The sequence below is a fragment of the Hypomesus nipponensis genome, chromosome 12 (genome assembly GCF_054491055.1).
Source record: "Hypomesus nipponensis isolate SF chromosome 12, ASM5449105v1, whole genome shotgun sequence".
NCBI lineage: Eukaryota > Metazoa > Chordata > Actinopteri > Osmeriformes > Osmeridae > Hypomesus > Hypomesus nipponensis.
In genome coordinates, this window is record NC_140372.1 from 879,427 (window position 1) to 940,374 (window position 60,948).

A 60,948-nucleotide genomic window follows, 5' to 3' on the forward strand; every position below is an offset into this window, starting at 1 on the left:
GAATTGGATTTTGAGATTTTTTGGACCAAATTCACCCTCCCCCTTTCTTGGGCCCATAACTCTGCCTAGGAAGGGTCTAGAGGCCCCAAACTTGGCCTGGCCAGTTCATCAGAGTCCCCTCTACGAGCGTGTTTTGGATTGCATTTGGAGATTTTTTGGACCAAATTCGCCCTCCCCCTTTCTCGGGCCCATAACTCTGCCTAGGAAGCCCCCAGAGGCCCCAAACTTGGCCTGGCCTGTTCATCAGAGTCCCCTCTACGGGCGTGTTTTGAATTGGATTTTGAGATTTTTGGGACCAAATTCACCCTGCCCTTCTGTCGGGCCCATAACTCTGCCTAGGAAGCCCCCAGAGGCCCCAAACTTGACCTGGCCAGTTCATCAGAGTCCCCTCTACGGCCATGTTTTGGACTGGATTTTGAGATTTTTGGACCAAATTCGCCCTCCCCCTTTCTTGGGCCCATAACTCTGCCTAGGAAGGGTCTAGAGGCCCCAAACTTGGCCTGGCCAGTTCATCAGAGTCCCCTCTACGAGCGTGTTTTGGATTGCATTTGGAGATTTTTTGGACCAAATTCGCCCTCCCCCTTTCTCGGGCCCATAACTCTGCCGAGGAAGGCTCCAGAGGCCCCAAACCTGGCCTGGCTTGTTCATCAGAGACCCCTCTACGGGCGTGTTTTGGACTGGATTTGGAGATTTTTGGGACCAATTTCGCCCTGCCCTTTTGTCGGGCCCATAACTCTGGCTAGGAAGGCTCCAGAGGCCCCAAACCTGGCCTGGCTTGTTCATCAGAGACCCCTCTACGGGCGTGTTTTGGACTGGATTTGGAGATTTTTGACCAATTTCGCCCTGCCCTTTTGTCGGGCCCATAACTCCTCCTAGGAAGCCCCCAGAGGCCCCAAAATTGGCCTGGCCTGTTCATCAGAGTCCCCTCTACGGGCGTGTTTTGAATTGGATTTTGAGATTTTTTGGACCAAATTCACCCTCCCCCTTTCTTGGGCCCATAACTCTGCCTAGGAAGGGTCTAGAGGCCCCAAACTTGGCCTGGCCAGTTCATCAGAGTCCCCTCTACGAGCGTGTTTTGGACTGGATTTTGAGTTTTTTTGGACCAAATTCACCCTGCCCTTCTGTCGGGCCCATAACTCTGCCTAGGAAGGCCCCAGAGGCCCCAAACTTGGCCTGGCCTGTTCATCACAGTCCCCTCTACGGGCGTGTTTTGAATTGGATTTTGAAATTTTTTGGACCAAATTCGCCCTCCCCCTTTCTTTGGCCCATAACTCTGCCTAGGAAGTGTCTAGAGGCCCCAAACTTGGCCTGGCCTGTTCATCAGAGTCCCCTCTACGGGCGTGTTTTGGATTGCATTTGGAGATTTTTGGACCAAATTCGTCCTCCCTCTTTGTTGGGCCCATAACTCTGCCTAGGAAGCCCCCAGAGGCCCCAAAGTTGGCCTGGCCTGTTCATCAGAGTCCCCTCTACGGGCGTGTTTTGGAATGTATTTTGAGTTTTTTGGACCAAATTCGCCCTCCCCCTTTCTTGGGCCCATAACTCTGCCTAGGAAGGGTCTAGAAGCCCCAAACTTGGCCTGGCCAGTTCATCAGAGTCCCCTCTACGGGCGTGTTTTGGATTGCATTTGGAGATTTTTGGACCAAATTCGTCCTCCCTCTTTGTTGGGCCCATAACTCTGCCTAGGAAGCCCCCCGAGGCCCCAAACTTGGCCTGGCCAGTTCATCAGAGTCCCCTCTACGGGCGTGTTTTGGAATGTATTTTGAGTTTTTTGGACCAAATTCGCCCTCCCCCTTTCTTGGGCCCATAACTCTGCCTAGGAAGGGTCTAGAAGCCCCAAACTTGGCCTGGCCAGTTCATCAGAGTCCCCTCTACGGGCGTGTTTTGGATTGGATTTGGAGATTTTTTGGACCAAATTCACCCTGCCCTTCTGTCGGGCCCATAACTCTGGCTAGGAAGGCTCCAGAGGCCCCAAACCTGGCCTGGCTTGTTCATCAGAGACCCCTCTACGGGCGTGTTTTGGACTGGATTTGGAGATTTTTGGGACCAATTTCGCCCTGCCCTTTTGTCGGGCCCTTAACTCTGGCTAGGAAGGCTCCAGAGGCCCCAAACCTGGCCTGGCTTGTTCATCAGAGACCCCTCTACGGGCGTGTTTTGGACTGGATTTGGAGATTTTTGGGCCAATTTCGCCCTGCCCTTTTGTCGGGCCCATAACTCCTCCTAGGAAGCCCCCAGAGGCCCCAAAATTGGCCTGGCCTGTTCATCAGAGTCCCCTCTACGGGCGTGTTTTGAATTGGATTTTGAAATTGTTTGGACCAAATTCGCCCTCCCCCTTTCTTTGGCCCATAACTCTGCCTAGGAAGCCCCCAGAGGCCCCAAAGTTGGCCTGGCCTGTTCATCAGAGTCCCCTCTACGGGCGTGTTTTGAATTGGATTTTGAAATTGTTTGGACCAAATTCGCCCTCCCCCTTTCTTTGGCCCATAACTCTGCCTAGGAAGGGTCTAGAGGCCCCAAACTTGGCCTGGCCAATTCATCAGAGTCCCCTCTACGAGCGTGTTTTGGATTGCATTTGGAGATCTTTTGGACCAAATTCGCCCTCCCCCTTTCTCGGGCCCATAACTCTGCCTAGGAAGGCCCCAGAGGCCCCAAAGTTGGCCTGGCCTGTTCATCAGAGTCCCCTCTACGAGCGTGTTTTGGATTGCATTTGGAAATTTTTTGGACCAAATTCGCCCTCCCCCTTTCTTTGGCCCATAACTCTGCCTAGGAAGGGTCTAGAGGCCCCAAACTTGGCCTGGCCTGTTCATCAGAGTCCCCTCTACGGGCGTGTTTTGGATTGCATTTGGAGATATTTTGGACCAAATTCGTCCTCCCTCTTTGTTGGGCCCATAACTCTGCCTAGGAAGCCCCCCGAGGCCCCAAACTTGGCCTGGCCAGTTCATCAGAGTCCCCTCTAAGAGCATGTTTTGGATTGCATTTTGAGATTTTTGGGACCAAATTCGCCCTGCCCTTTTGTCGGGCCCATACCTCTGCCTAGGAAGCCCCCAGAGGCCCCAAACTTGGCCTGGTCTGTTCATCAGAGTCCCCTCTACGGGCGTGTTTTGGACTGGATTTGGAGATTTTTGGGACCAAATTCGCCCTCCCCCTTTCTTTGGCCCATAACTCTGCCTAGGAAGGGTCTAGAGGCCCCAAACTTGGCCTGGCCAGTTCATCAGAGTCCCCTCTACGAGCATGTTTTGGACTGGATTTTGAGTTTTTTGGACCAAATTCGCCCTCCCCCTGTCTTGGGCCCATAACTCTGCCTAGGAAGCCCCAGAAGCCCCAAACTTGGCCTGGCCTGTTCATCAGAGTCCCCTCTAAGAGCATGTTTTGGATTGCATTTTGAGATTTTTTGGACCAAATTCGCCCTGCCCTTTTGTATGGCCCATAACTCTGCCTAGGAAGGGTCTAGAGGCCCCAAACTTGGCCTGGCCTGTTCATCAGAGTCCCCTCTACGGGCGCGTTTTGTATTGGATTTTGAGATTTTTTGGACCAAATTCACCCTGCCCTTCTGTCGGGCCCATAACTCTGCCTAGGAAGCCCCAAACTTGGCCTGGTCTGTTCATCAGAGTCCCCTCTAAGAGCATGTTTTGGATTGCATTTTGAGATTTTTTGGACCAAATTCGCCCTGCCCTTTTGTATGGCCCATAACTCTGCCTAGGAAGGGTCTAGAGGCCCCAAACTTGGCCTGGCCTGTTCATCAGAGTCCCCTCTACGGGCGCGTTTTGTATTGGATTTTGAGATTTTTTGGACCAAATTCACCCTGCCCTTCTGTCGGGCCCATAACTCTGCCTAGGAAGCCCCCAGAGGCCCCAAACTTGGCCTGGTCTGTTCATCAGAGTCCCCTCTACGGCCGTGTTTTGAATTGGATTTTGAGATTTTTTGGACCAAATTCACCCTGCCCTTCTGTCGGGCCCATAACTCTGCCTAGGAAGGCTCCAGACGCCCCAAACTTGGCCTGGCCTGTTCATCAGAGTCCCCTCTACGGGCGTGTTTTGGATTGCATTTGGAGATCTTTTGGACCAAATTCGTCCTCCCTCTTTGTTGGGCCAATAACTCTGCCTAGGAAGCCCCCCGAGGCCCCAAACTTGGCCTGGCCAGTTCATCAGAGTCCCCTCTACGGGCGTGTTTTGGACTGGATTTTGAGTTTTTCTGGACCAAATTCGCCCTCCCCCTTTCTTTGGCCCATAACTCTGCCTAGGAAGGGTCTAGAGCCCCCAAACTTGGCCTGGCCTGTTCATCAGAGTCCCCTCTACGAGCGTGTTGTAGATTGCATTTGGAGATTTTTTGGACCAAATTCGCCCTGCCCCTTTCTTGGGCCCATAACTCTGCCTAGGAAGGGTCTAGAGCCCCCAAACTTGGCCTGGCCAGTTCATCAGAGTCCCCTCTACGAGCGTGTTTTGGATTGCATTTGGAGATTCTTTGGACCAAATTCGCCCTGCCCTCTTGTCGGGCCCATAACTCTGCCTAGGAAGCCCCCAGAGGCCCCAAACTTGGCCTGGTCTGTTCATCAGAGTCCCCTCTACGGGCGTGTTTTGGACTGGATTTTGAGTTTTTTGGACCAAATTCGCCCTCCCCCTTTCTTGGGCCCATAACTCTGCCTAGGAAGCCCCCAGAGGCCCCAAAGTTGGCCTGGCCTGTTCATCAGAATCCCCTCTACGGGCGTGTTTTGGACTGGTATTGGAGATTTTTTGGACCAAATTCGCCCTGCCCTTTTGTCGGGCCCATAACTCTGCCTAGGAAGGCTCCAGACGCCCCAAACTTGGCCTGGCCTGTTCATCAGAGTCCCCTCTACGAGCGTGTTGTAGATTGCATTTGGAGATTTTTTGGACCAAATTCGCCCTCCCCCTTTCTTGGGCCCATAACTCTGCCTAGGAAGGGTCTAGAGCCCCCAAACTTGGCCTGGCCAGTTCATCAGAGTCCCCTCTACGAGCGTGTTTTGGATTGCATTTGGAGATCTTTTGGACCAAATTCGCAATCCCCCTTTCTCGGGCCCATAACTCTGCCTAGGAAGGCCCCAGAGGCCCCAAAGTTGGCCTGGCCTGTTCATCAGAGTCCCCTCTACGAGCGTGTTTTGGATTGCATTTGGAGATCTTTTGGACCAAATTCGCAATCCCCCTTTCTCGGGCCCATAACTCTGCCTAGGAAGGCCCCAGAGGCCCCAAAGTTGGCCTGGCCTGTTCATCAGAGTCCCCTCTACGAGCGTGTTTTGGATTGCATTTGGAGATTCTTTGGACCAAATTCGCCCTGCCCTCTTGTCGGGCCCATAACTCTGCCTAGGAAGCCCCCAGAGGCCCCAAACTTGGCCTGGTCTGTTCATCAGAGTCCCCTCTACGGGCGTGTTTTGGACTGGATTTTGAGTTTTTTGGACCAAATTCGCCCTCCCCCTTTCTTGGGCCCATAACTCTGCCTAGGAAGCCCCCAGAGGCCCCAAAGTTGGCCTGGCCTGTTCATCAGAATCCCCTCTACGGGCGTGTTTTGGACTGGTATTGGAGATTTTTTGGACCAAATTCGCCCTGCCCTTTTGTCGGGCCCATAACTCTGCCTAGGAAGGCTCCAGACGCCCCAAACTTGGCCTGGCCTGTTCATCAGAGTCCCCTCTACGAGCGTGTTGTAGATTGCATTTGGAGATTTTTTGGACCAAATTCGCCCTGCCCTCTTGTCGGGCCCATAACTCTGCCTAGGAAGCCCCCAGAGGCCCCAAACTTGGCCTGGCCAGTTCATCAGAGTCCCCTCTACGGGCATGTTTTGGACTGGATTTTGAGATTTTTGGACCAAATTCGCCCTCCCCCTTTCTTGGGCCCATAACTCTGCCTAGGAAGGGTCTAGAGGCCCCAAACTTGGCCTGGCCAGTTCATCAGAGTCCCCTCTACGAGCGTGTTTTGGATTGCATTTGGAGATCTTTTGGACCAAATTCGCCCTCCCCCTTTCTCGGGCCCATAACTCTGCCTAGGAAGGCCCCAGAGGCCCCAAAGTTGGCCTGGCCTGTTCATCAGAGTCCCCTCTACGAGCGTGTTTTGGATTGCATTTGGAGATCTTTTGGACCAAATTCGCAATCCCCCTTTCTCGGGCCCATAACTCTGCCTAGGAAGGCCCCAGAGGCCCCAAAGTTGGCCTGGCCTGTTCATCAGAGTCCCCTCTACGAGCGTGTTTTGGATTGCATTTGGAGATTCTTTGGACCAAATTCGCCCTGCCCTCTTGTCGGGCCCATAACTCTGCCTAGGAAGCCCCCAGAGGCCCCAAACTTGGCCTGGTCTGTTCATCAGAGTCCCCTCTACGGGCGTGTTTTGGACTGGATTTTGAGTTTTTTGGACCAAATTCGCCCTCCCCCTTTCTTGGGCCCATAACTCTGCCTAGGAAGCCCCCAGAGGCCCCAAAGTTGGCCTGGCCTGTTCATCAGAATCCCCTCTACGGGCGTGTTTTGGACTGGTATTGGAGATTTTTTGGACCAAATTCGCCCTGCCCTTTTGTCGGGCCCATAACTCTGCCTAGGAAGGCTCCAGACGCCCCAAACTTGGCCTGGCCTGTTCATCAGAGTCCCCTCTACGAGCGTGTTGTAGATTGCATTTGGAGATTTTTTGGACCAAATTCGCCCTGCCCTCTTGTCGGGCCCATAACTCTGCCTAGGAAGCCCCCAGAGGCCCCAAACTTGGCCTGGTCTGTTCATCAGAGTCCCCTCTACGGGCATGTTTTGGACTGGATTTTGAGTTTTTTGGACCAAATTCGCCCTCCCCCTTTTTCGGGCCCATAACTCTGCCTAGGAAGCCCCCAGAGGCCCCAAACCTGGCCTGGCCAGTTCATCAGAGTCCCCTCTACGGGCATGTTTTGGACTGGATTTTGAGATTTTTGGACCAAATTCGCCCTCCCCCTTTCTTGGGCCCATAACTCTGCCTAGGAAGGGTCTAGAGGCCCCAAACTTGGCCTGGCCAGTTCATCAGAGTCCCCTCTACGAGCGTGTTTTGGATTGCATTTGGAGATTTTTTGGACCACATTCGCCCTCCCCCTTTCTCGGGCCCATAACTCTGCCGAGGAAGGCCCCAGAGGCCCCAAAGTTGGCCTGGCCTGTTCATCAGAGTCCCCTCTACGAGCGTGTTTTGGATTGCATTTGGAGATTTTTTGGACCAAATTCGCCCTGCCCTCTTGTCGGGCCCATAACTCTGCCTAGGAAGGGTCTAGAGGCCCCAAACTTGGCCTGGCCTGTTCATCAGAGTCCCCTCTACGAGCGTGTTTTGAATTGGATTTTGAGATTTTTTGGACCAAATTCACCCTGCCCTTCTGTCGGGCCCATAACTCTGCCTAGGAAGCCCCCAGAGGCCCCAAACTTGGCCTGGCCAGTTCATCAGAGTCCCCTCTACGGGCATGTTTTGGACTGGATTTTGAGATTTTTGGACCAAATTCGCCCTCCCCCTTTCTTGGGCCCATAACTCTGCCTAGGAAGGGTCTAGAGGCCCCAAACTTGGCCTGGCCAGTTCATCAGAGTCCCCTCTACGAGCGTGTTTTGGATTGCATTTGGAGATTTTTTGGACCACATTCGCCCTCCCCCTTTCTCGGGCCCATAACTCTGCCGAGGAAGGCCCCAGAGGCCCCAAAGTTGGCCTGGCCTGTTCATCAGAGTCCCCTCTACGAGCGTGTTTTGGATTGCATTTGGAGATTTTTTGGACCAAATTCGCCCTGCCCTCTTGTCGGGCCCATAACTCTTCCTAGGAAGGGTCTAGAGGCCCCAAACTTGGCCTGGCCAGTTCATCAGAGTCCCCTCTACGGGCGTGTTTTGGACTGGATTTTGAGTTTTTTTGGACCAAATTCGCCCTCCCCCTTTCTCGGGCCCATAACTCTGCCTAGGAAGCCCCCAGAGGCCCCAAAGTTGGCCTGGCCTGTTCATCAGAATCCCCTCTACGGGCGTGTTTTGGACTGGTATTGGAGATTTTTTGGACCAAATTCGCCCTGCCCTTTTGTCGGGCCCATAACTCTGCCTAGGAAGGCTCCAGACGCCCCAAACTTGGCCTGGCCTGTTCATCAGAGTCCCCTCTACGAGCGTGTTGTAGATTGCATTTGGAGATTTTTTGGACCAAATTCGCCCTGCCCTCTTGTCGGGCCCATAACTCTGCCTAGGAAGCCCCCAGAGGCCCCAAACTTGGCCTGGTCTGTTCATCAGAGTCCCCTCTACGGGCGTGTTTTGGACTGGATTTTGAGTTTTTTGGACCAAATTCGCCCTCCCCCTTTTTCGGGCCCATAACTCTGCCTAGGAAGGCCCCAGAGGCCCCAAAGTTGGCCTGGCCTGTTCATCAGAGTCCCCTCTACAGGCGTGTTTTGGACTGGATTTTGAGTATTTTTGGACCAAATTCGTCCTCCCCCTTTCTCGGGCCCATAACTCTGCCTAGGAAGCCCCCCGAGGCCCCAAACTTGGCCTGTTCTGTTCATCAGAGTCCCCTCTATGGGCGTGTTTAGGACTGGATTTTGAGTTTTTTGGACCAAATTCACCCTGCCCTTCTGTCGGGCCCATAACTCTGGCTAGGAAGGCTCCAGAGGCCCCAAACTTGGCCTGGCCAGTTCATCAGAGTCCCCTCTACGAGCGTGTTTTGGATTGCATTTGGAGATTTTTTGGACCAAATTCGCCCTCCCCCTTTCTCGGGCCCATAACTCTGCCTAGGAAGCCCCCAGAGGCCCCAAACTTGGCCTGGCCTGTTCATCAGAGTCCCCTCTACGAGCGTGTTTTGGATTGCATTTGGAGATTTTTTGGACCACATTCGCCCTCCCCCTTTCTCGGGCCCATAACTCTGCCTAGGAAGCCCCCAGAGGCCCCAAACTTGGCCTGGTCTGTTCATCAGAGTCCCCTCTACGGGCGTGTTTTGGACTGGATTTTGAGTTTTTTGGACCAAATTCGCCCTCCCCCTTTCTTGGGCCCATAACTCTGCCTAGGAAGCCCCCAGAGGCCCCAAAGTTGGCCTGGCCTGTTCATCAGAATCCCCTCTACGGGCGTGTTTTGGACTGGTATTGGAGATTTTTTGGACCAAATTCGCCCTGCCCTTTTGTCGGGCCCATAACTCTGCCTAGGAAGGCTCCAGACGCCCCAAACTTGGCCTGGCCTGTTCATCAGAGTCCCCTCTACGAGCGTGTTGTAGATTGCATTTGGAGATTTTTTGGACCAAATTCGCCCTGCCCTTTTGTCGGGCCCATAACTCTGGCTAGGAAGGCTCCAGAGGCCCCAAACCTGGCCTGGCTTGTTCATCAGAGACCCCTCTACGGGCGTGTTTTGGACTGGATTTTGAGTTTTTTTGACCAAATTCGCCCTCCCCCTTTCTTGGGCCCATAACTCTGCCTAGGAAGGGTCTAGAGGCCCCAAACTTGGCCTGGCCAGTTCATCAGAGTCCCCTCTACGAGCGTGTTTTGGATTGCATTTGGAGATTTTTTGGACCAAATTCGCCCTCCCCCTTTCTCGGGCCCATAACTCTGCCTAGGAAGCCCCCAGAGGCCCCAAACTTGGCCTGGCCTGTTCATCAGAGTCCCCTCTACGAGCGTGTTTTGGATTGCATTTGGAGATTTTTTGGACCAAATTCGCCCTCCCCCTTTCTCGGGCCCATAACTCTGCCTAGGAAGCCCCCAGAGGCCCCAAACTTGGCCTGGCCTGTTCATCAGAGTCCCCTCTACGGGCGTGTTTTGAATTGGATTTTGAGATTTTTGGGACCAAATTCACCCTGCCCTTCTGTCGGGCCCATAACTCTGCCTAGGAAGCCCCCAGAGGCCCCAAACTTGGCCTGGCCAGTTCATCAGAGTCCCCTCTACGGGCATGTTTTGGACTGGATTTTGAGATTTTTGGACCAAATTCGCCCTCCCCCTTTCTTGGGCCCATAACTCTGCCTAGGAAGGGTCTAGAGGCCCCAAACTTGGCCTGGCCAGTTCATCAGAGTCCCCTCTAGGGGCGTGTTTTGGACTGGATTTTGAATTTTTTGGACCAAATTCGCCCTCCCCCTTTTTCGGGCCCATAACTCTGCCTAGGAAGGCCCCAGAGGCCCCAAAGTTGGCCTGGCCTGTTCATCAGAGTCCCCTCTACGAGCGTGTTTTGGATTGCATTTGGAGATTTTTTGGACCAAATTCGCCCTGCCCTCTTGTCGGGCCCATAACTCTGCCTAGGAAGCCCCCAAAGGCCCCAAACTTGGCCTGGTCTGTTCATCAGAGTCCCCTCTACGAGCGTGTTTTGGATCGCATTTGGAGATTTTTTGGACCAAATTCGCCCTGCCCTCTTGTCGGGCCCATAACTCTTCCTAGGAAGGGTCTAGAGGCCCCAAACTTGGCCTGGCCAGTTCATCAGAGTCCCCTCTACGGGCGTGTTTTGGACTGGATTTTGAGTTTTTTTGGACCAAATTCGCCCTCCCCCTTTCTCGGGCCCATAACTCTGCCTAGGAAGCCCCCAGAGGCCCCAAACTTGGCCTGGTCTGTTCATCAGAGTCCCCTCTACGGGCGTGTTTTGGACTGGATTTTGAGTTTTTTTGGACCAAATTCGCCCTCCCCCTTTTTCGGGCCCATAACTCTGCCTAGGAAGGCCCCAGAGGCCCCAAAGTTGGCCTGGCCTGTTCATCAGAGTCCCCTCTACAGGCGTGTTTTGGACTGGATTTTGAGTATTTTTGGACCAAATTCGTCCTCCCCCTTTCTCGGGCCCATAACTCTGCCTAGGAAGCCCCCCGAGGCCCCAAACTTGGCCTGTTCTGTTCATCAGAGTCCCCTCTATGGGCGTGTTTAGGACTGGATTTTGAGTTTTTTGGACCAAATTCACCCTGCCCTTCTGTCGGGCCCATAACTCTGGCTAGGAAGGCTCCAGAGGCCCCAAACTTGGCCTGGCCAGTTCATCAGAGTCCCCTCTACGAGCGTGTTTTGGATTGCATTTGGAGATTTTTTGGACCAAATTCGCCCTCCCCCTTTCTCGGGCCCATAACTCTGCCTAGGAAGCCCCCAGAGGCCCCAAACTTGGCCTGGCCTGTTCATCAGAGTCCCCTCTACGAGCGTGTTTTGGATTGCATTTGGAGATTTTTTGGACCACATTCGCCCTCCCCCTTTCTCGGGCCCATAACTCTGCCTAGGAAGCCCCCAGAGGCCCCAAACTTGGCCTGGTCTGTTCATCAGAGTCCCCTCTACGGGCGTGTTTTGGACTGGATTTTGAGTTTTTTGGACCAAATTCGCCCTCCCCCTTTCTTGGGCCCATAACTCTGCCTAGGAAGCCCCCAGAGGCCCCAAAGTTGGCCTGGCCTGTTCATCAGAATCCCCTCTACGGGCGTGTTTTGGACTGGTATTGGAGATTTTTTGGACCAAATTCGCCCTGCCCTTTTGTCGGGCCCATAACTCTGCCTAGGAAGGCTCCAGACGCCCCAAACTTGGCCTGGCCTGTTCATCAGAGTCCCCTCTACGAGCGTGTTGTAGATTGCATTTGGAGATTTTTTGGACCAAATTCGCCCTGCCCTTTTGTCGGGCCCATAACTCTGGCTAGGAAGGCTCCAGAGGCCCCAAACCTGGCCTGGCTTGTTCATCAGAGACCCCTCTACGGGCGTGTTTTGGACTGGATTTTGAGTTTTTTTGACCAAATTCGCCCTCCCCCTTTCTTGGGCCCATAACTCTGCCTAGGAAGGGTCTAGAGGCCCCAAACTTGGCCTGGCCAGTTCATCAGAGTCCCCTCTACGAGCGTGTTTTGGATTGCATTTGGAGATTTTTTGGACCAAATTCGCCCTCCCCCTTTCTCGGGCCCATAACTCTGCCTAGGAAGCCCCCAGAGGCCCCAAACTTGGCCTGGCCTGTTCATCAGAGTCCCCTCTACGAGCGTGTTTTGGATTGCATTTGGAGATTTTTTGGACCAAATTCGCCCTCCCCCTTTCTCGGGCCCATAACTCTGCCTAGGAAGCCCCCAGAGGCCCCAAACTTGGCCTGGCCTGTTCATCAGAGTCCCCTCTACGGGCGTGTTTTGAATTGGATTTTGAGATTTTTGGGACCAAATTCACCCTGCCCTTCTGTCGGGCCCATAACTCTGCCTAGGAAGCCCCCAGAGGCCCCAAACTTGGCCTGGCCAGTTCATCAGAGTCCCCTCTACGGGCATGTTTTGGACTGGATTTTGAGATTTTTGGACCAAATTCGCCCTCCCCCTTTCTTGGGCCCATAACTCTGCCTAGGAAGGGTCTAGAGGCCCCAAACTTGGCCTGGCCAGTTCATCAGAGTCCCCTCTAGGGGCGTGTTTTGGACTGGATTTTGAATTTTTTGGACCAAATTCGCCCTCCCCCTTTTTCGGGCCCATAACTCTGCCTAGGAAGGCCCCAGAGGCCCCAAAGTTGGCCTGGCCTGTTCATCAGAGTCCCCTCTACGAGCGTGTTTTGGATTGCATTTGGAGATTTTTTGGACCAAATTCGCCCTGCCCTCTTGTCGGGCCCATAACTCTGCCTAGGAAGCCCCCAAAGGCCCCAAACTTGGCCTGGTCTGTTCATCAGAGTCCCCTCTACGAGCGTGTTTTGGATCGCATTTGGAGATTTTTTGGACCAAATTCGCCCTGCCCTCTTGTCGGGCCCATAACTCTTCCTAGGAAGGGTCTAGAGGCCCCAAACTTGGCCTGGCCAGTTCATCAGAGTCCCCTCTACGGGCGTGTTTTGGACTGGATTTTGAGTTTTTTTGGACCAAATTCGCCCTCCCCCTTTCTCGGGCCCATAACTCTGCCTAGGAAGCCCCCAGAGGCCCCAAACTTGGCCTGGTCTGTTCATCAGAGTCCCCTCTACGGGCGTGTTTTGGACTGGATTTTGAGTTTTTTGGACCAAATTCGCCCTCCCCCTTTCTTGGGCCCATAACTCTGCCTAGGAAGCCCCCAGAGGCCCCAAAGTTGGCCTGGCCTGTTCATCAGAATCCCCTCTACGGGCGTGTTTTGGACTGGTATTGGAGATTTTTTGGACCAAATTCGCCCTGCCCTTTTGTCGGGCCCATAACTCTGCCTAGGAAGGCTCCAGACGCCCCAAACTTGGCCTGGCCTGTTCATCAGAGTCCCCTCTACGAGCGTGTTGTAGATTGCATTTGGAGATTTTTTGGACCAAATTCGCCCTGCCCTCTTGTCGGGCCCATAACTCTGCCTAGGAAGCCCCCAGAGGCCCCAAACTTGGCCTGGTCTGTTCATCAGAGTCCCCTCTACGGGCATGTTTTGGACTGGATTTTGAGTTTTTTGGACCAAATTTGCCCTCCCCCTTTTTCGGGCCCATAACTCTGCCTAGGAAGGCCCCAGAGGCCCCAAAGTTGGCCTGGCCTGTTCATCAGAGTCCCCTCTACAGGCGTGTTTTGGACTGGATTTTGAGTATTTTTGGACCAAATTCGTCCTCCCCCTTTCTCGGGCCCATAACTCTGCCTAGGAAGCCCCCAGAGGCCCCAAAGTTGGCCTGGCCTGTTCATCAGAATCCCCTCTACGGGCGTGTTTTGGACTGGTATTGGAGATTTTTTGGACCAAATTCGCCCTGCCCTTTTGTCGGGCCCATAACTCTGCCTAGGAAGGCTCCAGACGCCCCAAACTTGGCCTGGCCTGTTCATCAGAGTCCCCTCTACGAGCGTGTTGTAGATTGCATTTGGAGATTTTTTGGACCAAATTCGCCCTGCCCTTTTGTCGGGCCCATAACTCTGGCTAGGAAGGCTCCAGAGGCCCCAAACCTGGCCTGGCTTGTTCATCAGAGACCCCTCTACGGGCGTGTTTTGGACTGGATTTTGAGTTTTTTTGACCAAATTCGCCCTCCCCCTTTCTTGGGCCCATAACTCTGCCTAGGAAGGGTCTAGAGGCCCCAAACTTGGCCTGGCCAGTTCATCAGAGTCCCCTCTACGAGCGTGTTTTGGATTGCATTTGGAGATTTTTTGGACCAAATTCGCCCTCCCCCTTTCTCGGGCCCATAACTCTGCCTAGGAAGCCCCCAGAGGCCCCAAACTTGGCCTGGCCTGTTCATCAGAGTCCCCTCTACGAGCGTGTTTTGGATTGCATTTGGAGATTTTTTGGACCAAATTCGCCCTCCCCCTTTCTCGGGCCCATAACTCTGCCTAGGAAGCCCCCAGAGGCCCCAAACTTGGCCTGGCCTGTTCATCAGAGTCCCCTCTACGGGCGTGTTTTGAATTGGATTTTGAGATTTTTGGGACCAAATTCACCCTGCCCTTCTGTCGGGCCCATAACTCTGCCTAGGAAGCCCCCAAAGGCCCCAAACTTGGCCTGGCCAGTTCATCAGAGTCCCCTCTAGGGGCGTGTTTTGGACTGGATTTTGAGTTTTTTGGACCAAATTTGCCCTCCCCCTTTTTCGGGCCCATAACTCTGCCTAGGAAGCCCCCAGAGGCCCCAAACTTGGCCTGGCCAGTTCATCAGAGTCCCCTCTAGGGGCGTGTTTTGGACTGGATTTTGAATTTTTTGGACCAAATTTGCCCTCCCCCTTTTTCGGGCCCATAACTCTGCCTAGGAAGCCCCCAGAGGCCCCAAAGTTGGCCTGGCCTGTTCATCAGAATCCCCTCTACGGGCGTGTTTTGGACTGGTATTGGAGATTTTTTGGACCAAATTCGCCCTGCCCTTTTGTCGGGCCCATAACTCTGCCTAGGAAGGCTCCAGACGCCCCAAACTTGGCCTGGCCTGTTCATCAGAGTCCCCTCTACGAGCGTGTTGTAGATTGCATTTGGAGATTTTTTGGACCAAATTCGCCCTGCCCTTTTGTCGGGCCCATAACTCTGGCTAGGAAGGCTCCAGAGGCCCCAAACCTGGCCTGGCTTATTCATCAGAGACCCCTCTACGGGCGTGTTTTGGACTGGATTTTGAGTTTTTTTGACCAAATTCGCCCTCCCCCTTTCTTGGGCCCATAACTCTGCCTAGGAAGGGTCTAGAGGCCCCAAACTTGGCCTGGCCAGTTCATCAGAGTCCCCTCTACGAGCGTGTTTTGGATTGCATTTGGAGATTTTTTGGACCAAATTCGCCCTCCCCCTTTCTCGGGCCCATAACTCTGCCTAGGAAGCCCCCAGAGGCCCCAAACTTGGCCTGGCCTGTTCATCAGAGTCCCCTCTACGAGCGTGTTTTGGATTGCATTTGGAGATTTTTTGGACCAAATTCGCCCTCCCCCTTTCTCGGGCCCATAACTCTGCCTAGGAAGCCCCCAGAGGCCCCAAACTTGGCCTGGCCTGTTCATCAGAGTCCCCTCTACGGGCGTGTTTTGAATTGGATTTTGAGATTTTTGGGACCAAATTCACCCTGCCCTTCTGTCGGGCCCATAACTCTGCCTAGGAAGCCCCCAGAGGCCCCAAACTTGGCCTGGCCAGTTCATCAGAGTCCCCTCTACGGGCGTGTTTTGGACTGGATTTTGAGTTTTTTTGACCAAATTCGCCCTCCCCCTTTCTTGGGCCCATAACTCTGCCTAGGAAGGGTCTAGAGGCCCCAAACTTGGCCTGGCCAGTTCATCAGAGTCCCCTCTACGAGCGTGTTTTGGATTGCATTTGGAGATTTTTTGGACCAAATTCGCCCTCCCCCTTTCTCGGGCCCATAACTCTGCCTAGGAAGCCCCCAGAGGCCCCAAACTTGGCCTGGCCTGTTCATCAGAGTCCCCTCTACGAGCGTGTTTTGGATTGCATTTGGAGATTTTTTGGACCAAATTCGCCCTCCCCCTTTCTCGGGCCCATAACTCTGCCTAGGAAGCCCCCAGAGGCCCCAAACTTGGCCTGGCCTGTTCATCAGAGTCCCCTCTACGGGCGTGTTTTGAATTGGATTTTGAGATTTTTGGGACCAAATTCACCCTGCCCTTCTGTCGGGCCCATAACTCTGCCTAGGAAGCCCCCAGAGGCCCCAAACTTGGCCTGGCCAGTTCATCAGAGTCCCCTCTACGGGCATGTTTTGGACTGGATTTTGAGATTTTTGGACCAAATTCGCCCTCCCCCTTTCTTGGGCCCATAACTCTGCCTAGGAAGGGTCTAGAGGCCCCAAACTTGGCCTGGCCAGTTCATCAGAGTCCCCTCTAGGGGCGTGTTTTGGACTGGATTTTGAATTTTTTGGACCAAATTCGCCCTCCCCCTTTTTCGGGCCCATAACTCTGCCTAGGAAGGCCCCAGAGGCCCCAAAGTTGGCCTGGCCTGTTCATCAGAGTCCCCTCTACGAGCGTGTTTTGGATTGCATTTGGAGATTTTTTGGACCAAATTCGCCCTGCCCTCTTGTCGGGCCCATAACTCTGCCTAGGAAGCCCCCAAAGGCCCCAAACTTGGCCTGGTCTGTTCATCAGAGTCCCCTCTACGAGCGTGTTTTGGATCGCATTTGGAGATTTTTTGGACCAAATTCGCCCTGCCCTCTTGTCGGGCCCATAACTCTTCCTAGGAAGGGTCTAGAGGCCCCAAACTTGGCCTGGCCAGTTCATCAGAGTCCCCTCTACGGGCGTGTTTTGGACTGGATTTTGAGTTTTTTTGGACCAAATTCGCCCTCCCCCTTTCTCGGGCCCATAACTCTGCCTAGGAAGCCCCCAGAGGCCCCAAACTTGGCCTGGTCTGTTCATCAGAGTCCCCTCTACGGGCGTGTTTTGGACTGGATTTTGAGTTTTTTGGACCAAATTCGCCCTCCCCCTTTCTTGGGCCCATAACTCTGCCTAGGAAGCCCCCAGAGGCCCCAAAGTTGGCCTGGCCTGTTCATCAGAATCCCCTCTACGGGCGTGTTTTGGACTGGTATTGGAGATTTTTTGGACCAAATTCGCCCTGCCCTTTTGTCGGGCCCATAACTCTGGCTAGGAAGGCTCCAGAGGCCCCAAACCTGGCCTGGCTTGTTCATCAGAGACCCCTCTACGGGCGTGTTTTGGACTGGATTTTGAGTTTTTTTGACCAAATTCGCCCTCCCCCTTTCTTGGGCCCATAACTCTGCCTAGGAAGGGTCTAGAGGCCCCAAACTTGGCCTGGCCAGTTCATCAGAGTCCCCTCTACGAGCGTGTTTTGGATTGCATTTGGAGATTTTTTGGACCAAATTCGCCCTCCCCCTTTCTCGGGCCCATAACTCTGCCTAGGAAGGCCCCAGAGGCCCCAAACTTGGCCTGGCCTGTTCATCAGAGTCCCCTCTACGAGCGTGTTTTGGATTGCATTTGGAGATTTTTTGGACCAAATTCGCCCTCCCCCTTTCTCGGGCCCATAACTCTGCCTAGGAAGCCCCCAGAGGCCCCAAACTTGGCCTGGCCTGTTCATCAGAGTCCCCTCTACGGGCGTGTTTTGAATTGGATTTTGAGATTTTTGGGACCAAATTCACCCTGCCCTTCTGTCGGGCCCATAACTCTGCCTAGGAAGCCCCCAGAGGCCCCAAACTTGGCCTGGCCAGTTCATCAGAGTCCCCTCTACGGGCATGTTTTGGACTGGATTTTGAGTTTTTTGGACCAAATTCGCCCTCCCCCTTTCTTGGGCCCATAACTCTGCCTAGGAAGGGTCTAGAGGCCCCAAACTTGGCCTGGCCAGTTCATCAGAGTCCCCTCTAGGGGCGTGTTTTGGACTGGATTTTGAATTTTTTGGACCAAATTCGCCCTCCCCCTTTTTCGGGCCCATAACTCTGCCTAGGAAGGCCCCAGAGGCCCCAAAGTTGGCCTGGCCTGTTCATCAGAGTCCCCTCTACGAGCGTGTTTTGGATTGCATTTGGAGATTTTTTGGACCAAATTCGCCCTGCCCTCTTGTCGGGCCCATAACTCTGCCTAGGAAGCCCCCAAAGGCCCCAAACTTGGCCTGGTCTGTTCATCAGAGTCCCCTCTACGAGCGTGTTTTGGATCGCATTTGGAGATTTTTTGGACCAAATTCGCCCTGCCCTCTTGTCGGGCCCATAACTCTTCCTAGGAAGGGTCTAGAGGCCCCAAACTTGGCCTGGCCAGTTCATCAGAGTCCCCTCTACGGGCGTGTTTTGGACTGGATTTTGAGTTTTTTTGGACCAAATTCGCCCTCCCCCTTTCTCGGGCCCATAACTCTGCCTAGGAAGCCCCCAGAGGCCCCAAACTTGGCCTGGTCTGTTCATCAGAGTCCCCTCTACGGGCGTGTTTTGGACTGGATTTTGAGTTTTTTGGACCAAATTCGCCCTCCCCCTTTCTTGGGCCCATAACTCTGCCTAGGAAGCCCCCAGAGGCCCCAAAGTTGGCCTGGCCTGTTCATCAGAATCCCCTCTACGGGCGTGTTTTGGACTGGTATTGGAGATTTTTTGGACCAAATTCGCCCTGCCCTTTTGTCGGGCCCATAACTCTGCCTAGGAAGGCTCCAGACGCCCCAAACTTGGCCTGGCCTGTTCATCAGAGTCCCCTCTACGAGCGTGTTGTAGATTGCATTTGGAGATTTTTTGGACCAAATTCGCCCTGCCCTCTTGTCTGGCCCATAACTCTGCCTAGGAAGCCCCCAGAGGCCCCAAACTTCGCCTGGTCTGTTCATCAGAGTCCCCTCTACGGGCATGTTTTGGACTGGATTTTGAGTTTTTTTGACCAAATTCGCCCTCCCCCTTTCTTGGGCCCATAACTCTGCCTAGGAAGGGTCTAGAGGCCCCAAACTTGGCCTGGCCAGTTCATCAGAGTCCCCTCTACGAGCGTGTTTTGGATTGCATTTGGAGATTTTTTGGACCAAATTCGCCCTCCCCCTTTCTCGGGCCCATAACTCTGCCTAGGAAGCCCCCAGAGGCCCCAAACTTGGCCTGGCCTGTTCATCAGAGTCCCCTCTACGAGCGTGTTTTGGATTGCATTTGGAGATTTTTTGGACCAAATTCGCCCTCCCCCTTTCTCGGGCCCATAACTCTGCCTAGGAAGGCCCCAGAGGCCCCAAACTTGGCCTGGCCAGTTCATCAGAGTCCCCTCTACGGGCGTGTTTTGAATTGGATTTTGAGATTTTTGGGACCAAATTCACCCTGCCCTTCTGTCGGGCCCATAACTCTGCCTAGGAAGCCCCCAGAGGCCCCAAACTTGGCCTGGCCAGTTCATCAGAGTCCCCTCTACGGGCATGTTTTGGACTGGATTTTGAGATTTTTGGACCAAATTCGCCCTCCCCCTTTCTTGGGCCCATAACTCTGCCTAGGAAGGGTCTAGAGGCCCCAAACTTGGCCTGGCCTGTTCATCAGAGTCCCATCTACAGGCGTGTTTTGGACTGGATTTTGAGTTTTTTTGGACCAAATTCGCCCTCCCCCTTTCTCGGGCCCATAACTCTGCCTAGGAAGCCCCCCGAGGCCCCAAACTTGGCCTGTTCTGTTCATCAGAGTCCCCTCTACGGGCGTGTTTTGGACTGGATTTTGAGTTTTTTGGACCAAATTCGCCCTCCCCCTTTCTTGGGCCCATAACTCTGCCTAGGAAGCCCCCAGAGGCCCCAAAGTTGGCCTGGCCTGTTCATCAGAATCCCCTCTACGGGCGTGTTTTGGACTGGTATTGGAGATTTTTTGGACCAAATTCGCCCTGCCCTTTTGTCGGGCCCATAACTCTGCCTAGGAAGGCCCCAGAGGCCCCAAACTTGGCCTGGCCTGTTCATCAGAGTCCCCTCTACGAGCGTGTTGTAGATTGCATTTGGAAATTTTTTGGACCAAATTCGCCCTGCCCTCTTGTCGGGCCCATAACTCTGCCTAGGAAGCCCCCAGAGGCCCCAAACTTGGCCTGGTCTGTTCATCAGAGTCCCCTCTACGGGCATGTTTTGGACTGGATTTTGAGTTTTTTGGACCAAATTTGCCCTCCCCCTTTTTCGGGCCCATAACTCTGCCTAGGAAGGCCCCAGAGGCCCCAAAGTTGGCCTGGCCTGTTCATCAGAGTCCCCTCTACGAGCGTGTTTTGGATCGCATTTGGAGATTTTTTGGACCAAATTCACCCTGCCCTCTTGTCGGGCCCATAACTCTTCCTAGGAAGGGTCTAGAGGCCCCAAACTTGGCCTGGCCAGTTCATCAGAGTCCCCTCTACGGGCGTGTTTTGGACTGGATTTTGAGTTTTTTTGGACCAAATTCGCCCTCCCCCTTTCTCGGGCCCATAACTCTGCCTAGGAAGCCCCCAGAGGCCCCAAACTTGGCCTGGTCTGTTCATCAGAGTCCCCTCTACGGGCGTGTTTTGGACTGGATTTTGAGTTTTTTGGACCAAATTCGCCCTCCCCCTTTCTTGGGCCCATAACTCTGCCTAGGAAGCCCCCAGAGGCCCCAAAGTTGGCCTGGCCTGTTCATCAGAATCCCCTCTACGGGCGTGTTTTGGACTGGTATTGGAGATTTTTTGGACCAAATTCGCCCTGCCCTTTTGTCGGGCCCATAACTCTGCCTAGGAAGGCTCCAGACGCCCCAAACTTGGCCTGGCCTGTTCATCAGAGTCCCCTCTACGAGCGTGTTGTAGATTGCATTTGGAGATTTTTTGGACCAAATTCGCCCTGCCCTCTTGTCGGGCCCATAACTTTGCCTAGGAAGCCCCCAGAGGCCCCAAACTTGGCCTGGTCTGTTCATCAGAGTCCCCTCTAGGGGCATGTTTTGGACTGGATTTTGAGTTTTTTGGACCAAATTTGCCCTCCCCCTTTTTCGGGCCCATAACTCTGCCTAGGAAGCCCCCCGAGGCCCCAAACTTGGCCTGGCCTGTTCATCAGAGTCCCCTCTACGGGCGTGTTTTGAATTGGATTTTGAGATTTTTGGGACCAAATTCACCCTGCCCTTCTGTCGGGCCCATAACTCTGCCTAGGAAGCCCCCAGAGGCCCCAAACTTGGCCTGGCCAGTTCATCAGAGTCCCCTCTACGGGCGTGTTTTGGACTGGTATTGGAGATTTTTTGGACCAAATTCGCCCTGCCCTTTTGTCGGGCCCATAACTCTGCCTAGGAAGGCTCCAGACGCCCCAAACTTGGCCTGGCCTGTTCATCAGAGTCCCCTCTACGAGCGTGTTGTAGATTGCATTTGGAGATTTGTTGGACCAAATTCGCCCTGCCCTTTTGTCGGGCCCATAACTCTGGCTAGGAAGGCTCCAGAGGCCCCAAACCTGGCCTGGCTTGTTCATCAGAGACCCCTCTACGGGCGTGTTTTGGACTGGATTTTGAGTTTTTTTGACCAAATTCGCCCTCCCCCTTTCTTGGGCCCATAACTCTGCCTAGGAAGGGTCTAGAGGCCCCAAACTTGGCCTGGCCAGTTCATCAGAGTCCCCTCTACGAGCGTGTTTTGGATTGCATTTGGAGATTTTTTGGACCAAATTCGCCCTCCCCCTTTCTCGGGCCCATAACTCTGCCGAGGAAGGCCCCAGAGGCCCCAAACTTGGCCTGGCCAGTTCATCAGAGTCCCCTCTACGAGCGTGTTTTGGATTGCATTTGGAGATTTTTTGGACCAAATTCGCCCTCCCCCTTTCTCGGGCCCATAACTCTGCCTAGGAAGCCCCCAGAGGCCCCAAACTTGGCCTGTTCTGTTCATCAGAGTCCCCTCTATGGGCGTGTTTAGGACTGGATTTTGAGATTTTTGGGACCAAATTCACCCTGCCCTTCTGTCGGGCCCATAACTCTGGCTAGGAAGGCTCCAGAGGCCCCAAACCTGGCCTGGCTTGTTCATCAGAGACCCTTCTACGGGCGTGTTTTGGACTGGATTTTGAGTTTTTTGGACCAAATTCGCCCTCCCCCTTTCTTGGGCCCATAACTCTGCCTAGGAAGGGTCTAGAGGCCCCAAACTTGGCCTGGCCAGTTCATCAGAGTCCCCTCTAGGGGCGTGTTTTGGACTGGATTTTGAATTTTTTGGACCAAATTCGCCCTCCCCCTTTTTCGGGCCCATAACTCTGCCTAGGAAGGCCCCAGAGGCCCCAAAGTTGGCCTGGCCTGTTCATCAGAGTCCCCTCTACGGCCATGTTTTGGACTGGATTTTGAGATTTTTGGACCAAATTCGCCCTCCCCCTTTCTTGGGCCCATAACTCTGCCTAGGAAGGGTCTAGAGGCCCCAAACTTGGCCTGGCCAGTTCATCAGAGTCCCCTCTACGAGCGTGTTTTGGATTGCATTTGGAGATTTTTTGGACCAAATTCGCCCTCCCCCTTTCTCGGGCCCATAACTCTGCCTAGGAAGCCCCCAGAGGCCCCAAACTTGGCCTGTTCTGTTCATCAGAGTCCCCTCTATGGGCGTGTTTAGGACTGGATTTTGAGATTTTTGGGACCAAATTCACCCTGCCCTTCTGTCGGGCCCATAACTCTGGCTAGGAAGGCTCCAGAGGCCCCAAACCTGGCCTGGCTTGTTCATCAGAGACCCTTCTACGGGCGTGTTTTGGACTGGATTTTGAGTTTTTTGGACCAAATTCGCCCTCCCCCTTTCTTGGGCCCATAACTCTGCCTAGGAAGGGTCTAGAGGCCCCAAACTTGGCCTGGCCAGTTCATCAGAGTCCCCTCTAGGGGCGTGTTTTGGACTGGATTTTGAATTTTTTGGACCAAATTCGCCCTCCCCCTTTTTCGGGCCCATAACTCTGCCTAGGAAGGCCCCAGAGGCCCCAAAGTTGGCCTGGCCTGTTCATCAGAGTCCCCTCTACGAGCGTGTTTTGGATTGCATTTGGAGATTTTTTGGACCAAATTCGCCCTGCCCTCTTGTCGGGCCCATAACTCTGCCTAGGAAGCCCCCAAAGGCCCCAAACTTGGCCTGGTCTGTTCATCAGAGTCCCCTCTACGAGCGTGTTTTGGATCGCATTTGGAGATTTTTTGGACCAAATTCGCCCTGCCCTCTTGTCGGGCCCATAACTCTTCCTAGGAAGGGTCTAGAGGCCCCAAACTTGGCCTGGCCAGTTCATCAGAGTCCCCTCTACGGGCGTGTTTTGGACTGGATTTTGAGTTTTTTTGGACCAAATTCGCCCTCCCCCTTTCTCGGGCCCATAACTCTGCCTAGGAAGCCCCCAGAGGCCCCAAACTTGGCCTGGTCTGTTCATCAGAGTCCCCTCTACGGGCGTGTTTTGGACTGGATTTTGAGTTTTTTGGACCAAATTCGCCCTCCCCCTTTCTTGGGCCCATAACTCTGCCTAGGAAGCCCCCAGAGGCCCCAAAGTTGGCCTGGCCTGTTCATCAGAATCCCCTCTACGGGCGTGTTTTGGACTGGTATTGGAGATTTTTTGGACCAAATTCGCCCTGCCCTTTTGTCGGGCCCATAACTCTGCCTAGGAAGGCTCCAGACGCCCCAAACTTGGCCTGGCCTGTTCATCAGAGTCCCCTCTACGAGCGTGTTGTAGATTGCATTTGGAGATTTTTTGGACCAAATTCGCCCTGCCCTCTTGTCGGGCCCATAACTCTGCCTAGGAAGCCCCCAGAGGCCCCAAACTTGGCCTGGTCTGTTCATCAGAGTCCCCTCTACGGGCATGTTTTGGACTGGATTTTGAGTTTTTTGGACCAAATTTGCCCTCCCCCTTTTTCGGGCCCATAACTCTGCCTAGGAAGGCCCCAGAGGCCCCAAAGTTGGCCTGGCCTGTTCATCAGAGTCCCCTCTACAGGCGTGTTTTGGACTGGATTTTGAGTATTTTTGGACCAAATTTGTCCTCCCCCTTTCTCGGGCCCTTAACTCTGCCTAGGAAGCCCCCCGAGGCCCCAAACTTGGCCTGGCCTGTTCATCAGAGTCCCCTCTACGGGCGTGTTTTGAATTGGATTTTGAGATTTTTGGGACCAAATTCACCCTGCCCTTCTGTCGGGCCCATAACTCTGCCTAGGAAGCCCCCAGAGGCCCCAAACTTGGCCTGGCCAGTTCATCAGAGTCCCCTCTACGGGCATGTTCTGGACTGGATTTTGAGATTTTTGGACCAAATTCGCCCTCCCCCTTTTTCGGGCCCATAACTCTGCCTAGGAAGGCCCCAGAGGCCCCAAAGTTGGCCTGGCCTGTTCATCAGAGTCCCCTCTACAGGCGTGTTTTGGACTGGATTTTGAGTATTTTTGGACCAAATTCGTCCTCCCCCTTTCTCGGGCCCATAACTCTGCCTAGGAAGCCCCCCGAGGCCCCAAACTTGGCCTGTTCTGTTCATCAGAGTCCCCTCTATGGGCGTGTTTAGGACTGGATTTTGAGATTTTTGGGACCAAATTCACCCTGCCCTTCTGTCGGGCCCATAACTCTGGCTAGGAAGGCTCCAGAGGCCCCAAACCTGGCCTGGCTTGTTCATCAGAGACCCTTCTACGGGCGTGTTTTGGACTGGATTTTGAGTTTTTTGGACCAAATTCGCCCTCCCCCTTTCTTGGGCCCATAACTCTGCCTAGGAAGGGTCTAGAGGCCCCAAACTTGGCCTGGCCAGTTCATCAGAGTCCCCTCTAGGGGCGTGTTTTGGACTGGATTTTGAATTTTTTGGACCAAATTCGCCCTCCCCCTTTTTCGGGCCCATAACTCTGCCTAGGAAGGCCCCAGAGGCCCCAAAGTTGGCCTGGCCTGTTCATCAGAGTCCCCTCTACGAGCGTGTTTTGGATTGCATTTGGAGATTTTTTGGACCAAATTCGCCCTGCCCTCTTGTCGGGCCCATAACTCTGCCTAGGAAGCCCCCAAAGGCCCCAAACTTGGCCTGGTCTGTTCATCAGAGTCCCCTCTACGAGCGTGTTTTGGATCGCATTTGGAGATTTTTTGGACCAAATTCGCCCTGCCCTCTTGTCGGGCCCATAACTCTTCCTAGGAAGGGTCTAGAGGCCCCAAACTTGGCCTGGCCAGTTCATCAGAGTCCCCTCTACGGGCGTGTTTTGGACTGGATTTTGAGTTTTTTTGGACCAAATTCGCCCTCCCCCTTTCTCGGGCCCATAACTCTGCCTAGGAAGCCCCCAGAGGCCCCAAACTTGGCCTGGTCTGTTCATCAGAGTCCCCTCTACGGGCGTGTTTTGGACTGGTATTGGAGATTTTTTGGACCAAATTCGCCCTGCCCTTTTGTCGGGCCCATAACTCTGCCTAGGAAGGCTCCAGACGCCCCAAACTTGGCCTGGCCTGTTCATCAGAGTCCCCTCTACGAGCGTGTTGTAGATTGCATTTGGAGATTTTTTGGACCAAATTCGCCCTGCCCTCTTGTCGGGCCCATAACTCTGCCTAGGAAGCCCCCAGAGGCCCCAAACTTGGCCTGGTCTGTTCATCAGAGTCCCCTCTACGGGCATGTTTTGGACTGGATTTTGAGTTTTTTGGACCAAATTTGCCCTCCCCCTTTTTCGGGCCCATAACTCTGCCTAGGAAGGCCCCAGAGGCCCCACAGTTGGCCTGGCCTGTTCATCAGAGTCCCCTCTACAGGCGTGTTTTGGACTGGATTTTGAGTATTTTTGGACCAAATTCGTCCTCCCCCTTTCTCGGGCCCTTAACTCTGCCTAGGAAGCCCCCCGAGGCCCCAAACTTGGCCTGGCCTGTTCATCAGAGTCCCCTCTACGGGCGTGTTTTGAATTGGATTTTGAGATTTTTGGGACCAAATTCACCCTGCCCTTCTGTCGGGCCCATAACTCTGCCTAGGAAGCCCCCAGAGGCCCCAAACTTGGCCTGGCCAGTTCATCAGAGTCCCCTCTACGGGCATGTTCTGGACTGGATTTTGAGATTTTTGGACCAAATTCACCCTGCCCTTCTGTCGGGCCCATAACTCTGCCTAGGAAGCCCCCAGAGGCCCCAAACTTGGCCTGGCCAGTTCATCAGAGTCCCCTCTACGGGCATGTTCTGGACTGGATTTTGAGATTTTTGGACCAAATTCGCCCTCCCCCTTTTTCGGGCCCATAACTCTGCCTAGGAAGGCCCCAGAGGCCCCAAAGTTGGCCTGGCCTGTTCATCAGAGTCCCCTCTACAGGCGTGTTTTGGACTGGATTTTGAGTATTTTTGGACCAAATTCGTCCTCCCCCTTTCTCGGGCCCATAACTCTGCCTAGGAAGCCCCCCGAGGCCCCAAACTTGGCCTGTTCTGTTCATCAGAGTCCCCTCTATGGGCGTGTTTAGGACTGGATTTTGAGTATTTTTGGACCAAATTCACCCTGCCCTTCTGTCGGGCCCATAACTCTGGCTAGGAAGGCTCCAGAGGCCCCAAACCTGGCCTGGCTTGTTCATCAGAGACCCCTCTACGGGCGTGTTTTGGACTGGATTTTGAGTTTTTTTGACCAAATTCGCCCTCCCCCTTTCTTGGGCCCATAACTCTGCCTAGGAAGGGTCTAGAGGCCCCAAACTTGGCCTGGCCAGTTCATCAGAGTCCCCTCTACGAGCGTGTTTTGGATTGCATTTGGAGATTTTTTGGACCAAATTCGCCCTCCCCCTTTCTCGGGCCCATAACTCTGCCTAGGAAGCCCCCAGAGGCCCCAAACTTGGCCTGGCCTGTTCATCAGAGTCCCCTCTACGAGCGTGTTTTGGATTGCATTTGGAGATTTTTTGGACCAAATTCGCCCTCCCCCTTTCTCGGGCCCATAACTCTGCCTAGGAAGCCCCCAGAGGCCCCAAACTTGGCCTGGCCTGTTCATCAGAGTCCCCTCTACGGGCGTGTTTTGAATTGGATTTTGAGATTTTTGGGACCAAATTCACCCTGCCCTTCTGTCGGGCCCATAACTCTGCCTAGGAAGCCCCCAGAGGCCCCAAACTTGGCCTGGCCAGTTCATCAGAGTCCCCTCTACGGGCATGTTTTGGACTGGATTTTGAGATTTTTGGACCAAATTCGCCCTCCCCCTTTCTTGGGCCCATAACTCTGCCTAGGAAGGGTCTAGAGGCCCCAAACTTGGCCTGGCCAGTTCATCAGAGTCCCCTCTAGGGGCGTGTTTTGGACTGGATTTTGAATTTTTTGGACCAAATTCGCCCTCCCCCTTTTTCGGGCCCATAACTCTGCCTAGGAAGGCCCCAGAGGCCCCAAAGTTGGCCTGGTCTGTTCATCAGAGTCCCCTCTACGGGCGTGTTTTGGACTGGATTTTGAGTTTTTTTGACCAAATTCGCCCTCCCCCTTTCTTGGGCCCATAACTCTGCCTAGGAAGGGTCTAGAGGCCCCAAACTTGGCCTGGCCAGTTCATCAGAGTCCCCTCTACGAGCGTGTTTTGGATTGCATTTGGAGATTTTTTGGACCAAATTCGCCCTCCCCCTTTCTCGGGCCCATAACTCTGCCTAGGAAGGCCCCAGAGGCCCCAAACTTGGCCTGGCCTGTTCATCAGAGTCCCCTCTACGGGCGTGTTTTGAATTGGATTTTGAGATTTTTTGGACCAAATTCACCCTGCCCTTCTGTCGGGCCCATAACTCTGGCTAGGAAGGCTCCAGAGGCCCCAAACCTGGCCTGGCTTGTTCATCAGAGACCCCTCTACGGGCGTGTTTTGGACTGGATTTGGAGATTTTTTGGACCAAATTCGCCCTCCCCCTTTCTTGGGCCCATAACTCTGCCTAGGAAGGGTCTAGAGGCCCCAAACTTGGCCTGGCCAGTTCATCAGAGTCCCCTCTACGAGCGTGTTTTGGATTGCATTTGGAGATTTTTTGGACCAAATTCGCCCTCCCCCTTTCTCGGGCCCATAACTCTGCCTAGGAAGGCCCCAGAGGCCCCAAAGTTGGCCTGGCCTGTTCATCATAATCCCCTCTACGGGCGTGTTTTGAATTGGATTTTGAGATTTTTTGGACCAAATTCACCCTGCCCTTCTGTCGGGCCCATAACTCTGCCTAGGAAGCCCCCAGAGGCCCCAAACTTGGCCTGGCCTGTTCATCAGAGTCCCCTCTACGGGCGTGTTTTGAATTGGATTTTGAGATTTTTTGGACCAAATTCACCCTGCCCTTCTGTCGGGCCCATAACTCTGGCTAGGAAGGCTCCAGAGGCCCCAAACCTGGCCTGGCTTGTTCATCAGAGACCCCTCTACGGGCGTGTTTTGGACTGGATTTTGAGTTTTTTGGACCAAATTCGCCCTCCCCCTTTCTTGGGCCCATAACTCTGCCTAGGAAGGGTCTAGAGGCCCCAAACTTGGCCTGGCCAGTTCATCAGAGTCCCCTCTACGAGCGTGTTTTGGATTGCATTTGGAGATTTTTTGGACCAAATTCGCCCTCCCCCTTTCTCGGGCCCATAACTCTGCCTAGGAAGCCCCCAGAGGCCCCAAACTTGGCCTGTTCTGTTCATCAGAGTCCCCTCTATGGGCGTGTTTAGGACTGGATTTTGAGATTTTTGGGACCAAATTCACCCTGCCCTTCTGTCGGGCCCATAACTCTGGCTAGGAAGGCTCCAGAGGCCCCAAACCTGGCCTGGCTTGTTCATCAAAAACCCTTCTACGGGCGTGTTTTGGACTGGATTTTGAGTTTTTTTGACCAAATTCGCCCTCCCCCTTTCTTGGGCCCATAACTCTGCCTAGGAAGGGTCTAGAGGCCCCAAACTTGGCCTGGCCAGTTCATCAGAGTCCCCTCTACGAGCGTGTTTTGGATTGCATTTGGAGATTTTTTGGACCAAATTCGCCCTCCCCCTTTCTCGGGCCCATAACTCTGCCTAGGAAGGCCCCAGAGGCCCCAAACTTGGCCTGGCCTGTTCATCAGAGTCCCCTCTACGGGCGTGTTTTGAATTGGATTTTGAGATTTTTTGGACCAAATTCACCCTACCCTTCTGTCGGGCCCATAACTCTGGCTAGGAAGGCTCCAGAGGCCCCAAACCTGGCCTGGCTTGTTCATCAGAGACCCCTCTACGGGCGTGTTTTGGACTGGATTTTGAGATTTTTGGACCAAATTCGCCCTCCCCCTTTCTTGGGCCCATAACTCTGCCTAGGAAGGGTCTAGAGGCCCCAAACTTGGCCTGGCCAGTTCATCAGAGTCCCCTCTACGAGCGTGTTTTGGATTGCATTTGGAGATTTTTTGGACCAAATTCGCCCTCCCCCTTTCTCGGGCCCATAACTCTGCCTAGGAAGGCCCCAGAGGCCCCAAACTTGGCCTGGCCTGTTCATCAGAGTCCCCTCTACGGGCGTGTTTTGAATTGGATTTTGAGATTTTTTGGACCAAATTCACCCTGCCCTTCTGTCGGGCCCATAACTCTGGCTAGGAAGGCTCCAGAGGCCCCAAACCTGGCCTGGCTTGTTCATCAGAGACCCCTCTACGGGCGTGTTTTGGACTGGATTTTGAGTTTTTTGGACCAAATTCGCCCTCCCCCTTTCTTGGGCCCATAACTCTGCCTAGGAAGGGTCTAGAGGCCCCAAACTTGGCCTGGCCAGTTCATCAGAGTCCCCTCTACGAGCGTGTTTTGGATTGCATTTGGAGATTTTTTGGACCAAATTCGCCCTCCCCCTTTCTCGGGCCCATAACTCTGCCGAGGAAGGCCCCAGAGGCCCCAAACTTGGCCTGGCCAGTTCATCAGAGTCCCCTCTACGAGCGTGTTTTGGATTGCATTTGGAGATTTTTTGGACCAAATTCGCCCTCCCCCTTTCTCGGGCCCATAACTCTGCCTAGGAAGCCCCCAGAGGCCCCAAACTTGGCCTGTTCTGTTCATCAGAGTCCCCTCTATGGGCGTGTTTAGGACTGGATTTTGAGATTTTTGGGACCAAATTCACCCTGCCCTTCTGTCGGGCCCATAACTCTGGCTAGGAAGGCTCCAGAGGCCCCAAACCTGGCCTGGCTTGTTCATCAGAGACCCTTCTACGGGCGTGTTTTGGACTGGATTTTGAGTTTTTTTGACCAAATTCGCCCTCCCCCTTTCTTGGGCCCATAACTCTGCCTAGGAAGGGTCTAGAGGCCCCAAACTTGGCCTGGCCAGTTCATCAGAGTCCCCTCTACGAGCGTGTTTTGGATTGCATTTGGAGATTTTTTGGACCAAATTCGCCCTCCCCCTTTCTCGGGCCCATAACTCTAACTAGGAAGGCCCCAGAGGCCCCAAACTTGGCCTGGCCTGTTCATCAGAGTCCCCTCTACGGGAGTGTTTTGAATTGGATTTTGAGATTTTTTGGACCAAATTCACCCTGCCCTTCTGTCGGGCCCATAACTCTGGCTAGGAAGGCTCCAGAGGCCCCAAACCTGGCCTGGCTTGTTCATCAGAGACCCCTCTACGGGCGTGTTTTGGACTGGATTTTGAGTTTTTTGGACCAAATTCGCCCTCCCCCTTTCTTGGGCCCATAACTCTGCCTAGGAAGGGTCTAGAGGCCCCAAACTTGGCCTGGCCAGTTCATCAGAGTCCCCTCTACGAGCGTGTTTTGGATTGCATTTGGAGATTTTTTGGACCAAATTCGCCCTCCCCCTTTCTCGGGCCCATAACTCTGCCTAGGAAGCCCCCAGAGGCCCCAAACTTGGCCTGGCCTGTTCATCAGAGTCCCCTCTACGGGCGTGTTTTGAATTGGATTTTGAGATTTTTGGGACCAAATTCACCCTGCCCTTCTGTCGGGCCCATAACTCTGCCTAGGAAGCCCCCAGAGGCCCCAAACTTGGCCTGGCCAGTTCATCAGAGTCCCCTCTACGGCCATGTTTTGGACTGGATTTTGAGATTTTTGGACCAAATTCGCCCTCCCCCTTTCTTGGGCCCATAACTCTGCCTAGGAAGGGTCTAGAGGCCCCAAACTTGGCCTGGCCAGTTCATCAGAGTCCCCTCTACGAGCGTGTTTTGGATTGCATTTGGAGATTTTTTGGACCAAATTCGCCCTCCCCCTTTCTCGGGCCCATAACTCTGCCGAGGAAGGCCCCAGAGGCCCCAAAGTTGGCCTGGCCTGTTCATCAGAGTCCCCTCTACGAGCGTGTTTTGGATTGCATTTGGAGATTTTTTGGACCAAATTCGCCCTGCCCTCTTGTCGGGCCCATAACTCTGCCTAGGAAGCCCCCAAAGGCCCCAAACTTGGCCTGGTCTGTTCATCAGAGTCCCCTCTACGAGCGTGTTTTGGATTGCATTTGGAGATTTTTTGGACCAAATTCGCCCTGCCCTCTTGTCGGGCCCATAACTCTTCCTAGGAAGGGTCTAGAGGCCCCAAACTTGGCCTGGCCTGTTCATCATAATCCCCTCTACGGGCGTGTTTTGAATTGGATTTTGAGATTTTTTGGACCAAATTCACCCTGCCCTTCTGTCGGGCCCATAACTCTGCCTAGGAAGCCCCCAGAGGCCCCAAACTTGGCCTGGCCTGTTCATCAGAGTCCCCTCTACGGGCGTGTTTTGAATTGGATTTTGAGATTTTTTGGACCAAATTCACCCTGCCCTTCTGTCGGGCCCATAACTCTGGCTAGGAAGGCTCCAGAGGCCCCAAACCTGGCCTGGCTTGTTCATCAGAGACCCCTCTACGGGCGTGTTTTGGACTGGATTTTGAGTTTTTTGGACCAAATTCGCCCTCCCCCTTTCTTGGGCCCATAACTCTGCCTAGGAAGGGTCTAGAGGCCCCAAACTTGGCCTGGCCAGTTCATCAGAGTCCCCTCTACGAGCGTGTTTTGGATTGCATTTGGAGATTTTTTGGACCAAATTCGCCCTCCCCCTTTCTCGGGCCCATAACTCTGCCTAGGAAGCCCCCAGAGGCCCCAAACTTGGCCTGGCCTGTTCATCAGAGTCCCCTCTACGGGCGTGTTTTGAATTGGATTTTGAGATTTTTGGGACCAAATTCACCCTGCCCTTCTGTCGGGCCCATAACTCTGCCTAGGAAGCCCCCAGAGGCCCCAAACTTGGCCTGGCCAGTTCATCAGAGTCCCCTCTACGGCCATGTTTTGGACTGGATTTTGAGATTTTTGGACCAAATTCGCCCTCCCCCTTTCTTGGGCCCATAACTCTGCCTAGGAAGGGTCTAGAGGCCCCAAACTTGGCCTGGCCAGTTCATCAGAGTCCCCTCTACGAGCGTGTTTTGGATTGCATTTGGAGATTTTTTGGACCAAATTCGCCCTCCCCCTTTCTCGGGCCCATAACTCTGCCGAGGAAGGCCCCAGAGGCCCCAAACTTGGCCTGGCCTGTTCATCAGAGTCCCCTCTACGGGCGTGTTTTGAATTGGATTTTGAGATTTTTTGGACCAAATTCACCCTGCCCTTCTGTCGGGCCCATAACTCTGGCTAGGAAGGCTCCAGAGGCCCCAAACCTGGCCTGGCTTGTTCATCAGAGACCCCTCTACGGGCGTGTTTTGGACTGGATTTTGAGTTTTTTGGACCAAATTCGCCCTCCCCCTTTCTTGGGCCCATAACTCTGCCTAGGAAGGGTCTAGAGGCCCCAAACTTGGCCTGGCCAGTTCATCAGAGTCCCCTCTACGAGCGTGTTTTGGATTGCATTTGGAGATTTTTTGGACCAAATTCGCCCTCCCCCTTTCTCGGGCCCATAACTCTGCCTAGGAAGCCCCCAGAGGCCCCAAACTTGGCCTGGCCTGTTCATCAGAGTCCCCTCTACGGGCGTGTTTTGAATTGGATTTTGAGATTTTTGGGACCAAATTCACCCTGCCCTTCTGTCGGGCCCATAACTCTGCCTAGGAAGCCCCCAGAGGCCCCAAACTTGGCCTGGCCAGTTCATCAGAGTCCCCTCTACGGCCATGTTTTGGACTGGATTTTGAGATTTTTGGACCAAATTCGCCCTCCCCCTTTCTTGGGCCCATAACTCTGCCTAGGAAGGGTCTAGAGGCCCCAAACTTGGCCTGGCCAGTTCATCAGAGTCCCCTCTACGAGCGTGTTTTGGATTGCATTTGGAGATTTTTTGGACCAAATTCGCCCTCCCCCTTTCTCGGGCCCATAACTCTGCCGAGGAAGGCCCCAGAGGCCCCAAACTTGGCCTGGCCTGTTCATCAGAGTCCCCTCTACGGGCGTGTTTTGAATTGGATTTTGAGATTTTTTGGACCAAATTCACCCTGCCCTTCTGTCGGGCCCATAACTCTGGCTAGGAAGGCTCCAGAGGCCCCAAACCTGGCCTGGCTTGTTCATCAGAGACCCCTCTACGGACGTGTTTTGGACTGGATTTTGAGTTTTTTGGACCAAATTCGCCCTCCCCCTTTCTTGGGCCCATAACTCTGCCTAGGAAGGGTCTAGAGGCCCCAAACTTGGCCTGGCCAGTTCATCAGAGTCCCCTCTACGAGCGTGTTTTGGATTGCATTTGGAGATTTTTTGGACCAAATTCGCCCTCCCCCTTTCTCGGGCCCATAACTCTGCCTAGGAAGCCCCCAGAGGCCCCAAACTTGGCCTGGCCTGTTCATCAGAGTCCCCTCTACGGGCGTGTTTTGAATTGGATTTTGAGATTTTTGGGACCAAATTCACCCTGCCCTTCTGTCGGGCCCATAACTCTGCCTAGGAAGCCCCCAGAGGCCCCAAACTTGGCCTGGCCAGTTCATCAGAGTCCCCTCTACGGCCATGTTTTGGACTGGATTTTGAGATTTTTGGACCAAATTCGCCCTCCCCCTTTTTTGGGCCCATAACTCTGCCTAGGAAGGGTCTAGAGGCCCCAAACTTGGCCTGGCCAGTTCATCAGAGTCCCCTCTACGAGCGTGTTTTGGATTGCATTTGGAGATTTTTTGGACCAAATTCGCCCTCCCCCTTTCTCGGGCCCATAACTCTGCCGAGGAAGGCCCCAGAGGCCCCAAAGTTGGCCTGGCCTGTTCATCAGAGTCCCCTCTACGAGCGTGTTTTGGATTGCATTTGGAGATTTTTTGGACCAAATTCGCCCTGCCCTCTTGTCGGGCCCATAACTCTGCCTAGGAAGCCCCCAAAGGCCCCAAACTTGGCCTGGTCTGTTCATCAGAGTCCCCTCTACGAGCGTGTTTTGGATTGCATTTGGAGATTTTTTGGACCAAATTCGCCCTGCCCTCTTGTCGGGCCCATAACTCTGCCTAGGAAGCCCCCAAAGGCCCCAAACTTGGCCTGGTCTGTTCATCAGAGTCCCCTCTACGAGCGTGTTTTGGATTGCATTTGGAGATTTTTTGGACCAAATTCGCCCTGCCCTCTTGTCGGGCCCATAACTCTGCCTAGGAAGCCCCCAGAGGCCCCAAAGTTGGCCTGGCCTGTTCATCAGAATCCCCTCTACGGGCGTGTTTTGGACTGGTATTGGAGATTTTTGGGACCAAATTCGCCCTGCCCTTTTGTCGGGCCCATAACTCTGCCTAGGAAGGCTCCAGACGCCCCAAACTTGGCCTGGCCTGTTCATCAGAGTCCCCTCTACGAGCGTGTTGTAGATTGCATTTGGAGATTTTTTGGACCAAATTCGCCCTGCCCTCTTGTCGGGCCCATAACTCTGCCTAGGAAGCCCCCAGAGGCCCCAAACTTGGCCTGGTCTGTTCATCAGAGTCCCCTCTACGGGCATGTTTTGGACTGGATTTTGAGTTTTTTGGACCAAATTCGCCCTCCCCCTTTTTCGGGCCCATAACTCTGCCTAGGAAGGCCCCAGAGGCCCCAAAGTTGGCCTGGCCTGTTCATCAGAGTCCCCTCTACAGGCGTGTTTTGGACTGGATTTTGAGTATTTTTGGACCAAATTCGTCCTCCCCCTTTCTCGGGCCCATAACTCTGCCTAGGAAGCCCCCCGAGGCCCCAAACTTGGCCTGTTCTGTTCATCAGAGTCCCCTCTATGGGCGTGTTTAGGACTGGATTTTGAGTTTTTTGGACCAAATTCACCCTGCCCTTCTGTCGGGCCCATAACTCTGGCTAGGAAGGCTCCAGAGGCCCCAAACCTGGCCTGGCTTGTTCATCAGAGACCCCTCTACGGGCGTGTTTTGGACTGGATTTTGAGTTTTTTTGACCAAATTCGCCCTCCCCCTTTCTCGGGCCCATAACTCTGCCTAGGAAGGGTCTAGAGGCCCCAAACTTGGCCTGGCCAGTTCATCAGAGTCCCCTCTACGAGCGTGTTTTGGATTGCATTTGGAGATTTTTTGGACCAAATTCGCCCTCCCCCTTTCTCGGGCCCATAACTCTGCCTAGGAAGCCCCCAGAGGCCCCAAACTTGGCCTGGCCTGTTCATCAGAGTCCCCTCTACGGGCGTGTTTTGAATTGGATTTTGAGATTTTTGGGACCAAATTCACCCTGCCCTTCTTGGGCCCATAACTCTGCCTAGGAAGGGTCTAGAGGCCCCAAACTTGGCCTGGCCAGTTCATCAGAGTCCCCTCTACGAGCGTGTTTTGGATTGCATTTGGAGATTTTTTGGACCAAATTCACCCTCCCCCTTTCTCGGGCCCATAACTCTGCCTAGGAAGCCCCCAGAGGCCCCAAACTTGGCCTGGCCTGTTCATCAGAGTCCCCTCTACGGGCATGTTTTGGACTGGATTTTGAGATTTTTTGGACCAAATTCACCCTGCCCTTCTGTCGGGCCCATAACTCTGGCTAGGAAGGCTCCAGAGGCCCCAAACCTGGCCTGGCTTGTTCATCAGAGACCCCTCTACGGGCGTGTTTTGGACTGGATTTTGAGTTTTTTGGACCAAATTCGCCCTCCCCCTTTCTTGGGCCCATAACTCTGCCTAGGAAGGGTCTAGAGGCCCCAAACTTGGCCTGGCCAGTTCATCAGAGTCCCCTCTACGAGCGTGTTTTGGATTGCATTTGGAGATTTTTTGGACCAAATTCGCCCTCCCCCTTTCTCGGGCCCATAACTCTGCCGAGGAAGGCCCCAGAGGCCCCAAAGTTGGCCTGGTCTGTTCATCAGAGTCCCCTCTACGGGCATGTTTTGGACTGGATTTTGAGTTTTTTGGACCAAATTCGCCCTCCCCCTTTTTCGGGCCCATAACTCTGCCTAGGAAGGCCCCAGAGGCCCCAAAGTTGGCCTGGCCTGTTCATCAGAGTCCCCTCTACGGGCGTGTTTTGGACTGGTATTGGAGATTTTTTGGACCAAATTCGCCCTGCCCTTTTGTCGGGCCCATAACTCTGCCTAGGAAGGCTCCAGACGCCCCAAACTTGGCCTGGCCTGTTCATCAGAGTCCCCTCTACGGGCGTGTTGTAGATTGCATTTGGAGATTTTTTGGACCAAATTCGCCCTGCCCTCTTGTCGGGCCCATAACTCTGCCTAGGAAGCCCCTAGAGGCCCCAAACTTGGCCTGGTCTGTTCATCAGAGTCCCCTCTACGGGCGTGTTTTGGACTAGATTTTGAGTTTTTTGGACCAAATTCGCCCTCCCCCTTTCTTGGGCCCATAACTCTGCCTAGGAAGCCCCCAGAGGCCCCAAAGTTGGCCTGGCCTGTTCATCAGAATCCCCTCTACGGGCGTGTTTTGGACTGGTATTGGAGATTTTTGGGACCAAATTCGCCCTGCCCTCTTGTCGGGCCCATAACTCTGCCTAGGAAGGCCCCAGAGGCCCCAAAGTTGGCCTGGCCTGTTCATCAGAGTCCCCTCTACAGGCGTGTTTTGGACTGGATTTTGAGTATTTTTGGACCAAATTCGCCCTCCCCCTTTCTCGGGCCCATAACTCTGCCTAGGAAGCCCCCCGAGGCCCCAAACTTGGCCTGGCCTGTTCATCAGAGTCCCCTCTAGGGGCGTGTTTTGGACTGGATTTTGAGTTTTTTGGACCAAATTCGCCCTCCCCCTTTCTTGGGCCCATAACTCTGCCTAGGAAGGCCCCAGAGGCCCCAAACTTGGCCTGGCCTGTTCATCAGAGTCCCCTCTACGGGCGTGTTTTGGATTGCATTTGGAGATATTTTGGACCAAATTCGTCCTCCCTCTTTGTTGGGCCCATAACTCTGCCTAGGAAGCCCCAAACTTGGCCTGACCAGTTCATCAGAGTCCCCTCTTAGGGCGTGTTTTGGATTGGATTTGGAGATTTTTTGGACCAAATTCGTCCTCCCTCTTTGTCGGGCCCATAACTCTGCCTAGGAAGGCCCCAGAGGCCCCAAACTTGGCCTGGCCTGTTCATCAGAGTCCCCTCTACGGGCGTATTTTGGATTGGATTTGGAGATTTTTTGGACCAAATTCGTCCTCCCCCTTTGTCGTAGCTGCTACATAGGCATGGCACTCGGGCAGCGCATGTCATCTGCTCATTACCACAGCAGCCGCCAGTTCACTTCAACGTGAATCAGATACACAGACTCAACAATAATACAGCAAAACACAGGTGAGATTTTTTGCAGAAGTTTGAAAATACAGACTCCAATTAGTGACAAAACGTTTTCAGAAGTATAGGTCTTGAAAGCCTGTGCCAGTTCTATCACCATGCATGCCAAGTTGTTACACAGAATACCCAACTACAAAATACCAACTACACAGACCATACATTTCATTTATTTTTATTTCAGTAAACAAACCAATTACTACAGGATCAAATACGGTATCTGAGACATGGATGTAGGGATTGACCTAAACAGCTGCTTCAGATGTAAATAGTCATTTATAAATATAAATGAGTCCTCTTCAAAATTACCACAAGTGAAAAAGACAAAAGACTACTAGAAACACCAATTTCTTAGTTTGTGATTCCAACTTATTAGCAATGAGTAAACTTCCCATAACATAGATATTTGAATAACTCATTAAAGCACATGCATATTGTGCAACAGCAAGAAAAGATGGTAGACAATAATAGTTTTCTGTGCTGTTGTATCTGCCAGTCTTACTTTTGTAGGACCTTGTCCTGTAGGTTGAAGCTATCTACAGCATGTCAATACAAGAGGTGAATTGCAGAAATTTGAAGGATGGCAGTTTTTTTTTGTAAATCAACAGTGGACCTGGCACATGCCATCTAGGTAAGTTATTGGTCAATATTAGGCACACATGACGAGTGCAAATTAAAAAAAAATACAGAAAAATACATTCATAATGAATAATATAAGCTTGACTGTCAGCGCAGGTAATCAGCAAAGTAATCTTTAGCTCAAGTCGTGCTTTTGTAAATTGGTTCAAACTCAAATAAAATCCTCAAAGCTGTTTAAAAAAAAAAACTTGGTATAACAGTAACAAACAGTATCAGTATCTGCGGCGTTTATTGTTGGGACCATCAAAGACTCCCGCCACAGGATTTCCCCTCTCGAACCCCCCTCCACTGGGCTGTGGCCCGGCCCCCAGGCCCTGCTGTTGGGGGGAGTCTTCCCCTCCACGACTCCCAAGGGACGACGCCATCTGACCGGGGCCTCCCTGGGAAAAGCGCTCATTGCGCTACATTATGTAGAGGGCAGAATGACCGGGGAAGAGAAGGAGGGAAAGGGGTAGCGGAAGAAGTAGAGGGGCAAGAGGAGAGGGGGTAAAGGGGCAGGCAAGGAGGTAGAGGGGCCAGGGAGGAGGTAGAGAGACAGGGGAGAGGTAAATGGGAAGATAGGTAGAGGGGCAGGTCAATAGGCAGAGGGGGAAGAGAGGAGGTAGAGGGATATTAGAGGGACCAGAAATAAGGTTTCGCCAGGTATGATAAAAAAAATGGTTTAATCCATTTGAAAAGTAATCTACTGCTTAACAAGTGGTTACTATAAAAAAAAAAGAATGCTGTAATTAAGCTGAAATGTAAAAGGGAGATACAGAGCACATCATTTGTGCATACGTTACCATAGCTCCATTCTCTGGCATCAATGGCGCACCCATGTTTGGAGTTCCCTCTGGGCCCATGGCTCTTGCATTCATGCCCATGCCCATCATTTGAGGGGGCCCTTGGTTACCAGCCCCGGCAACAGAGGCAGGGTTAAACCCATCTACACGCAAAACAATGTAGTATGGTTTGGTCACATCAGAAATTAATTGAGCCTGCTTGTAAATCATTTAAACTGTCACTTGAAGTTGAGTTGAAGAGCTAGCTAACGTTGGCTGTTGGTGACATAAGTAGTTACAATCAGACAAATAAACCAGCATCACAAATGTTTCTACCATGATCACTTGTGTGGCATGTTTACGTCTACTGTTAATACATGCGTATACCTTTTACATGAAAATATACATATATATATCTCAATTTGTACTGTCCAAGTCTTAAAATATGATATGTTGGCATTCTGAAGGTAAAGCTGGGATAATTGTTTAAAGGTCCAAAAAGTTTGGTTTTCCAGATGAACATACCCCATTAATGTATCAAATGAATGCAACCCCCCATAAAGTACAAAGCAAGACAAACCAAAAACCAACGTTACATAGACCTAGAATATACAGTTCAAATGAGTCTGCAAACCTTTTTATCAGAATAAAATACCTTTGTCAGTCATTACAGTGAAAGCAGTGAGGGACAAGCTGTCAGAAACATCACTTGTTTTATCAGGGTTTCCCGCAGAAAATGTGTAAGTCAAGATGGTAAGGTGATTTGTTGATGGACCTGGGGGGGGGGTCTCCTCCAAAAATGAAGTTCTCTAGAGAAGGGAGACTGCCGTTGGAATGAAAGGGAGAAAACCGGCGGAAAAACGGCGAATATCGCTAATTCAAAAAATCAATAACAAAAAAAAGGTGTGTGTTGCTAAGACGGCCGCCTTAACAGCAAAGTGCTGCGGGAAACCCTGTTTATATTTGAGGGCAAAATCGCTTAAGATCAAATCTAGGACTGTACATCACCATACTTGGTTCATCTGCAGCACATGCTACACTTCAGGATTTTGAATACTGATTAGTTCCACTATAGATGTGACCTTCTACAGCAGTCTGATTTGAAACCAATTCATGTCTGATCACAAAAAATGCTGTACAAGAAGTAATCCCGGAGATAATTAATGGTACATACTTTGCTTGGCCTTAAAGCAGAACAAGGCTCATCAAAACCATGAAAGCAGAATGATAGCAATAGAATGACATGATAAAATAGGCAGAGCTACAATAAAGGATTAAATCCCAAAATAAGTTCAAAGTTGATCACACAACCAATAGTTCAACAGACTAATCTGGAGCTGTAGTGATGTTAGGAAAAATAAAAGTTTTACGACTGGCAAAGTTCACGAGCGATGAAATATATGGCCCCAGGAAAATATATCTTAAAAACATTTCATCAATGAGTTAGCAAATAATGTGGAGTCACTGTACAGTTTGAAGAGATGGTCAATAAATAATTTGCTATTAAGACCAGGTGGAAAGAAAACATCTGGAATTTAGCACTACACAAGCCTATCTAGGGTTAGGCTAGGACTTACCTCTATCTACACCCTCTTATCAGAGTAGACCTAGTAAACCTAACCCTATCTAGGGTTACGCTAGCCCTAACCTCTGTCTACACCATCTTATCAGAAATGAACCCAGAACAAATCCTATATTTTAGATTCACAAAATAAACTACAATACATTTTTATCATCTATGTATTATACATTGTACATTTGGGAGAAGCAAGTTAAGCACTACTGTAGGTGGCGGAGTAGAAAAGGACTGATACATATTTATCCCATCTTGAATTAAATACTGGTTGAAAAATTAGGCAAAAGACAATGTCTCAGTAGAGGAGGAACATTTTGGAACTGTCTGACTATTTGGGGGAAATATGCTAGCTATACAAACCAAGAAAGAGTTTGCCCTCTTCTTAATTCAATCCCAAACACACACACACAGATACAAGCACTATCTCTGTATTACAAAAAACAACTATCCATTTAACCCCACCTAAACCCCCCCAAACATGAATGCTTATAAAAACTCAAACACATTATGGAAAACAAACATCTTGGCAACGTGGGCAAACAGATTTCTGTTGGCTCCTTGTAGTATTGGTGATGTGCAGCCCAAGATTACATCTCATATAAGGGTGAAGGATCCACCATGAGCCTCACACAGCTTGCCCCACTCAAAAGTCCCTAAGCCCTGTTCCTCGCCCAATACCCTTTCAACATCTGCAGATCTTAAGACACAAGGGTAGGTCTAACTAAGGGTCTCTTCGACTTGAAAACAGCACTGACAAAAACTGCATGGACCCAACTTGTTCCCCAAGATCTACAAACACAGAGGGGGGTAAGAACTGTTTTCAGAACAGTCAGTAGCGAGTCACCATTATGACCCTACCTCCCATATTAATGCCTCCACGAGGGCCCAGTTCACCCATTCTCATATCCTGTTCTCTCTGGAAGAAGTGAAGAAGAAGGGTGGACCCATAAACTTTGTGAACACAACAACCTTCACTGCAGATCATCACTGTGTAGTTCAAAACTCATACTTCCCAGCCAGAGATTAGTGTCCACCCCACTGGCCTGGGGGCAGACACCAGGAAAGTATCTTGCCTGGATTTGTACAGTTTATATTCTGGGTTTAGAGTCAAAACTGACCAACAATTCAGTTAAGAGGCCAATTATGAAGTAAATGTTACGAAGCATGGTAGAAAAAACAAACAAAATACAAATATAACAGGTCACCTAAGTTAAATACGGATGGAATCCTATTGTGGTTCCTAAAAATATATGTATAAGAAAAAAAAAAATATATATATATATATATATATATATATATTAGTGTGTACACACACACACAGAGTACCTAAATAAAATAACTTGTTATGATTATGAAAACAATAGCAAGATTAGTACACACATTCAAAACACTGATGAAAGTTCACAAAATATTCTCTTGAATTTCTCATTCAACACGACTTGATCTGAATATTAAGCCTCCTCGCACTCAACCTCACCCGCCCGGACTCAACCTCACCCGCCCGGACTCAACCTCACCCGCCCGGACTCAACCTCACCCGCCCGGACTCAACCTCACCCCCCTGGACTCAACCTCACCCCCCTGGACTCAACCTCACCCCCCCGGACTCAACCTCACTGGATGTATTTTAATATGGCCATTTTAAAAAGGTCTTATAGACACTAATTCAACACAAAATATGTTCTCATAGCATACATAATTCAGTGCTGTATACAAGTATGAGTTCACTTGTCATTAAAAGAGAACAAGAGTTTTTAGAACATCAACAGGATGGGATTAAGGTAATGACACAGATAAACATGTTTCAGACTATGAAAATATATTTCAAAGTTTGACTTAATAACATATTAAAGCTCACAGACATATAAAGCTACAGAACATAGTATGGATATGTAGTATAAATACTGTAAATTATGACATTTTTATTAAGAAAACATTTTGGAAATATGACTTGGATAGATAATATAATAACTTTTGGTTCCGGGTTGTTAAGCAGCAGACTGTTTAGCTATTGGTGACAGGTAGCTTTGCTTATTAGGTTGCTAGACAGCTAGTGGTAACAGGTAGCTTTGCTTACTAGGTTGCTAGGCAGATAGTGAAGGGGGCTCAGTTGGTCACTTTCATACCTCCTTGTTAGCTAGCTAATGTTTCAGCCAAATACTCTTCAGGGGGTCATTTTCATACCAACTTGTTAGCTAGCTAGTGTTTTTGCCATGTACTTCAGTTGGTCACTTTCATACCTCCTTGTTAGATAGCTAATGCTTTAGCCAAGTACTGTTCAATTGCCATGCTGCCACTACCTTGACTGCTCTGAGTGAATTTACATTTAAATGCAAACATGCTTGTTAAAGGCAGGGTAGGCAAGTTGCGCAAAGCTAGCTATTTTAGCTTCTTTTTGACACGATTCAAACCAAAATATTCCACCTACTCCCTTCAGAGCCACTCCCACAAATCTACAGGATCGAGCATTGAGTGGAGGCGCAGAGTACACGCAGGTAGGTAGATGGACAGGTAGCCCGTCCAATCAATAGTCAGGGTACCCCTTAATAATTGGTCCTGTTTATTACAGTATTGCAAAGCCCACAGATGTCAGAATTATTTCATATTACTGTCAAACCTTTAGATATATTGGTTGCTATCAAGATTTGAAGTTACTTTCGGCAAATATGACAAAAAGTGGTTCTCAACAGCATTGTCTACCCTGCCTTTAACAAGGCATAAGTTCAGAAAACAAAATCTTAGTAACTGTTAATATTCTGAATTGAGCATTAGTTAAATTATGTGATTGTGATTAAGTACAGCAAGCACCTAACAACCCGGTACCCTAAGCACCCAAAGTCATATTTCACAACTTCTGTTATAGAATTTAAAACGCAATCTCATTAAAGTCTGTGTAAAGCAATAATAAATGTGTTCCGAGTTTGTCCGAAAAATTTGTCACTAACCACCCGCCAAATGTGAATGATTGAAAAAGGAAAAATTGCCAAGTAAATAAAAAACAAATTGAAAAAATAAGCATTATTCTCTGAGCTCAAATGCTGGGGGCATGCCGACTGAGGGCGTTCACACTGAGGGCGCTGAAACCACGCCCACTTGGGAGAAAGCTGCGCATGTCTCAACTGTAATATACCTCTACAGCCTCGTTCACCAGTAACAGCAGATTATCAGTGAATCCCAGTTCCCACTGAATCTCTGAAAGTTTGTAAAACTACCCGGTGTGAATTGTTCAATGCAGATCATTAGCTTTCCATTAACGTGGCTCTTCACAAAATCTATCCACCTCATCCTGGTCTCCTCATTCTTGGGAAATTTAAATAAGGACACCGAAATGTTTTGTAAATTCTCGCATCCAGGGAATATGCATTTGCGGGACGAAGGCATAGCTAGCTAGCAAACTGTAGGCTGTAGTAAATGTTAACCAACGGTAATGATAACTCACTTGTGACGGAGCGGGCGAACCACTCTAGTTACTATAGTGTTAGGGGAGGGGCAATGCTAAGTGCCTCCTTTTGTATCATCGGGCATGATTTAAGCCCCGCCCAAACACAAACAAAAATTGTGAAGGACTGTTAAACGGTTTATCTCCACAACGCAGTACTACAAAGTTCAGTCTTTCCAACGTGTTAAGCAATACATTTTTAACATTTGTAATGTGTTTATAAATACATCTCGGAATTTGCTTTACACAGACTTTAAAATATAATTTTGTCAACATAGGCACTCACTGTTGTATGATATCTTTATCCAAGTACACTTACCTGACAGAATGCAAAATGTTCCACGCAATTAAACATTCCTCAACAACTCGAACACACATGAACAAAAACTTCTAAGGTCTAAATCAAGCAGTCGCATGCACATACACACATCTTTCAACATACATTTTTCTGCACGCAGTCTCTCAAACACTCAAAACAAAGATTAGAATGTATACACACACACGCACCTTCTTGAGAGGTTAATTCAGCATACTGTGATACTTTATGATTACATGTTGGTAAACATGAAATTGTCAAAATCATAGTCTTACATGTAGCCGTAACCATGCAACAATAATAAATAATTGTTTGCTACACAAGATAAAACATGTTTTAGGAATGCCAATTCTGAACCATGTTACAATCCAACAGAAGTAATTGTAAAACGTTATTTGCAAAATAATAATCAGAACTGTACATAATATCATTGTTAAAGGGTACAGTATAAGTTCCTATAAAATATTAAGGAGTTCAAGCCTTCAATCTCGAAATTGGTCAAAACGGGATGCCACAAATCCATATCTATTTCCCGATGGTCTTAAAATAAATATTTTTTTGTATTTTGAAACTAGGCCGTGTTTTTTGATAATGGAAGCCTCTGTCCTAGCAGCGTTGCTTACTTAGACATTAAGTTAAGTGCATATATTTGTTTGGAATTTGTCTTCTTTAACTGCATGTAGTTTGTAGTAAGATCAATCATTACTTAATCAGTGTGTTCTCAGCGTACCATTGGCAAAGTAATGAATGGATATCCATGGATAATGGATAGGAAGACAGTAATCATAATGGAAACAATGTAATTTGATGGATGTTGAGATTTGCTGATGGTGATGATACAAGTCTTTGAAAATTGCTATATTGTCATTTTCCCTTCATATGTATGATTACTGATGACTTAATTCCAAAAATGTTATAATTAGATTTATTAATCTGGCCTTGAACATGTTACATTTACTTTGGGATAATAATATTAATGTGATTTCAAATGCTATGTTCGGTCTATGTGATGATGTTGATACAGCACCAACTGCAACCTACACATGAATAATATCTCACAGCAGGCATCATACCTGGTTACATAATCCCTTATTATTACTGTATTATCAACTTGAAGACTTCTAAACTAGTCATTAGAATATACAACAATTCTGGCTATTGGTGTATTTGAATGTTACAGAAAATATATTTGTGTACGAGGCTGCCCTTCTTTAAGCCACTTGTAAAACATGATACAGGAGACCTAGTTCATCTATGGTATACTTATTAGCTTTACATGTTTTCTCTACAGAATATTTACCAATTAGCAAGACCAGTTGAATATATATATATTTTTCCTGTTATGTAGCTAAACTAATTCAGAAGGGAGGCCACAATACATTAGACCTTTTCATACAATTATTCAATTATTTTATCCTCCTTCTGGTTAACTTGGTGATATGTAAGATAAAGATAATTGGTCTAATCTTGCAAATATATAAGAGAATTCTTATGCAACAAGGGGTATCCTATTAATGGAGTGGGGTGGGGGCTGTTCTGTGTTGAGGGGGCTCTGTTCTGTGTTGAGGGGGCTCTGTTCTGTGTTGAGGGGGCTCTGTTCTGTGTTGAGGGGGCTCTGTTCTGTGTTGAGGGGGCTCTGTTCTGTGATGAGGGGGCTCTGTTCTGTGTTGAGGGGGCTCTGTTCTGTGTTGAGGGGGCTCTGTTCTGTGTTGAGGGGGCTCTGTTCTGTGTTGAGGGGGCTCTGTTCTGTGTTGAGGGGGCTCTGTTCTGTGTTGAGGGGGCTCTGTTCTGTGTTGAGGGGGCTCTGTTCTGTGTTGAGGGGGCTCTGTTCTGTGTTGAGGGGGCTCTGTTCTGTGTTGAGGGGGCTCTGTTCTGTGTTGAGGGGGCTCTGTTCTGTGTTGAGGGGGCTCTGTTCTGTGTTGAGGGGGCTCTGTTCTGTGTTGAGGGGGCTCTGTTCTGTGTTGAGGGGGCTCTGTGTTGTGTTGAGGGGGCTCTGTGTTGTGTTGAGGGGGCTCTGTTCTGTGTTGAGGGGGCTCTGTTCTGTGTTGAGGGGGCTCTGTGTCGTGTTGAGGGGGCTCTGTTCTGTGTTGAGGGGGCTCTGTTCTGTGTTGAGGGGGCTCTGTTCTGTGTTGAGGGGGCTCTGTTCTGTGTTGAGGGGGCTCTGTTCTGTGTTGAGGGGGCTCTGTTCTGTGTTGAGGGGGCTCTGTTCTGTGTTGAGGGGGCTCTGTGTTGTGTTGAGGGGGCTCTGTGTTGTGTTGAGGGGGCTCTGTGTTGTGTTGAGGGGGCTCTGTGTTGTGTTGAGGGGGCTCTGTTCTGTGTTGAGGGGGCTCTGTTCTGTGTTGAGGGGGCTCTGTTCTGTGTTGAGGGGGCTCTGTTCTGTGTTGAGGGGGCTCTGTTCTGTGTTGAGGGGGCTCTGTGTTGTGATGAGGGGGCTCTGTGTTGTGATGAGGGGGCTCGGTGTTGTGTTGAGGGGGCTCTGTGTTGTGATGAGGGGGTCTGTTCTGTGTTGAGGGGGCTCTGTGTTGTGATGAGGGGGCTCGGTGTTGTGTTGAGGGGGCTCTGTGTTGTGATGAGGGGGCTCTGTGTTGTGTTGAGGGGGCTCTGTGTTGTGTTGAGGGGGCTCTGTGTTGTGATGAGGGGGCTCTGTGTTGTGATGAGGGGGCTCTGTGTTGTGATGAGGGGGCTCTGTGTTGTGTTGAGGGGGCTCTGTGTTGTGATGAGGGGGCTCTGTTCTGTGTTGAGGGGGTTCTGTGTTGTGATAAGGGGGCTCTGTGCTGTGTTGAGGGGGCTCTGTGTTGTGTTGAGGGGGCTCTGTGTTGTGTTGAGGGGGCTCTGTGTTGTGTTGAGGGGGCTCTGTGTTGTGTTGAGGGGGCTCTGTGTTGTGTTGAGGGGGCTCTGTGTTGTGATGAGGGGGCTCTGTTCTGTGATGAGGGGGCTCTGTTCTGTGTTGAGGGGGCTCTGTGTTGTGTTGAAGGGGCTCTATTCTCTTCTCTTCTGTATTCAGCTTTGGCCTATGGATGTCTGTCACTGAAAATGCCAGTGTGAGTATGTTTTCTTGGTGTGTGTACTTGGTCTGTGCTATGTGTGATTGTTCTTGGTGTGTGTGTGTGTGTGTGTGTGTGAGAGAGAGACACAGAGAGAGAGACAGAGAAAGAGAGAGAGGTGTGTGTGTGTGTGTGAGAGACGGGAGTAAGAGTTGACAACAGCAGCAGGAGCTCACACATCCAGCCGGTCTTCTGTCTCTACGGTTTTTCAACACACCATAGGAATAGGGGAGAAAAGTTATTTTGCATTCATAACAACAAAGTATCACAAGACGCAATCTACAAGCCAGTACTGCTGTCACAGAAAGGATTACAGAAATTTGGACATTTTAAGTTAAATGCCTACGGAAATAACATGTCCCACAAGCCAGACATAACAAGATGTTTTTTACCCTTTCCCCACATCAGTAAGTGTAAGTTTAGTTAAACATTTTCAAAACCTATTAAAACGTCAAAAAGCACACCTGAATCAACAATACTGCAGGTGAACATAATGTGCAGTTTACCACCAAACTGGAAACATCTACAATGCCCTACCTACATTTGGTCACTACTAAACTATAGAATTTTAATATCAAAAAGTAAAAGAATAAATCTTAGAAAAGTAAGCATGGTACTATAGTCTTCATGTCTTTTGCAAAGACAGGGAGTCAACCTGAGGGAGTCCACCGAGGAAGGCCGCCGGGCCGGATCACCTCTTCTGATAAGTATCAACCTATTCATTTTCATATTATATTCTACCTAGAACTTATTCATAGCTAGCATTTGTTTCCTGAGCATTCCTGTTCATTACACTACCCGTAGACGTAGATATGTCACAAAGTATATACGGTGAACTTCTAACCTTCACTACCTATGCAGATCTTCTCCACCTGCCCTCTCTCTTTCTTTAGGGTCTGGAACTGCCAGTCTGCTGTGAACAAGGCAGACTTCATCCCGGCATTTGCATCTCATGCTTCTCTTGGTGTTTCAAAACTCATTGACACTGTATGACTATGTTTAGCTTGTGTTCTGCTCCTCTCTCTTACCAACCGTCTCTAGAGGAGGGGATCCCTCTCTGAATTGCTCCTCCCAAGGTTTCTTCCATTTTTTCTCCCATTGAGAGTTTTTCTGGGAGTTTTTCCTTGTCTTCCTTGAGGGTTTAGGTTGGTTGAGGGGCAGTTCTATGGGCGTATGTGAAGCCCTTTGTGACATGCTTGCGTGTAAAAAGGGCTATTCAAATAAATTTGATTTGATTTGATTCTCTTCATGCCCTTGCACTGACAGAGACATGGATCCGCCCAGAGAACACTGCAACTCCAGCTGCTCTCTCCGCCAACCACTCCTTCACTCACTCACCCCGCTCAACCGGGCGGGGTGGTGGGACAGGGTTGCTTCTTTCCCCACATATCAGATACACATCCACACCACTCTCACTGGCAAATTATTTGAACATCATTATGTGATGCTAACTGATCCTATCAAAGCATGCTTAATTGTTCTTTATCGCCCACCAGGACCGCTAGCCGACTTTGTGGAGGAGCTGGATATGCTCCTCAGCGTCCTCCTGGATGATGGAACCCCCCTGATAGTCCTTGGGGACTTCAACTTACACCTCCAAGGAACGCAGGCCGTCGACTTCTTGTCTCTCCAGACTTCCTTCGACCTGACACTGCTGAGCACACCGGGGACCCACAAGGCTGGCAAACAGCTAGACCTCATCCTGAAACGTAACTGATTCACTGACTTAACCTCTGTAACCCCACTGCACATTTCTGACCACTATTTCATCCAATTCTCTGTCTCTCTCCCTCCAACCCCTCCTACCTCCCCTTCCCTTGTAACTTTCCGGCGCAACCTCCGCTCCCTATCTCCCTCCCATTTCTCCTCTATTGTAACATCCTCCCTCCATCCCATTGACGAGTTCTCATCCCACCCCACAAACACTGCCAACGACTCCTTGTTAACCACTTTAACTGCATCACTTGACTCTCTCTGTCCCCTGTCAAACAGGCCTGCGCAATATTCTCCCTCCTGCCCGTGGCTTACGGATGTTATTCGTGAAGAACGGTCCACCCTTCGGACAGCTGAGAGAAGATGGCGCAAGTCCAAAGACGGTCTGGACCTTGATAAGTATCACTCCCTCCTTAAATCTTTCTCTTCTCACATAACTGGTGCTAAAACCCTCTACTTTCTGAACAAAATTAACTTTGCTTCAAACCCCCAAAATATTTTTTCTACCTTCTCCACTCTTCTTAACCCACCTCCCCCACCCCCTCCCTCCACCCTGACAGCAGACGACTTCTTCTCCTTCTTTGAGAAAAAAAAGTTGCCGACATTAGCAGTCGGTTTCCTAAACCCACCTTTCCTACCCTCTCAACCTCCATGACTATGGACCTAACCCTATCTCGGACCTCATTCTCTCTCATCGCCCCACCTCCTGTCCCCTTGATCCTATCCCCTCCCCTCTCTTTCAAACCATCTCCCCCTCCATCATAACTTTTCTTGTCCATGTCCTTAACTCCTCTCTGACCTCCGGCACCTTTCCCTCTGCCTTCAAACAGGCCAGAGTTACCCCTCTACTCAAAAAAACCCTCCCTTAACCCTGCCGTCCTCCAGAACTACAGATCGGTAGTTCTGTACCACTGTTACCGTTCTTTAAAAAAAACAATTGAACGTTCTGTATTTAAGCAACTGTCAAACTTTCTCTCTCAGAACAACCTGCTTGACCCCAACCAATCGGGCTACAAGACTGGCCACTCCACAGAGACTGCCCTCCTTTCAGTCACCACTGCCCTCCAGTCTGCCAGAGCGGCTTCCAGGTATTCCGTCATCATTCTGCTGGACCTTCCTGCAGCATTTGATACGGTTGATAAGTATATTTGTCTCCTTTTTTTACTGATCTGAAAAATGATCACACCTGTGCTGTGTCTCAACCAAGGTTCAACTTAACCCTCCTAACCCCAACCAAGGTTCAATCCAAAATGTGTTTTGTGATCCATTACACAACTATTTGCAGGTGCATCATCCGGCTGAACACGCTACTTAAGCACCAACAGCAACAGCCGCTAACCAAACCATCAATAATAAAAGCTTTTGCAAAAGTACTTGCAAAATAACACAATTAACCAAAACAAAGGACTTTAAATCAGCAAAATACAAGTAAGAAAAAATACACCACAATGGATTCAGCCCATCATGGATTGCTGGTCAGAAAATATTCAGAATGAGGCTTGTCGGTCAGAAGATAATTCAGAATGAGGCTATGTACTTGGTATGGTAAGCCATATCTGTAAGTGCCATGATGCCCTGCTGATCCTGAAAGACTTTTGTTAGGCCTGGCTCTAGTCCTGGCTCTCTAGTCCTGGCTCTCTAGTCCTGGCTCTCTAGTCCTGGCTCTCTAGTCCTGGCTCTAGCTCTGGTCCTGGCTCTAGCTCTGGTCCTGGCTCTAGCTCTGGTCCTGGCTCTAGCTCTGGTCCTGGCTCTAGCTCTGGTCCTGGCTCTAGTCCTGGCTCTAGTCCTGGCTCTCTAGTCCTGGCTCTGGTCCTGGTTCTAGCTCTGGTCCTGGTTCTAGCTCTGGTCCTGGTTCTAGCTCTGGTCCTGGCTCTGGTCCTGGCTCTCTAGTCCTGGCTCTCTAGTCCTGGCTCTCTAGTCCTGGCTCTCTAGTCCTGGCTCTCTAGTCCTGGCTCTCTAGTCCTGGCTCTCTAGTCCTGGCTCTAGCTCTGGTCCTGGCTCTAGTCCTGGCTCTAGTCCTGGCTCTCTAGTCCTGGCTCTAGTCCTGGCTCTCTAGTCCTGGCTCTGGTCCTGGTTCTAGCTCTGGTCCTGGTTCTAGCTCTGGTCCTGGTTCTAGCTCTGGTCCTGGTTCTAGCTCTGGTCCTGGCTCTAGTCCTGGCTCTAGTCCTGGCTCTCTAGTCCTGGCTCTGGTCCTGGTTCTAGCTCTGGTCCTGGTTCTAGCTCTGGTCCTGGTTCTAGCTCTGGTCCTGGCTCTAGTCCTGGCTCTCTGGTCCTGGCTCTCTAGTCCTGGCTCTCTAGTCCTGGCTCTCTAGTCCTGGCTCTCTAGTCCTGGCTCTCTAGTCCTGGCTCTAGCTCTGGTCCTGGCTCTAGCTCTGGTCCTGGCTCTAGCTCTGGTCCTGGCTCTAGTCCTGGCTCTGGTCCTGGCTCTCTAGTCCTGGCTCTGGTCCTGGTTCTAGCTCTGGTCCTGGTTCTAGCTCTGGTCCTGGTTCTAGCTCTGGTCCTGGCTCTAGTCCTGGCTCTCTGGTCCTGGCTCTCTGGTCCTGGATCTCTAGTCCTGGCTCTCTAGTCCTGGCTCTCTAGTCCTGGCTCTCTAGTCCTGGCTCTCTAGTCCTGGCTCTAGCTCTGGTCCTGGCTCTAGTCCTGGCTCTAGTCCTGGCTCTAGTCCTGGCTCTGGTCCTGGTTCTAGCTCTGGTCCTGGTTCTAGCTCTGGTCCTGGTTCTAGCTCTGGTCCTGGCTCTCTGGTCCTGGCTCTCTGGTCCTGGCTCTCTGGTCCTGGCTCTCTGGTCCTGGCTCTCTGGTCCTGGCTCTCTAGTCCTGGCTCTCTAGTCCTGGCTCTCTAGTCCTGGCTCTCTAGTCCTGGCTCTGGTCCTGGCTCTAGCTCTGGTCCTGGCTCTAGCTCTGGTCCTGGTTCTAGCTCTGGTCCTGGCTCTAGTCCTGGCTCTCTGGTCCTGGCTCTCTGGTCCTGGCTCTCTGGTCCTGGCTCTCTAGTCCTGGCTCTCTGGTCCTGGCTCTCTGGTCCTGGCTCTCTGGTCCTGGCTCTCTGGTCCTGGCTCTCTAGTCCTGGCTCTCTAGTCCTGGCTCTCTAGTCCTGGCTCTAGCTCTGGTCCTGGCTCTAGCTCTGGTCCTGGCTCTAGCTCTGGTCCTGGCTCTAGCTCTGGTCCTGGCTCTAGTCCTGGCTCTGGTCCTAGAAAGGTACCTGAAAAAATTGTTTGGTACAAACAAAAAATGAAATTATGTAACGGCAAAATACACTCCAAACCGTCTGGAAGGGTGTGTACCACCCCTACAGTCTGCTGGTGGAGAGAATCTCACATCTACATGGACAAAAGGGATCATCGACCAAATACGGTGTCATCGATGTGATGCAAAAACATTGATGCATGCAAGTACATTTTCACACCCAACATTATCCACTGATTCCTCTCTGTGCAGTCCTGAGTTGTAGGTGTCGATATGCAGTGTAAGCTTGTTGCAGTCCACCAATTAAAGCCTTGCTTGCGTACTAGTGTTCACAGCCTAACAATGAAGTGGCTAGTCATCCGAGCATTAGCAGCCAAGACAACGTAGTTTCTCCTGTTGCGGCAAAATGAGCTGTATCGAACATCATTGGATAGTTGGCTTAAGATATTTGATGCATGATCGCATTGTAAATAAACCGACAATTTACTCCCCTAATGGACAAATCCCCATCGTGCATGTACACGATTATGCCCCTTCTATACACACTGAACATGAATGTGCTTTCTCAACACATGCATACTCTACATGCTTGTATCACCTAACATACTTCAGTACCTAAAGACTATAGTTCTGGTTATAATCCAATCAGCTCAGGTTCTATTGGATGTGAACCAGACCAATTGGATCACCAGATTAAAAGGCCTAAATTCATTTGGGCTTTAAAATCAATGTTTGACTGAATACTATTATAACTATTATAGGGAGTCAGGTGGCTGAGCGGTTAGGGAATCGGGCCAGTAATCTGAAGGTCACCAGTTCAATTCCCAGCCGTGCAAAAATGACGTTGTGTCCTTCGGCAAGACACTTCACCCTACTTGCCTCGGGGGGAATGTCCCTGTACTTACTTTACTGTAAGTCGCTCTGGATAAGAGCCTCTGCTAAATTACTAAATGTAATGTAATAACTAGGTATTTATGTTCCTTGATCTGATAAATGTATAAAATGCAAAAGCAGTGCAGAAACTGTAGTTTTAGTAGAAGTAGTACAGCTAAGTTGTGAACAGTGTCAACAGACCCAGACACAGCTCACCTTTCAACACAAACAGCACTGCCACTTACACCCCCCCCCCCCCCCAACCCATACAACACCCAAAAGTATGGCCTGGCCTTCTCATTCCAGCCTCGACAGATTTGAATCTAGGCCTGACTAACCCTAACCCTATGAAGGATATAGCCGCGTGTCTCGTGTGTTCAAATAAAAAGGCCTAAATAGACTAAACAGTCACTTTATGCTAAAACTGTTGTTAGAAAACCCTTTTCTAACAATATGCCATATTGACAAGTAGTTCATCTGGGTTTTTTTCCCAGCAAATCTGTTGCAAAGAACTGATGGTTTTGCCCCCTTAGACTGTGCATGTGAACAGCCCTTTCGCTGCTGCTGGGTCATGCCATTAGTGCCCCCTTATGGCTCCACTGGTACAGCCAATCAGAGTGCAGTCTGGGGATGCTCGCGCTGACGGTACCCAGTGGCGGGAATATTGGAGTAGTGGACTGCCTACACAGAAGTTTATGGTGCGGACATTTCGGTTTATAGTGTAGAGTGCGAGAGTGTTGTATTGTGTGCGTTCAGATACTGTAAGTTTTATAATGCTTCTTGGTATGTCTAGTTATGCTGTTATGAGTGTTTGTTAGACACAGTATTGAAGTAGTTAATGTGTTTTATGATGCCGGTGTCGTGGTTACCTTATCAATGCTAACGTAATCATTGTTAGCCAACTTGTGACATGTTTACCTGAGCTGTTTAGCAGCTGGATTGTCTATGTGAATAATGTAGAAAGTAATGTCACTGCAGTAATGTTATTAATATTGCTTGAGAGAATATTCAGGGCTCGACATTAAGGCTTGTCCGCTTGTCCGGGACAAGTGGATTTTTTGTAGGGCAAGTGGAAGAGAACTTTACTTGTCCCACTGGACAAGTTAAAACTCAAACTAAATAAAATGATATGTTATAGTACTTCACATTATGTTCCAATTATTACGTCTATTTTACAGAATTGACCGATTCCTGCATTAGCATAACACAAAATAAGTTGTTTCGTCCCAAGATCTCTACAGACCGTGCAGCTAATTTAATACTAAACACTTGAACGGGGGCTTATTACTTGAAAGAGGAATTATTTACTGTGTCATCGCAATTACACCATCAGGGCTTAAAAAACTGTGACTTGCTCAAGTAGGCAAATGGCTAGTAGAACATTTCATATGAAATTCAGTAAATCAAGCAACGCTGTAAGACCCAGTGAAATGTTATACAGCTAGCAAACTAACGTTAGCTAGCTTTGCTACAACATTGGCTAACTCTACTTTGGTAGGCTATCCTCAGTATTTGCAAGCTATCTAAACTTATACTGTATCTTAAATATGAGAAATGGCCACGAGACAAGCTTTCACGGGTGTTCGCGTGTCTACGTTGCTTCACTCCGTGGGCCTGTACCTCGTCCATTACTGTTTACAACGTTAGCAGAACTACTTGGCTTGCGTTGCCTTCTCAGCGTGAGAAGTACAAGGTTTGGTGTGAGAGCGTCTGAGCAGGGGCGATTCTAGGATCAGACCTCTAGGGGTGCTCAGCCCCCAATTAGAATGTGACATGAATACAGTGCCTTGCAAAGGTGCTAAACCCCCTTGGTAATATCAATCCCTAATTTCAATTGATAACAATTAATACATTTATGTATTATTATGCAAAATATTGAATGAATGAAAAAAACTAAGGATGTTCCTTTCTTCATGAACTACCAGCATCAAATGATAATAAAGAATAATATATATATATATATATATATATATATATATATATATATATATATATATATATATATATATATATATATATATATATATATATATATATATATATATATATATATATATATATATATATATATATATATATATATATATATATATATATATATTTTTAGGGGTGCTTGAGCACCTACTTGAGCAGCCTACTTTACAGTTGAATGTTAGCTGATATTTAACTACATACATTTAACCGATACAATTGCTGCTAAAGCTTGCTAGGTACACCACTGCCGACGCTAGCAAACGAGAAACGTCAACACCATTTTTTTAAATATATAAAATGATAAATCTTTACCCGGACAAGTGACTTTTGTGTATGGACAAGTGAAACGTTAATGTACTTGTCCAAAGGACAAGTGCCTCAAAAAGTTAATGTCGAGCCCTGATATTGCTATTATTAATGTGAGGTAGTCACTAGCATTATATTTTGAGATGCCTATTATTGTATGATTGTTAAGTATCTGTTGTATTCTGTTTCTTTGCAGAACCACACACAAACACACACGCACACACAAAGCAAATATAACAAACACCATTCTTCTCAACTGTATAATACATAGCAACTTTGGATCTGTACATCATCTTGGGCATTTTAATCAGATGCACCACAGAGGCTTCTAACAATTACTGACCAGAGAACATAGTCTCCACAACAAAATCACTTCCCAGTATAAGTGGGGGAGAGACAAACAATTTACACATGTAAAATGTATTCTTTATTTTCAGGATAGATTATTGAAAATTGTTATTGATTGTATTGACTGTCATTGAAAGCGTTTACTGTACATCCATGTGGATGTGGAGTAATATCTCTAATCAAACTGTAATATCTCTAATCACGGGGGTCAGATGGCTGAACGGTTAGGGAGTCGGGCTGTTAATCAGAAGGTTGTTGGTTCGATTCCTGGCCGTGCCAAATGATGTGTCCTTGGTTAAGGCACTTCATCCTACTTGTCTCGGGGAGAATGTCCCAGTACTTTCGTATGTAATCAAACTGTAATATCTCTAATCAAACTGTCACATCTCTAATCAATCTGTCACATCTCTAATCAATCTGTCACATCTCTAATCAAACTGCGAAAAGGTTTCATTTGGCCGCACAAACTCCAACTAAGTTAACACCGAATCAACTAACCAACTTCTTAATAACTTGCAACATCACAACCATCACAAAGACTGGGTTTCGCTAGCTTGAGGCACAGGAGGGTGCCATACCTGTGGTGGAGTATACTGTAGATACAACACTATATCTCTGGTAAGGTATACAGTAGGATACAGCACTATACAGCAGTGTATCTGTGGCCAGTAGAATGATAGCTGACTGTCCCTGTCCAAGTGTGCATGCAACTCCAGCTCGGCTGTTTCTACTAACTACTACTGTGTTTGTGTGTCCCACGTGTACTCACGCCATCCAGGAAGTTAGGTTTAAAGCCGTCCGGCTGGCGTCTTATCTCTTCCTGTTCTCTGTGTCGCAGCATGTCTTCCTCTCGTCTCCGCCTCTCCTCCTCGTGCCTGGCAAAGTACAACTTAGTTAGACACACATCTCAGACACCAAGGCTGGGACAGATCTACACCAGGGGTCACTAACCCTTTTCATGAGGGCTGGTTTTTGCTCTAACCCCAGGTGTAACTAACCTGATTCAACAAGTCAACCAGCTAATTATTAGAATCAGGGGTGGTAGATTAGTGTTGGAGTGAAAACCTACTGGAAGGTAGTCTGGGAGACCCCTGGCCCCCCTGGTCTGGGAGACCCCTGGCCCCCCTGGTCTTGACACACATACACACCTCATCTCAATCTGCTTGCGTTTCTGCAGTTCCTGATTGCGTAACTCTTCTAGGCGTCTCAGCTCTTCCTGTCTTCTCATCAGATCTGCATAGGAGGAGGAGAGGATGAGGAGGTGGAGGAGAGGATGTGAAGAAAGGAATGAGGAGAGGATGGGGAAGAATAAATGATGAGGAGAGGAGGAAGAGGAGAGGAGGAAGACAAGAAAAAAGTAGAGATGGGGGAAATGCTTTAAAGCATGTACAGTGGAGGGACACTAACGTGGGTCAATAACAAAAGCCTCAAACAGCAACTCCTTAAAGACTTGTAATGTTTCAGCAATATGATAGATGATTATAGTGTGTGTGTGTGTGTGTGTGTGCGTGCATGTGTCAGCGTGTGTACCTTGTCTCATCATCATAAGCTGGTGCTCATGCTTGGCAGCCTCCATCTCTGCCTCCAGCTTCTCCTTGGCCTCGCGGATGTTCCTGTCCACCTGCTCCCGCTGCTGCCTCTCCATGTCGTCCAGGGCCTTCCACCGGGAAGAGTACTCAAACTCAAATGTTCCTGGCTGAGCAAACCTAGGAGACTGCTCCCTCTCCCTGGACACACAAACACACCATGGATAGGACAAGCATTCCAGTTGGGATGGTAAGCTGCTCCCATGAGAACCCAAACATCAAGAACCTGTAACTACCATTGCACTAAGTTATTCCTTCTGGATTCAACTATTATAAATTCATGCATATTGTAGAGAAATCTGTGGATTGGATGTATGTTTGGGGTTGTACCTACTTGTGGTACTGGGCTGATTTCTGTAGCAGCTTCTCAGGAAGACCATCCTCCTCATCCAGCTGCTCTGTGGGTTCCACCACAGCGGGGCGAGGGGTCCTGCAGTGAGGACCAAGTTACACTGCTTCTTGTTACACTGACCCTGCTGCTACACTGACCCTGCTGTTACACTGCTTCTTGTTACACTGACCCTGCTGTTACACTGACCCTGCTGTTACACTGACCCTGCTTCCTGTTACGCTGACCCTGCTTCCTGTTACGCTGACCCTGCTTCCTGTTACGCTGACCCTGCTTCCTGTTACGCTGACCCTGCTTCCTCTTACACTGACCCTGCTTCCTCTTACGCTGACCCTGCTTCCTCTTACGCTGACCCTGCTTCCTGTTACGCTGACCCTGCTTCCTGTTACACTGACCCTGCTTCCTCTTACACTGACCCTGCTTCCTCTTACGCTGACCCTGCTTCCTGTTACGCTGACCCTGCTTCCTGTTACGCTGACCCTGCTTCCTCTTACACTGACCCTGCTTCCTCTTACACTGACCCTGCTTCCTCTTACACTGACCATGCCTTGCCTCCTGTTTTTGTAGAACTGATGCTACAAGAACGCACACACACACTCAGAGCCCTACAAGTAGCACACATGTGTAGCTTTACAAAACAGCACGCTTGGGCCTTACGTTGTGAGAAGCAGGGCTCCGTCAGTGCAGCGCTCCAAGGCTTTCCGCGCAGCTGGTTTGTTGGCAAACTCTACGAAGCCCTTACCCGTGGGCCGGCCCCGGTCGTCCACCACCACCACAGCCCGCTCCACTGGCCCGAACTGAGAAAACGCCTGTTCCAACAGCTCATTGGAGACCACTGGGGCCAGGTTTCGCACTGTGAGAGCAGAACCGTGCGTGGAGAAACGGATGCGGATGGGCCGGTTCCTGACCACAGTGCCATCCAGCTCGGCTTTAGCTATCTCCGCTAGCGTCCTAGTTTCCTACAACACATAAGGATGGACATGGAATTGGTAGTATAAAAATCCATTCAAAACCATTCAGTACATTCTACCTTCAATATCTGCAATTATTATTGCAAATAAAGTTGCTCCTCCTCTACATTTTGTAAGGCAAGAGGAAAATCTAAATATTAAAGGAGTAATTGTTTGAAATAAACCATTACCATATCTTTGTATCATTTTTCAAATCATTTCTTTCTTTTTTTTTTTTTTTTTTGAGAAAAAACATTATTGTCATTCTAATCAAAATGCTAGCGACACTAAAGCCAGTTTGTATAGTAAAAACAAAAGAAATATTGCCAATAGACAACAGTAAGGAAACACTTACAAATCTTTGAAGTTTTCCTCAATAAATAATTTGATTATAACTTATCTGATCCAGTCTCTTACCACTGCACAAACAGCATTACACACAGACGGATAATACAAATAGTTCGATTTAAAAAGACCAAAAAGGTCGAGGACAGCCTTTAAGAGAGAAAGTGATTACCCATTGATCTGTCCCATCAGAATTTTGATATGGGTCACGAAAGTCACGAAATTTGAGTGAGAATGTCGCCCGCTACAGACTGCATGGTCGAGCGGCATCCATGTCTTCACGTCATGTCACAAAGTTCAACATTTTACAGTTTTACACTCAATTCAACATCTAAAAAGTCGAGCAGGGCAGCTTTCTAGAGATATGGGAATTCTGCTTTTAGCCAGCTGGTCCGATAATTTTTCTGATTTGTTTAAACTGGCAATCTGAGTGAGACTGCGTCCCCATTACACTGTTTTGATGTTAGCCTCAGTCAGAGTCGCTCACTGGCAGTGTGCACAATGTTGTATTTCACTCCATTCTACACCAGAAACGTCAGGGAGGACTGCCCAATGTAGATACGAGCCTGATCAAGATAGCCAACATCTCGGATTTCTTTAACCGAGCCTGTTTCATTCATCATTTGCCTGAGAAAGCGACCTCTGTTAGCCAGGCTAGTTTTGCCCGATCACTTGGTCATGCTATTTAAGGGTATCGGAGTCAAGTGACTTTTGTGCATAGACAAATTAAATGTAAATGTATTTGTCCAAAGGCCAAGAGCCCTCAAAAAGTTAATATCTAGCCCTGCAATCCAGTGCCAGATATATGATGACACTCCAAGTGTAATAGACCGGAGAAAAGTTCGTATTTTGCAACCGACATGCGCAGTTGAGCCTGCTTGACAGTTGTGTGACGTAGGGTGATAATTGGTCTATTAAATCAACGTTAAATTATCCGCCAGAGCAGGTGTTTCGATCATTCATTAAACCAGACACCAATTGGATTGGACTCTCCAGATCTACAGTTGGATTTTTTTTTTTTTCATTCAAATGGCTATTTTCACCTGAAGGTGAGAAGTTTGCAGGTATGTGTATCGGACCACCATGGACAGCAACGTTTGTTTTGCGTTATCAAGAGATTGAATGTAAACAACTTAGCCTAACTCATTAACATATAGATCAAATTCACTGCATCTCCACTGAAAAAAAGTACACACTTAATATTATCTTGCTGCTAGTTAACTAAACAGCATTTCATTCATAAAAAAAAACAACTCGAAACAAGCTGATTCAACACCTGTGTCTGCGGCCGTCAATCAACACTATATGCATTTGGCCGTATAGGCGCTGCAATAGATTAGTTTATGCTAGGCTAAATAAAAGTAGGCAATGACCAAAAAACGTTAACATGATCAAAATGTATTAAAGACTGGTTTACATAGCTTTGCTGGAATTTTTGTTTGAGTAATTGCCAACTGAAAGGTTGTCCAGCAAGTAGGCTAAGACGGACAGGTTCGTTCATGCCTAGCTATCTACTATAGGCCTACATCGCATGAATTTAACTAATCAGTCGAAATGCCATGCTTTGGTCCCGCTCAAAAATGCGCTATGAAGTATGATTGGTCAAAAGTGACGAGCCATCGAATATTATTGGTCAAAAAGACGACACTGGTAGTGTCACACAGGAAGGGGGGATAAGGAGGGATACAGACGCATTTGAATGAGAGAATAAGCAACAGGAAAAGTCCTGTTGCTTAGGTTTTAATCCAATCCTATACATTTAAATGAAAAAATTGAGCACTGGCCCCTACTACTTTTGTTTACTTGCCCGACGTTAGCTCTTACTGGCCCCGGGCCAACGTTAATGTTGAACCTATTATTCAATCACTGGGTCACATCTTACCAGTCGAATGAATCCAAATCCTCTGTCTCGGTTAATAAACACCTCGTTAGCCTCTCCGTACTTGGCAAACAGCTTTATAAACTCATCTTCCGTTAGATCTGTCGGGAGATTACCGACGAAAAGCCGACAGCGCTGCGTAAAGGTTTTCTCTCCAGGTCTCCGAAAACTTTTCAGATCTAGAGTCATCTCCATCGGTTCACCACCATGACCCTCATCGCCATCTGCCGCGGGGCTAGTGGCTGTTACTGGTTGTGGTGGCGGAGTTGGCCCCTCAGCTACATTCGGCCCTCGCTCCCCGGCCGGTGAACTGGTGTTGCGCTTTGTCTGCTGCTGACTTGGTTTTGGCGACGGTGCATTGTTCTGAATGTTGACTTGTTTCAGATTTCGGTTGGCCATTCTGAGTGCCGAATTAGACCTTGACAAAACAGTGCCTATTAACTTTTAATTGGTTTAAGTAGTTGCTCCACAGCCTTCCGCTTTTAGATATTATTTATGTCTTCTACGCTCTGGTTGCTTAGCCAAAAAATAAAATGGCGACAGTAACGGAGGCTACAGCATTGGCTGTGCAGCAAAATACTTCTTCTTCAGTCGCTTTTCAACAGACTAAGTGTGCTCAGCACATTACTGCCCCCTACTTCTACACTGGAGAAAACAGCTCATGTCAAGAATATCCAGTCAGGCTATATTCAAGACCATTTCATAGTATGCAAGCCAGCATGCATTCCAAGTTATTCAGACTAATTCTGACGTAACTTGTCTATGCCAGTTCAAGGCAAACTAAATGATGAAGTTTGTTACTATTCAAACTTTCCAGTCATTATTCAAACTGTTTCATGCATATTGCCTGCAATAGTACCTACTTACCTTAAAGCACAGCTTCTGAAAG

General features: G+C 49.7%; 1 protein-coding gene across 1 annotated transcript; it reads right to left on the bottom strand.

Moving 5' to 3' along the window:
- Nucleotides 1-36,940: 36,940 nt before the first annotated feature.
- On the bottom strand, nt 36,941-60,634 carry pspc1 (paraspeckle component 1). The gene is made up of 9 exons (XM_084667728.1): nt 60,063-60,634; nt 57,543-57,844; nt 56,871-56,966; nt 56,481-56,677; nt 56,099-56,183; nt 55,720-55,825; nt 40,616-40,673; nt 38,203-38,345; nt 36,941-37,821 (listed from the first exon to the last, which is right to left on the bottom strand). Exons 1-9 carry the CDS (start codon nt 60,456-60,458, stop codon nt 37,633-37,635), a joined length of 1,572 nt encoding a protein of 523 aa, XP_084523854.1. The 5' UTR covers nt 60,459-60,634; the 3' UTR covers nt 36,941-37,632.
- Nucleotides 60,635-60,948: the final 314 nt, after the last annotated feature.

Bases quoted from the DNA above. Each gene is read 5' to 3' on its own strand.
- pspc1 (XM_084667728.1), bottom strand. From the start codon at position 60,458: ATGGCCAACCGAAATCTGAAACAAGTCAACATTCAGAACAATGCACCG. The intron at 57,845-60,062 runs GTAAGATGTGAC...TATGTGTTGTAG, and splicing joins GATTTGGATTCATTCGACTG to GAAACTAGGACGCTAGCGGA. The intron at 40,674-55,719 runs GTGAGTACACGT...CACTTCTTCCAG, and splicing joins AACCTAACTTCCTGGATGGC to AGAGAACAGGATATGAGAAT.